Source organism: Euprymna scolopes, chromosome 45 (assembly GCF_053919585.1).
Source record: "Euprymna scolopes isolate OS-2025 chromosome 45, ASM5391958v1, whole genome shotgun sequence".
In the NCBI taxonomy this organism is placed as follows: domain Eukaryota; kingdom Metazoa; phylum Mollusca; class Cephalopoda; order Sepiida; family Sepiolidae; genus Euprymna; species Euprymna scolopes.
The window spans coordinates 50,270,914-50,343,002 of NC_136526.1; the positions used below are offsets into that span (position 1 = coordinate 50,270,914).

A 72,089-nucleotide genomic window follows, 5' to 3' on the forward strand; every position below is an offset into this window, starting at 1 on the left:
TCAAATCCCTTAAAAATTATGGGTTTCTGCTCAATCACCATATCTCAATAGAGATAGGTAACCCTGAAAACGTCAATCATAACCCTGTAGCTGAAAAGGCCTTCCAAGATATCCAGCAAGAACTCCTCAAGTTAGACCCTGCTGGTTCACAGATCTCTACACTCTTGCTCTCCGTAGCATGTTGCACGTTGAACTGTAGATTTGGATCACTCGGATTGTTCCCTAGAGAAATCTTGTATCACAGGGACCAGTTTACCAATGAACACATCCACTTTAATGATGTGGATTTTATAGAAGAGTAGCACCATAGGCACAAGGCCAACCATGTTTACAGTGAGTGATCTAAAGCTCCCAACCGCTCACATAGGCCTTGTATGGAGGTGAATGTCAGAGACATTGTGTACCTTCACGATGACCTATCAAAAAATAAAGGATGTGAGCGATACTTGGTTTAATCCAAGCAAGATGAGTAGATGTACATTCGAAAGTTTATTTGGTCCCAGTTAAGGGCTTGTAGATACAAAGTCCACAAAGATGACTGCTTCAGGGTCCCTTCTCATCCAAGTACCAGCCCGAGGATTAGTCTTGAACATCCAGATAACAGTGACAAAGAGGGTAGTGACCTGACCTTGCATACCAAGCCAGTCATCCCTGAAACGATTAGCAGTGTAGTCAGTGATAATGGATTACTACTAAGCTGTCAACCAACCAGTCCCCTATTGTGACTGAGGTGAAGATTCCAGTCAACTCCTCCCACGGAACAGACAGAACACACTCCATCTCATTAACGGTCATTCACCACACCCCAGACGTAAGGCGAAACCATTCTACCTGAAAGACTATGTTACTAACCCTTTGTGACCGGCTCTATGAGCCCTTGTCTCGAGATAAGAGAAAAGAAGAAGAAAAAAAAGGCACCACGTCAGTATTGAATTATGATCGCATATCGCTCAAGGGAGATAACTCAGCCTGACAGTGTCATTTGAGTTGTGGTTGCCACTTCCATTTTGTGTTTACGTTTTCAATTTTGTTTTGAGTTATGTTCTGTACACTCGAGAATAAAGTTTCTTCGTCCCTTCAAACGGTTCCGTGTGATATATCTTTATTTACTGGCACTAAGTAGAAAGATTGTTTTATAAATATCATGGAAGTATCTAAATTTGCAAAATAAATTACGCTTTCAATTAGATACACTTTTACAGTAAAATTCAAAATGTAGTTGTGAACAAGCGCTATTTTTTATTATCTTTTTTATTACTTTTATCCTTCTTACAGTGTAGAATAAAGTGATGTGAGCTTATCAAATATGTGTGGTGGCCTTTAAAAGAAAAAGAAGATATTTGACATGTCTGTAGATGCAGTCATTTTGTTCGCACAAAAAAAAATAAATAAATAAAAAAAAATAGCTTTGGGTTTCTATTTACAATGCCTCCCCACGGGACAGAGTTAGACACCAGGGTCGTTTTTTAATGTGGAGAAAAGGAACAAAAATAAAAATTGTCTCATGAAAGATTTCGGGTTTGTATTACTGTACACATAGATTCGAAAAAGTTGTCAAAAAACAAATATATAACAAATAAATGTTATCAAAGGCAAGATAAGTTACTTTTCTACCAAACTGGATATATTTTTCGTGTTTTTATTCAATGTAACATGTTTATTCAGCTCGAAACCCATACAGTGTTTACCGATGTATTGAAAAATTCAAGATGGCGTCTGACTCCCTCTTTAACACAGTAAGTTTGGGAAAAGATGTTATAAATAAAAAAAACTGGATAAAATACTGTTAAAAACTCGCTGAATATATGTCACCGTGACATAGCTTGATATATATTCGGCGGGTTTTTAATAGTATTTTTTCTAGTTTTTTATTTATAACACCTTTTCCCAAACTTACTGTGTTAAAGAGGGAGTATGTATGTTTTTCGAGCTGAATAAACATGTTACATTGAATAAAAACACGAAAAATATATCCAGTTTGGTAGAAAAGTAACTTATCTTGCCTTTGATAACATTTATTTGTTATATATTTGTTTTTTGACAACTTTTTTTAATGTGGAGAAAAGGAACAAAAATAAAAATTGTCTCAGTCGTGAAAGATTTCTCCTCCACTGACAGAGAACAAGAAACTGAAGTGCAACATCAAAAATTTTCCCCACTCTATCTGTGCCTAAATCAAAACGTAGATTCCATGAACACAGCTTTTTTCTTAGAACAGCACGCCAGTGGAACTCTGTTCTGTCTGTTTCCCACCTGACTACAACTTGGATGTCTTCAAGTCCAACGTAAACAAGTTCCTGATGGGCCACCCCCTTAAGTAGACGCTTTATGAAATCTCAACACTAACGTACAACATACTGTACATACAATAACCCTTATCCCTGAGTGGCTACTGGGCCTTGATTAGTGGTGACCTCCTTGTAAAAAAAAAAAAGAACACTTTGATCTTGTCTCGCGTTTTTACTTATGTTGTGATCATTCATTTTTAGTGTTAATCATATCTTACATTTTGTTCATGAGTTCCATTCAAGGGACTAGAGACTACTGCTGAAGTATAAATCAATTTTATTTAAAATAAACTCTTGAATATAAAGATAGTTGTTTGGTGGGATACTTTTGACGAAAAGTGAATGTGGTATCTTAGAGTTCCATCTCACCCGGACATTTCTAGTGAATAACAAGAACAGAATAATGCATATTGTTATGAGATAATTTGGTACTAGTGCACTTATTGATCTGTGCTGAAATAATAACGTTATTATTTAGAAAGCCATTCTTAACATGGAGATGAAAGGGTATTTTGTACCTATTCTGTACTTTAACCTTACAATTTAAGAAAAACAGATATCATAAAACTTTAATTAAACTTGAAAATGCTATTGAAAACAATAGTGCAGATCAATAAATGCCCTAGCACCAAAAATTTATCTAATGAATTGTTTTTATGCAAACTAATGAATAGGAATTGCAAAAAGTATCTTTACACAAACTCAGTTATATTAATCCAGCCATTATTGCACATGTTCAATGCCAAACCATAACTCAATGTGAGGTAAAAACACAACACTGTAGCAATATGCATGACGATTGAAAGACTTAAACAATACGTCTACAGGACACATGATATGAATTCAAAAGCAAAACTTTAACTTAATTGAGATTATAATAAAAAACTATAGGGAAAATGTGTAGTTTAGCGGCGTAAATTATTTGATAGACAAAAATTTATGAAAATTATTTATTTTTATATAAAACACATTATTAGACCCTAAGGCTGAAATAAAACCCGAAAAAATTTAATTTTTATTATTTTTTCAACATTTTTTATTAGACTAAATGTACGACAATCGAGACCACTATATTGGTTTTAAAATTTGGCCTTTCTGAGGTTTAACAGATTTGCCTTTTTAAGGCCAAATCTGGCCTTTTGTATGTTCTTTCATGAACTATGCTTTTGGCCGCTATACTTTTTGTAATGAAAGAGCGTAAAAAAAAGGTCAAATTTGGCCTTAAAAAGGCCAATCTATCAAACCTTAGAAACGCCAAATTTTAAAAGCAATACAACGGCTTTGATTGTCTTATATTTAGTCTTATAAAAATGATGAAAAAATAATAAAAAATAATGTGTTTTATATGAAAAATAGTTTTTATAAATGTTTGTTTGTCTTTACGCCACTAAATTACACATTTACCATGGGCCAACAAAACAATAGCAAGCTACACCCATTCATATAGATTTTCAAATTTGATATAAAGCGATAGAGTATTCTAGGTATGTTCAAAATGAATGCCGATGCTCAAACTAGATAAACATTTTGACCCCCTCCCTTCACTAAAAAAAATGAGAAAAATCAGGAAATTAATCAATTTTATGAAATTTTCAGTATTTATTAAATAATAGTCACCGAATATAATGAACTCATTAGTTTAATTTAAATCTTAGTGGAAATGTATTATTTTGTTAAAACAAAAAATACCTTTACTAAAGTTATGCTTTTCAGTAGCAAAAAAACAAAAATAAATGAATTCGTTTTGGCTTTTTTCATAAAAATAAAGAATCGTACATTATAATAATTAAAAATGTTTTTAAAAAAAAAATTACGAAAAAAGCCCCTAAAATCCATGTTAATTAATTTGATATAACTAAAAAAATTAATTTTCTCGCATTACCAATATTATCATTGAATTAAGCATTATTGATTTAATATTTTTGCATAAAAAATTATAATTACAAAAAATATTTCTACATTTTTTAAAAATTACATGTTTAGCATAATTTTTATTTGTAAGATTCTAATATTTCCTTGCTTGCATGAATGTGAAACTTTCGACGTAGCAGAATTTTTATATAACCTTGAAAAATAAATATTTGTATTTTAAATTTAAAAGCAGGGACGTAGAAAAATAAATTAATTAAAAAATGGTAAAAATGATACAGACTTTCATGATAGGAATGTACGGATGCATGGCTGGGGGAGGGGAGAAAACCAGTACCCCTTCCTCGTTTTAACTACATGACGTTATTTTTAGGCAGTCTTTTGACTGTCTGACATTTGGACTTCCATATAATACATGTTTACGAAATGGAAGTTTGTTGCTATTCTGCCAAGGACAGAATATCTTGCTTTTGGGGGCTAATTAAGCTATTTTTTGTACAAACAAGGTGTTTTTTTTATTTAATTCAATATCTTAGGACTTTACTAACTATCTTTAAAATAAACAGAAAATTAATATTGATATTTCAAGGGACTTTTACAATGAATTTATTTAACTTCAAAATTTAGCTGAAATTGTCAGCCATGAAAACATTTTGTATTATAACTTTTTTCATATGTACAAATATTTTTTTTTCCTTTTAGAAATCAACTTCAGTCTTTAACTTTCAAATATAATCAAAAGTAGTCAGAAACCTACAAAAGAATTGTAGTACTTACCAACAAAACACGCGCCCACGTGTTTGTGCCTTGTATAGGCATGCGCGACAACAAAACTTGGGTTTTTATAAGCGGAAGTCTCGAGGTTGTCAGGAATCTACAGGCGCATGCGCAAGAGAAGGGATTGAGATAGTGGTATAAAAGGCAGGTCGAGTGAGAAAGTTGTGGTTGTTGTTGTCATTGGACGTTACAGTGACGCGTGCGTTAGCAGGTGATTAAGAGGCTGTTTTTTTTTTTGTGTGTCAAGTTGCGCACCTCGGTGAAGATCATATAAGTCGTGCACCTCGGTGAAAATCATATAAGTCGTGCACCTCGGTGAAGATCATATAAGTCGCGCAGCTCGGTGAAGATCATATAAGTCGCGCACCTCGGTGAAGGTGAAGGTTATAAGAATTATGATAAAACGACTTTCAAAACTATTTAATCCGCCATTTTTGCCCGTACCTATAACATTCTGTTTAAATATAAATTTCACAACAATCTGTTTGATAAGGGTTTTTACATAAGTTTTCTTGCTAGGAAATCTACTATGAGATATCAGGATTTCTGCTCCTGGCAAAATGTTGATGGCTTTCATAATTTCTGAGTTAACGACTATACAATCCTTGATGTTGTTGTATTTCATGACACAATTCTCCAGATTTTCAGCCTTGGCCTTTATTTGTATTATAGTATTCCCACGATTATTGAAGTTTCAGCTTGTTCTTCTATATATATAAAAAGCAAAATGTGTGTGACCATTTTGTGTATGTCTCGCAAAGCCGTCTTTCGCACACGCTCCCAGGGTCGTTACTATCGCTTAAAACTGTTTATATAGATCCTATATAATAATATCTAAAATTTAAGAAAGCGCATAGCATAAAGATTTATTTACATCGACTTTTACAAAATTATTGCTATTTTGGCTTCTCGCGTGTTGATTGGGCTTTTTCGTATAAAAAGCGAAACTAATTCAACAACGAACAACGTGTTCTCAGCATACGTTTAGAAGCAATCAGCTTTGATCAATCTTGTATATCAGACAGTTGCTATTCAATCTGGACAATTGGGAGCTTCTTTCCCCCTCCCCAACATCTGTTGGGGGAAAAAACAGTCAAATTTGGGTAAACAAACCCAAACACTGCGTGACTTTTATTTGACCTTCTTAATTAGGTCAAATGGAAGCAGCAAAGTTAACTTTTATTGCACACGCCTGTTTTTATAGTTAAATAAATAAATTCAAACCTGTGTATGTTGTATGTCATGATGGCCTAATGGTTAACGTCGCCTGTTTTTTTTTTTTTTGACACATTAATTTCCAACTCAAGGGTACGGGTTCGATCCTCATACACTCACCTACCAAAACATTCTATTTATTATTTACCCCCCCCCCCCGAGTTTGGATTTACCTCAAAACACCCGGGCATCGCCGGGTACCCCTCGCTAGTATTGTCTAAAGGTCACCAGATAATCTTCAACGATAACAAATTGATTTACATTTTAAAATTATTCTATTGAATTGTTTATAAGGCACAATATAGAGTTCAAGCTAAATAATAGCTGATGATATGGGTATCAATGTTTTGAAAGTCATCATAAGTCCAGATCATCTGTTTTGTAGTTTAACATATCATTATCTCAATAATAGTTTTGCATTATTGAATAATTTTTTAAATTTCTTTTGTCATAAGAAATATCAACAGAAAAGTCAAATGTATTTTCCCACATGCTTTGTTGTGTTCATGATTATATAGGATTATTTTTAATGTTATATGTTTCTTTGTAGTGAACAAGTTATAATAGCATATATTGTCCAATATAATAAGTATCAAGAGAGGATTTTTTGACATTAACTGATACAAAAAAGTGATGAGGAACATATCGCTCTAGATAGGTTGGTTTGCATAGGAAATCTATTCTCACAGGATTGGAAAACCAATGAAAACACAGTCACTTATACAATATAGCATTAGAGTGAATAGTTCAGTTCAGCATCGTCAACAAGCAGTACATTCCATTCTGGGAAGTTTAGATGAAATCCAGACACTTCATCAACTGCAATATGCAGATTTCCTTAAATTTCCAATTCTTCTAAGACATTTGACTTCAGCCAATAAAATTCCATTACAGTTTTGAGTTCAGCCAATAAAATTCCATCACAGTTTTGAGTTCAGCTAATAAAATTCCATTACAGTTTTGAGTTCAGCCAATAAAATTCCATTACAGTTTTGAGTTCAGCCAATAAAATTCCATCACAGTTTGAGTTCAGCCAATAAAATTCCATCACAGTTTGAGTTCAGCCAATAAAATTCCATTACAGTTTGAGTTCAGCCAATAAAATTCCATTACTCACTTTTCCTTCTTAATCGCATGTCAGTGTAATTAATTTTTCTAAAAGAATTATTCAGTTTCGTAAACATTGTTTAAAACTGCAAGTCTTTAACTTATCTATATACAAAAATACAGACAAGCCTTGTAATGAAAAACATCTTGCGGGCCTGTTTAGTTTACCAATTCAGCTGCCCAATAGGAGAGTGTATCTCTAATACTAGTGGCTACATTGGTTCAACAACTAACACATTGTCACAAAGACTGACTCTCCACCTGTCTGACTCTAGCTCCATATCACGACATTTGAAGGGACATGGCGGCCATCATTCGGAATTTCGAAGAATTATGGTAGAAAATACAAGAGTATTACAGAGTGAGAGAAATGTGAATAGGCTAAGAATACTCGAGGCGTTGTACATTAAAACAAAGAAGCCTCAGATATATAATATTAATTATGAGTGCAGCCGAAACGTTTTGAAATGTTTGGGATAAATTTTGAATGTATATGTGTGTGTGTATATCATATAAATATATTTAATATATATATATATATATATATATATATATATATATATATATATATATATATATATATATATATATATAAAAGTCCGCCAACCTATCTTGTAACAAGCTACCACATGACTATGAAAAAATGTATATATATATGTAATTTAAAAAAAACAATTTCTACATTTATTTCTACAATATGCCTGAGCATGATAGAAGCACTTTTGTCGAAAGCGCTCGTGATTATGGATCCGACTTATACAATTTCGAGAAGAACATAAAAAGGACTATTCGGAGATTGGAGAAGATAAAAAGGAAAATTGTAAAACAGAATAACTCCGTGCTATTCAATAATATTTATCTATATTCAAATACAATTTTGCCTATGACATGTAAAAACCGAAAGAATTTCTTTTTGTTATTGAATTAGTTTGGAATTATTTTGGAGATGAATAAATTGTATAATTTTTTTTTATTTAATTTTTTTATTTAATTTTTTTATTTAATTTTTTTTATTTAATTTTTTATTTAATTTTTTTATTTAATTTTTTTCAATTTATCTTTCAATTAATTTTTCAATTTATGTTTCAATTTATTTTTCAATGTATTTTTCAATTTATTTTTCAATTTATTTTTCAATCTTTATTTTTCAATTTATCTTTCAATCTTTATTTTTCAATTTATCTTTCAATCTTTATTTTTCAATTTATCTTTCAATTTATTTTTCAATCTTTATTTTTCAATTTATTTTTCAATGTATTTTTCAATTTATCTTTCAATGTATTTTCCAATCTTTATTTTCCAATTTATGTTTCAATTAATTTTTCAATTTATGTTTCAATTTATTTTTCAATGTATTTTTCAATTTTTTTTATTTAATTTTTTATTTAATTTTTTTTATTTAATTTTTTTATTTAATTTTTTTATTTAATTTTTTTTTTTTTAATTTTTTTTTATTTAATTTTTCGTACTATTATCCTCATCTTCTAGTTTTTGTTTTCATGACGTTTCGGACAATTATTCCTCTGGCCTTTGTCAGGGCAACTCCTGCTCCGGCCAAGTCAAGACCCCACCGCGCAACCAAAAAGGGCCATGGTACCAAAAGTCAAAATTGTCCTGGAACTTCCTTATCATTAATCCACGAGTGATTAAGTCAGCCGGGTTTTCGGTGGTAGAAGGTCGGCCTGATGCCGTAGTTTGTTTCCAAATCCAGGCTCATTAGCAGAACATCCTTTAACCTGTTTCTAGCAAAGATGCTTTTACTAGTCATCGTTTCTGATAAACTCCATAACAATACTACTTGTGCATCTGTTACCACACACAACCTAGAAGGGCGGACAGCCTTGCATCCTACCAAGATAGTGGGCAAACACTTCAGAGCAAGAAATATCGAATCCTCCAACTACATTCACAACTATTGAAGGCAATAATTGCTGTGGATGTAGTTGGGAGGATCCAACATTCCTATCCCATCGCGGTTTACCTGATGAAGGCCAGAGGAATAAGTGGCCGAAACGTTGTGAAAACAAAAAAAAACAACAACTAGAAGATCAGAATAATAGTCCACATAATTAAATAATGATATATCCTGATTCAGTTTCGTAAATATTGTGTCTAACTGCAAATGCAAGTGCTTAACGTGTGTATATTACAAATACAATTTTGCCTATGACATGTAAAAATAAAACAGAAAACAACTTCCGTGGTTTTAAAAATAACTTTTGTTCCTTGCATTTTTTACTGTAATTACCCCCTTTTAATGATTTTCTCTTTCCATTTATTTTTCAATTTATTTTTCAATGTATTTTTCAATTTATTTTTCAATTTATGTTTCAATTTATTTTTCAATGTATTTTTCAATCTTTATTTTTCATGTAAAAATAAAACAGAAAACAACTTCCCGGGTTTTAAGAATAACTTTTGTTCCTTGCATTTTTTACTGCAATTACCCCCTTTTAATGATTTTCTCTTTCAATTTATTTTTCAATGTATTTTTCAATTTTTTTTTCAATTTATTTTTACATGTATTTTTCAATTTATTTTTCAATGTATTTTTCAATTTATTTTTCAATCATTATTTTTCAATTTATCTTTCAATTAATTTTTCAATTTATGTTTCAATTTATTTTTCAATGTATTTTTCAATTTATTTTTCAATTTATTTTTCAATCTTTATTTTTCAATTTATCTTTCAATCTTTATTTTTCAATTTATCTTTCAATTTATTTTTCAATCTTTATTTTTCAATTTATTTTTCAATGTATTTTTCAATTTATCTTTCAATGTATTTTCCAATCTTTATTTTCCAATTTATGTTTCAATTAATTTTTCAATTTATGTTTCAATTTATTTTTCAATTTTTTTTTCAATTTATCTTTCAATTAATTTTTCAATTTATGTTTCAATTTATTTTTCAATGTATTTTTCAATTTTTTTTTCAATTTATCTTTCAATTAATCTTTCAATTTATGTTTCAATTTATTTTTCAATGTATTTTTCAATGTATTTTTCAATTTTTTTTTCAATTTATCTTTCAATTAATCTTTCAATTTATGTTTCAATTTATTTTTCAATGTATTTTTCAATGTATTTTTCAATTTATTTTTCAATCTTTATTTTTCAATTAATTTTTCAATTTATGTTTCAATTTATGTTTCAATTTATCTTTCAATTAATTTTTCAATTTATCTTTCAATTTATTTTTCAATCTTTATTTTTCAATTTATTTTTCAATGTATTTTTCAATTTATTTTTCAATCTTTATTTTTCAATTTATGTTTCAATTAATTTTTCAATTTATGTTTCAATTTATTTTTCAATGTATTTTTCAATTTATTTTTCAATGTATTTTTCAATCTTTATTTTTCAATTTATCTTTCAATTAATTTTTCAATTTATCTTTCAATTTATCTTTCAATTAATTTTTCAATTTATGTTTCAATGTATCTTTCAATCTTTATTTTTCAATTTATCTTTATTTTTTTATCTTTTATTTTTTATATATCCTGTGGTGGGTGGCCGTAATAAAAGGATATTCAAGAAAGATATTCCACAAGGAAAATAAATGGATAAAGAGGTTCTGAAGTTAATAAAGAAATAGAGAAGTTTATTGAGAATATTTACAGAGACAGCATGTTACATTTTTTAAGTGTTCCCGCCCAGAGAAGGCTCTCACAACCGGTGACCGGTGATAACGTTCTTTCGATAAAAAGTTCCGGCGGTGAATTGCTCATCTCGCCATAACATTTGCATTTTTCTATTCCTTCTACTCGTTTTTTTTTTAAATCATTTTCTCTTTAGATTTATTTTTCATTTTGACTGCAATGCTATTTGTTTATTCTCTTATATTGAACAATTTAATATTTTTACACTTTAATAAATTCTGATAACGCAGTTCACCAAAAAAATTACTTCCTCCTCCCAATTACTTCCTTCTCCCAATTACTTCCTTCTCCCAATTACTTTCTCCTCCCAATTACTTCCTTCTCCCAATTACTTTCTCCTCCCAATTACTTCCTTCTCCCAATTACTTCCTCCTCCCAATTAGTTCCTTCTCCCAATTACTTTCTCCTCCCAATTATTTCCTTCTTCCAATTACTTCCTTCTCCCAATTACTTTCTCCTCCCAATTACTTCCTTCTCCCAATTACTTCCTTCTCCCAATTACTTCCTCCTCCCAATTACTTCCTTCTCCCAATTACTTCCTCCTCCCAATTACTTCCTTCTCCCAATTACTTCCTTCTCCCAATTACTTCCTCCTCCCAATTACTTCCTCCTCCCAATTACTTCCTTCTCCCAATTACTTCCTCCTCCGAATTACTTCCTTCTCCCAATTACTTCCTTCTCCCAATTACTTCCTCCTCCCAATTACTTCCTTTTTAAGATTCTAACCGTCCCTTAAATGCAATTTTTTGTATTTCTCTTGCACTTAGTTCTCTGGATATATTTACCAGTTTTTAAAAATTCTTTTTCATTAGCCTGGTTTCTCCTATAATGAACAGAATGATGGATATTGTAAGATTCTTTTCATGTGATACATAAGTCCTTGGTATTTCGTTCTTTTCTCCCTCTCAGTTCTCTTAAGGCAAGCATAATCAGGGATGCTTACTTCAACTAGGGTTGCTACTTTCTCCCTCGTCCCATATCACTGTGTCAGGCTTTATAGCTCCATTTTCTAGATATGCAGCTGTTGGAATTTCGTAGTCATAGTGAATGGTGTATGACTTATTTCCAACTGTTGTTTCTGGTAAACATGTTCCCAGGACTTGCTACTTCATGGGATATTCAAGTTTTTACAGATTTTCCCAGTGGAGATATTTCCACACTCCATTCTGTCTCCCAACAGGACTTTACAACTGGATGTCAGGTCGCTCTCCAGTATGCATTATCATATGAATGCCAAATATTGTTTATTTGTTTAAAAAAAAGCTACAAACTTCACAAGAATATGGGTTCTCTCTTTTGTTTAATTTTATTCAAACGAAGTTCTCAGAAATCAAACGGCTCACTACCTGGGGCTAACACTTGAACTCTATATGAGATACATAGAATGTTTCATTGAAGTTCTTTATCTCTCAAATACTGAGTTAGTAAAGAAATTGAGAACATAATTTTCCTTCCCCCCCATTTTAATGTTATACTATATCTTTCGTTTTAGTCTCTTGGTCTTACTGGCTTCCAAGACAAAAATAAATCTAGTCTGCTGGAGTATGAAGCTTTGTGCTATTACTTGAGGTAACATCGCTTGGAGATGGTCCATAATTCCTCGTAAAAGATAGTGTGTGTTTGTCATAGAGAAGAGATCTTATTTGGGCAGTGAATACAAAATGTGATTTTGAATATTTGGTCAAGGTTTACTTCTATGGAAAAGTATCCTCATGTCCGTACAGAGAGACCTTACACACTCGAGGAAAGTGTCGAGAAGGCATCCGCAAATGAATGACAAAATACTGTTTACTTGTAAAAGAAGAGCAATATACGTCACAAAAATGTATTCTCTCCAGTATGTGTTTGCATATGAATAGACAAATAATGTTTCTTCGTAAAAGAACGGCCACATATTTCACAAGCATGTGGTTTTTCTCCAGTATGTGTTCGCACATGACCGATCAAGTGTTGGTTCTGTGTAAAAGAAGCGCCACATACTTCACAAGAATACGGTTTTCTCCAGTATGTATTCGCATATGAATGGCCAATATTTTTTTTCTTGTAAACGAAGAGGAACATACTTCACAAGAATATGGTTTCTCCCCAGTATGTGTTCGTACATGTAGCAACAGAGTCTGTTTATGTGCAAAAAAAGACCCGCACACTTCACAAGAATATGGTTTCTCTCTAGTATGTGTTCGCATATGAATGACTAAGCTGTGTTTTCTTGTAAAAGAAGAGTCACACACTTCACAAGAATATGGTTTCTCTCCAGTATGTATTCGCCTATGAATGATCAAGTTTTGTTTACTTGTAAAACAAGAATCACATACTTCACAAGTATAAGGTTTTTCCTTAGTATTTGGTATAGTGTTCATTTTAAAAGTTGAAATATTTACCATTTTTAGTGGAATGAGTTTTATATGTAAGATTTCAAATCAATAGATTAATATTGATCATATATTTTATAGATTCAGTATATGTTTGTATGTATGTATGTATATATATATATATATATATATATATATATATATATATATATATATAATTTAAAACTTATGAGAATTTGCTGAGAGTTTTTTTTTTCCTATTCCCTATATAATTTCTTTTCTTTTCCCCTCACTATTAATTTATGGTCTTTGGACCACGGTTGTAAACAATGTTTTTCCCCCCTGTTGCCAACGTTAATCTTGAAAAGGCTTTTTTGAAAGACGTCTCGATAGGGTTTTTTTTTCTGACCCACCCCTTATTTATCCCTTTTATCTAATTTATGCTTAGGAGAAATATACTTTAGAAGTGTATTTTGGTCTCCTTTTCAAAAGTTTCTTTTTAATGGTTTATGTTTAAACATTAGAAAAATAAAACGAAAAAAACTAAACCTTCAGCAATTAATTATGGCACTATGTTCAGTGTTCTTCAAAAGTGATATATATATATATATTCATATATATATATATATATATGAATATATATATATATATATATATATATATATTCATATATATATATATATATATGAATATATATATATATATATATATATATATATATATATATATATATATATATGAATATATATATATATATATATATATTCATATATATATATATATATATTTACAAAATATATGCTCCATTATGAACCCCTCACTAAAAAACCAAAAGAATCCACATCTAATCAATATTTGATGTGGATTGATTTATGAATATTGAACATATATGATAGATCCAGTGATTATTTATGCATTAAGGTCAATGTTCAAATGATTTATGAATATTGAACATATATGATAGATCCAGTGATTATTTATGCATTAAGGTCAATGTTCAAATGATTTATGAATATTGAACATATATGATAGATCCAGTGATTATTTATGCATTAAGGTCAATGTTCAAATGATTTATGAATATTGAACATATATGATAGATCCAGTGATTATTTATGCATTAAGGTCAATGTTCGAATGAGCTTCAATCTATGGTCCCCACTCGCCAAACTTTCACAAGAAACACTCGTCTAGCTGTAAACACTATCAATAATTCCCCCCACTCTTTATCTGTGCCTAAACCTAAACGTAGATTCCATGAACAAAGCTTTTTTCTTAGAACTGCACACCCGTGGAATTGTCTTCCGTTTTCCTGTTTTCCGACTGACTACAATATGGTTGTCTTCAAGTCTAACATAAATAAGTTCTTGATGAGCCGTTCCATATAAGTTATCAACTTTACCAAATTTTCATTACTAATGATTACTATAATGTCCAATTTCTACTGTACACTCTTTAACCCTTATCCTTGAGTGGCCTCTTAGCCTTGATAATGTGGTGATGCCTATGTAAAAAAAAAGGTCATATTTAAACCTTATGTAAAAACCTAATGTATATAGATTATAATAATTCAGTTATATATAAATTCTCACAATTCAGTTATATATAAATTCTCACAATTCAGTTATATATAAATTCTCACAATTCAGTTATATATAAATTCTCACAATTCAGTTATATATAAATTCTCACAATTCAGTTATATATAAATCATTCTGTTTATTTAATGGATAGTTCTAAGAAATCCAATATTTCTGAAGCTCATTTTTAAAGTCTCATATTTTGTAATTCTACTATTCACTGCATTTATGAAATGGTCGATGAGTCCATTAGACATATGCATTTGCGATAATTATTTCAACTGGTACCATATTAAAAAAAGCCTAAGAATAGAATAAATACATACTCAGTTATCAGAAGTTTTTCCATATATTTTCATAAAAGTCCATTCAATTCAGTTCATTTCACAAAGATATGATTTCTCTTGTTTTCCGGCTTTTAATTTGAACTTTCAGTGTATTGATTGCTGGATATTCTGCAAAATTAAAAAAAAGACAAATTTCACGAAATAATATAATTTCATATGTTCTTTGCAAAATCCTATGATGTTACTTTTCAAATAGATAAATTAGAAATAGACATCTGCACTGTGAGCAAAAGACACAATCTATGTATATAAAAGGCAAGATGTGTGTGTTTGTGTGTGTGTGTCTGTATGTCTCTCAAAATCTTTCGACATGGGCCATGGATTTTCGCCACATAGGTATCATTTTGAAGCTCGACCCTTCGCCTGACAAATTTTTAAAAATTGGGCAAAAACATTAATTCCTTCACCCTAAAATCATCAGTTTTCTACAGGGAAGGTGTAGCAACAACCGTCCTCTGAAGACAAGTTCGCTTCTATGCATGTGCAAATGACGTTAGAACATGATTTAGTTTAAATATAAAAAAAAACAACCCAATTTTGTCAACGTCGTCTTAGCTCACTTGATTAGAGGTCGGCGTCATTATCTAAAGGTTTTAAGTTTGAATCGTGGTGTGAAGTGTCTTTTTTCCTTTTTTTTCGATGTTTTAAATTTTACTATTAAAATAGGATTATTTAAGCCATTTTTCACATTCTATGTTTTTTTTGGTTAAGTTTTAATGTTCGTTTTTTTGGGGGTTTTTCCATCACATTCGCATTTTGTTTTTTGTTTTTCCGATATTTTTAAGTTTTAACATTTATTTTTATATATAATATTTAAACAAATAAAAAACTATTTAATAATTTAATATTTGATATTTAAAAATATTTACTTCGCTTATTCTTTTGTTTTGATTACACCCCCCACCCAAGCACACACACCTTTAAACACCCGGGCAACGCCGGGTACCCCCTGCTAGTTTATACATATAAAAGACAAACTGTGTGTGTGTGTGTGTGTGTGTTTGTATGTTTACAAAATCTTTCGACACATGCAACGGATTTTCGCCAGATAGGTATCATTTTGAAGCTTGAACCTATGGATGACAAATATCGAAAAATTGGCTAAAACCTTCACCCTACAGTGGACGCTTTTCTACATAGAGGAGTAGCAAAAAAATCGTTCTTTACATGTCCTTTTCTACTACTACTACTATGATAATGACATCATGTTTGACGTTTTTTTAAGCATTTAATTTATTCTGTTTTCATATCTCCGTCTCTTTGGTATCTTGGTAATGCGTCGGGCTCTTTTTTTTTCTGCCTTAGCCTTAAAGCTTCAGGTTCGAGCCTATCTCCCTACCAAAATTTTTTTTTTTTTTTTTACACTTCCGAATACCTGGGCAACGTTTTTCATTTAAACAGGGCTATTACTTTGCTTATTCTTTAGTTTACCCTTCTACACATACACACTTCCAAACACGCGGTTGTTATGCTTAGATTGCAGGTTTGATCCAAGAGAGTTATTTATGCCATTTTCTTCTGCTTTTCGCTTTTTTTTTTTTGCTTTATTTTTTATTTGTTTTGGGTTTTCCGATTTTTTTTAACAAGTTTAACATCCTTTTTTTTTATAAAATTTACACAGGGTTATTACTCCCCCCCCCTACACAAGCACCTACAAACACCCGGGCAACACCGGGTCTCCCCGCTGTTCATGCATATTTTTTAATTTAATTTTTTGATTAGAGTAAAAATATAATCAGGATATTTGTTGCAATACTTATCCGTTCAGAAAATGAATTCCTTTTTCATAAATATTAAACTAAATATGCACAAAAGCTTCCTTAGCGATTTTCAAAATTTAACAATTTAGTTGTTTTTTTAATAAATTATGAGATTTTATTGAATGGTTGCTTGAATGGATTAAGGTTGCTAAGCATGTGTATTAGTTATGCTTGAGAAAGAAAACTTACTATTGGTCCCCATACATATGTTCATTGTCTGCAAGTAGTAAAGTGAGTCATTGTGTTTTATGTTTAAACAACAGTCATATTTACAACATTCATTAGTACCATTTACTGGAATGAAAAGGGGAAGACTTGCAGCCATATTACCCCACCAAGTATAATATGCTGAAGCACTATCGTTATTCTTCATGCTCCTACACAATATTGAATAAGAGAATATACTGGACTCAGAATAATCAAACTTCAGATCATTACTTTTACATGGTGGTCTCCAATTATCAAGGCCCGGAAGCCACTCAGGGATAAGGGTTATTGCAAGTACAGTACATTAGTGTAGAGATTTGATGAAGTGTTTACTTAAGGGGGTGGTTCATCAGGAATTTGTTAACGTTGGACTTGAAGACATCCAGGTTGTAGTCAGGTGGGAAGCAGGCAGACGGAACAGAGTTCCACAGGCGTGCAGTTCTAAGAAAGAAGCTTTGTTCATGGAATCCACGTTTTGATTTAGGCACAGATAAAGAGTGGGGGAAATTTTTCACAGTGGATTCAGCTAGACGGGTGTTTTTCGTGAAAGATTGGCGAGGGGGGGACCAGAGATTGGAGTTCCGACAAGCACCTGCCATGGAAATAACGATAAAACAAGTATAGGCTCGCAGCTTATCGTTGCAATGCAGACATATAGAATTAGTATGTAAAAGTATGGTTATAATTTATAAATTATGAAAGGCTTCCTTAGCTTTGATCCCCTGATAAAAATAGAAGCAATAAAAGCAAATTCTATACCTCTATGTTAGAGGAAATCCAATTTAGTGAATAAACAGTTTCAGGATCCAAGGGATGAAGCAAGCTGAACAATCATCTATATCAACAGAGAACAGTCCAATTAAAGCAATACAGAATTATTGGATGACTTTTTATGATAAACTAAACCCTGAGTTCCCATAATGGCTACTCATGCTGATGGCTGTTGTCAAGCAGAACAGAGCAACAGTTGACAATGTTAAGGACTAATAGGAGCTCATCCTTACTGTTGATACATAAAATTTTGATGATGATGTTAGCAGAAAAAAATAACAAAAAAAAACAGATGTCGATCCATTATCATGCTCCTAGATCTTTACTCTGCCTAAAAGAGCATGTCAAAGAGATAAATCAAGAAAGCAATAATGTAATATGTCTACAACATATATGTGTCATGTATGAAACCAATATTTCTTAACACTTGTTACACTTTCAATTACTTGCATCAATAAAAGGTTTTGAGATTGGAGAGCTTTTTTTATTTTTACATAGGAAATCCCAAACATTATTCCCAGAAGGAAGGTGTATTTTCTTTGGAAACACTCAATACATAATACTCAATACTCTCGCTCCTTGACAAGGTTCAAAAGAGAGTCGCAAATCTGATAGGCTCTGAACTGGCATCTAAGCTTCAGCCTCTGTCCCATCGATGAAACGTTGCATCCCTCTGCCTGTTCTACAAATATTTAAATGGTGAATGCTCTGATGAACTGCAAGCACTTGTGCCCCCCATGACGTGAACACCCTCGACAGACCCGACAAGCTGCAAAATCCCACCCCCACACTGTCGAGATCAATGATCAATGCTTATCTAAAAAGTTCAGAAATACAATACTATTTGTAGTACAAATATATTTCGCTTAAATTATTTTTTACTTTATCTTATTAAGACTTACAATGTATGCTTTAATTTTCTTACAAACACATAAAATTATTGTATCTATAGTAGTTTAGTTTTGTATCTTACTTTCAAGAGAAAGATATGCTTACCTATGTTTGGAATTAATATGTGAAATATTTTGTAATCAATTGCTTTTGTTTTTTAGACAGGGAATTCACAAATATTACCCTGTCTTTACTTCTCTTCTTGCTTTTCAAGTTTCGATGTTTTATGTTTTTTGAGCCACGATTTTCTATTAACAAATTATCTGTTTCTTATTGTTTACTTTAATATATTGTTAAAGGACCCATGGCATAACGGATAATGTACTAAGTAACATTCAGTGCAAAATGACACCGTTCTGGTGGTTCACGATTCAAGTCTCAGTGTACAAAATACAAATACAATTGTGAATTACTTAGGGCTTCCCTGCTCATGAGAGCAGTATTCTTAAAAATAGATATAATATAAATTATCAATCCTTATCTCAAAAATTCAGAAATATAACACTATTTGTAATACAAATATATTTCATTTAAGATTACTTTTTACTTTATCTTGTTAAAACATGCTTTTATCTTTTTCTTTTTAAAAAATATTACGGACATTATTAATTTTTGAGAAGAACATTCATAAAGGTTGTGGTGTTCAAATTAATTCATGTTGCAAAAATCTACAATTAAAAATAAAAATAAGATCATACAATAAAAATAATCAATAAAGTATTATTAATAAAAAATAAACATTTTACAAATAGAAATAATTACCTGTTATTCAAAAATGTTTAAACCTTAAGAAGTATATTTTCTTTAAAGATCATGAGGCTATGCTTGAAGATTTCGATAATAACGCAGTTTAGATTTTCTGGAATAGGTCTGCAAAAATAATAAATCAAATAATTTTGATTTAATACAATAAAAAAAAACGTGAGGAATTATAATTTTTTATTGTTATAAATATAATCAGAAAATTACATTTTTATTATATTTTTCACACTAAAATAGAAATCTTACATTTGTGATGTTGTAACTGATCAGAACGTACATAAAAGTTGTGGTGGTCAAATTAATTTACATTACAGAAATCTACAAATCGTAAAAAATAAAATAAACACAATTTAAATAATAATTTAGAAATATAAAGCACTAAACAGTTTTACAAATAAAAATAATCACTAATGATTCAAAAACTATTTGAAGATTATGCACTATGTTTTTTTAAGTTAAGATATGTTTGAGCATTTTGGCTATGGATATAAGCAGTTCACATTTGCTAGTATCTTTGTAATAATAATAAATTATTTTAATTCGATACAATTATAGAATTATTATTTTCTAATATATTTTAACATAAATGTTATGTTTGCAAATAATGTATAAGGCAATACAAATGAAGACTCAACAAACAAAGGTAGATCAATAAGAAGTATATTAGGAAAAATATATTAACAGTATATTTACATAATGGTTGTCAGGTAAGAGAGTCTTGGCTGGAGAACATATCTGCTCTCGGCTCAGCCTTCGGTGGCTTCTTGTTAACACACACTCAGACTAACCGAGTCTTGTTATTTATGTGTAATATTATCCACATATGTAAATGAGTAGGTGCCACCACAACAATAAAAAATTTTATCGCAAGTTTCTTTACAAGAATTAAACTATAAATTTGAATGTAAAAATAATAATTAGAAATCAAATAATTTGAAATTAGGATTAAATTACTTCTAAATTGAAGATAAAACGAATGAACGTTTTCAAAACAAAGAAATGAGAAGAGAATAGAAGTCAAACTTACATTTTTATGCATTCTTGTGGTTTATCAGAGAAGGAATAAATGATGTAAATTACCTGTAAAAAATTTAAATAAAAAAGCTTAGTTTTGGAGTTTACAAAAATCTCCAATTCTATTCAAGAAATTACTTGAACATTTAGCAGTCTTTTTTTTTTTTTAAGGTAATGGAGCTATACTGCAAAATTTGGCCTATAGATATATGATTTTCCGAAATAAGTCTGTAAAACAAATCAAATAAATTTTGTTCGACACAATAAGAAAACGTGAAGCATTATGATTTCTCATTGTTAAAAATATATTAATAAAATTATAAAAACTTTTTATATATTTTTAACACTAAAAAATTAAATCACACATTCTCTTCAGTAGAATTAATTCAAATTTAAAAGAAAAAATAATTAAAAATCATTTAATTTGAAATTAAGAGTAAATACCTTCTAAACTGAAGATAAAACTAATGAATGTTTTCAAAATAAAAAGATGAGCAGGTAACGGAATTATTCTTATGTATTTTTGTGATTGAGATCAGGAAGAAGTTGATATTTAATAAAGAAGAAAGTGGTGCAAATTAACTTAAAAAACTAGAAAAAATTGCTACAAATTATCTTTTTAAAAATTAGATCAAAATGAAAAATAAATCGGAGTTACTGCCCCTTTTTTCACCTTAGTTATTTCTTTCTAGTCATCATTATGAGGTTTGTGTTTAGAGCAACTTTTAATATCAAATTATTTTCACGCCAAGTAATTAACAGGTTTACTAATACTACTAGAGTTTAGTACGGAAATGAATCAGTAGATTTGTGTATGACCTGATTTTTGTGTTTCTCTCAAACAAATAGTATGAGGTTTCTGTTTCGGGTAACTTTTAATACCAAACTATTTTCATGCTCAGTTATTTGCAGGTTTTTAAGCAAAATTAATATGTATAACCTGATTTATGTTTTTTCTCTCAAAAAATAAATTGTGTTGTAGCATAAATAGTAAAATAAAAATCAGGTTTGCTACAAATGTTTTAGTTGTTAGAAAAGGTAAATTTACAATTACATTATGAGATTTGTGTTTAGGGTAAAGTTAATGTGTATTACCAGATTGTATTATGATGGTTGGTTGTTTTTGTTTTACGGCATATCAACCCTTTTCAGGTTATTTAATGCCGAATTCAGTGATTTTGAAGAAAAAATTTTTAATAGAATATTTTTTGTTTTTTTCAAGTCTGGTTCTATTAAAACCATAGTTGGGACCCTAACAGGTACTACCATTCCGGGTCTGAGTGGACCTGGGAGCAATGGCAATTAAGGGGTGGCTCTAGACTCCTCAAAGCCCACAAGCTGGGGCCTTACTATCGGTTATAGTTTAAGGTCATATCCAGGACCAGGATTGTATTATGAATGGTAAAATAAGAATTAGGTTTACTAATGCATGTCAACAAATTTTTTGACTGTTAGAAAGGGAAATTTGCAATTAAGGGAAGATTTGTGGGAGTAAATACTTGAAGGTGGTTGTATTGTTAAAATACTTCGAGTTTGCACCTGTAATATAACTGAAAGTTAACTAACAAACTGTTTAAAGTGAAATAAAGAGGAACTGTAACAGTGGTTTCTAAGGGAATGAATAATCCTTAGGAGTATCCATGTACTGGGGAGGTGAATAAAATTACAATTGTAGAAAGAGGTTAATAGTAGTTTTCTATATGAATGAATAGCCTTTAGAGGATATAGCTGTGTTCGTGGCAAAAGCATAAAATCTCAACAGCAGAGCTAATTAACAATGATAATCTGCTTTGTCGTTTCTACTGTCAGTGCCAGTATTACCAACTTTTTCCAAAGATTAAAAATGATAGAAAAAAAATCAAATAAAAGATGGCGAAGTAGAATGTTGTTTAATGTCGCATGTCAGACTTGAGATAGGCTTCAGCAGACGAGAAAAATGAATCTGCAAAAAGCTTGGCTGGTTCAAGTTCTCTTTAGATTTCCATCTGCAAACATAAGAAAGGGAAATTTACAATCAAGGGAAAATTTGTGATAGCAAATATTTGAAACGCAGAAGGTTTTTAAGAAAAACTTAATGTGCATTACCTGATTTTTATTTTTCTTCTCTCAAAGAGAAAAGTAATTGCATTTTAGTACGACCAGTAAAATAAAAATTAGGTTTATTAATGCATAGCAACAATTTTTTTTACTGTTAGAAAGGGAAATTTACAATTAAGGGAAAATTTGTGAGAGTAAATACTTGAAAATTGTTGGATTAAAATACATAGAGTTTGTTACTCTGACAATTCTGTTACTCTGATAAACGGAGTTAATTAATTAGAGTGAAATAGAAAGGGATAATATGTCAGACTTGGGATAGGCGTCAGTCTGCAAGAAATTAAATTTTGTTGTAGTATGAATAGAAAAATAAAATAATGCTGCCAACTAATCTTTTGGCTGTTAGAGAAGTAAATCCTTGGAAGTTGTAATGTCAAAATACTTTCAACTTTGATAACACTTGGATTTAAGTGAAATGAAGAGGAATGAAAACTGTAATTTTCAAGGGTTTTTTTTTTCTTTTTACACGGTGGTCACCACTTATCAAGGCCTGGAAGCCACTCAGGGATAAGGGTTATTGCAAGTACAGTACGTTAGTGTGGAGATTTAATGAAGTGTTTACTTAAGGGGGCGGTTCATTAGGAATTTGTTTATGTTGGACTTGAAGACATCCAGGTTGTAGTCAGGTGGGAAGCAGGCAGACGGAACAGAGTTCCACAGGTGCGCAGTTCTAAGAAAGAAGCTTTGTTCATGGAATCTACGTTTTGATTTAGGCACAGATAAAGAGTGGGGAAAATTTTTGACTAAAGTCACAATAGCAGAACTAATCAACAATGATTTGCTTTGTTGTTTTTGCTGTCAGCATCAGTATTATAAACTTTTTTCCATATACTTTAAAACGAGAGAAAAAATCAAATAAGAGAATGTGAAGTAGGATGTTGTTTAATGTCGTATGTCAAACTTGGGATAGGCTTCAGCGGACAAAAAAAATGAATCTGCAAAAAGCTTTGCTGGTTCAAGTTCTGTTTAGATTTTTTGTTTGCAAACATCGGCAAAACAGGAGATGAACAGTTTCAAGTAGAAGTTTAAGACAGGCTACCAGAAAAGGGTTTGTGTAGTTGACATATTCAAAAGAATTAAAAAGTATGGAAGTGAAACAGCAGGTTTATGCAAATGAACCAGTGAATGCCAAGATATTCTTCATTATTAAATTGGATCTATTCACAAGATGGTGATTTGCTGTTGACAAATTGCGTTTGGCACAAATGGATGAGACCAATGAAATTGACGTTGGTGAACTTGGTCTTTTGCCTGGCAGGGAAACCAGAACTTGCTTGATCAGAAGTGACACTTTTCTTACTATCCACTTGGGATACACTTCAGCAGACAACAAAAAAATGAATCTGAAAGATGCTCAAGTTCTCTTTATATTTCTTGTTTGAAAGCATCGGCAAAACAAGGGATGAACTGTTTCTGGTAAAAGTTTAGGATAGTCTACAGCAAGATGATTAGTTGTTATCATCATTAATATTGTAGGTGACATCTTTAAAAAATTTAAAAGTATGGAAGTAAAACAGCAGGTTAGGGTTTAATTGTGTAGGTGACATCTTCAAAGAATTTTAAAGTATGGAAGTGAAACAGCAGGTTTACGCAAAGGAACCAGACAATACCAAGATATTCTTCATCATTGCCTTGGATCTATTTACAAAATGGTGATTTGTGTTTAAAAGTTGCATTTGACACAAAGGGACAAGACCGATGGAATTGACCTTGGTGAACTTGGTCTTTTGTATGATAGGGAAATTTAAACTTACTTTATAAGAAGTGACACCTTTTCCTATGAATTTGAGGAATACTTTTGCGATGTTTTATTCTGTAAGAAGGAGCAAGATAGTGATCTCTTGATAGGAGAATCTCTTGTTTTCAGTGATCTATCAGAGGGCTGAAAAGAAAAAGCCCAATCTAAGGAAGAAGAATAAAGAGGAGGTAGAAGCAGCTGTGGAAAATATTACCAATAAGTTATTAAAAGATCGGTAGTAGAAAATAAGGAAAAAGAATCTCCTTCAGTAACTTCAGTGTTTACCGATGTATTGGAAAATTCAAAATGGCGTCCGACTCTCTCTTTAACACTGTAAGTTTAAGAAAATGAGTTATAAATAAAAAAACATACAAAATACTCTTAGAAACTCGCTCAATATATGTTACTGTGACATAGATTGACATATATTCGGTGGGTTTTTAATAGTATTTTGTCTAGATTTTTATTGATAACAACTTTTCCTAAACTTACCGTGTTAAAGAAGGAGTCGGGTGCCATTTTGAATTTTCCAATACATTGGTAAACACTGTATGTGTTTCGAGCTGAATAAACATGTTACATTGAATAAAAACACAAAAAATATATCCAGTTTGATAGAAAAGTAACTTATGTTGTCTTTGATAACATTTATTTGTTATATATTTGTTTTTTGACAAGTTTTTCGAATCTATGTGTGCAGTAATACAAACCCGAAAGTGAAGAGCAAGATATATTAAGTAGCATCCATGCATTGCAGATCATGAGCGGTCGGTGCACCTGTCATCCATGGATTACACGCTTGCTCTGTGACGTGGAAAGTCTCTCATTATGTAGCCCAGAAGACAGCATTTAATAACACCAAGGTGTTCATGGACCAAACCCAGTGGCAGGCTGGCTATTAAGGCTTGGTTTTAAGGTGAGGAGAACTTTTGTGTTAACTTTAAACCAATACATTACATTTAATTGGTGATCCAAGATGCAAAATGCCAAACACTGATTAAATATAATTGCGTTAAACTTTTCATTTGTTGTTTTGTTTTATTAAGTGACATATTTACATTTAAATATAAAATATACGTGTGTGTCAGGTTGACTGGCGAGTCTGACGAAGATTTAATGGAAATTAATGATAACACAGAGGAAGTAGGGAGCAACACAGATGATATACATACATAAACAATCCTCCACCATTAAGGCAATTTTCATGTTGCAAAAGAAAGCCAAGAAACTTTTTACAACAAATGCATAGAAAATTGTACAAGTTCTCTGGTGCACACAAAAATGATCATGATAATCCATTCTGTGGTCACAACCTTGGGGATGTATTTTTTTTTTTTTTTTTTTTTTTTTTTTTTTACACAGTGATCACCACTTATCAAGGCCCGGAAGCCACTCAGGAATAAGGGTTATTGCAAGTACATTAATTTAGTGAGGAGATTTTCTGAAGTGTTTACTTAAGGGGGCGGTTCATTAGGAATTTGTTAACATTGGACTTGAAGACATCCAAGTTGTAGTCCGGAGGGAAGCAGGCAGACGGAACAGAGTTCCACAGACGTGCAGTTCTAGGAAAGAAGCTTTGTTCATGGAATCCGCGTTTTGATTTAGGCACAGATAAAGAGTGGGGGAAATTTTTCACAGTGGATTCAGCTAGACGGGTGTTTTTCGTGAAAGATTGGCGAGGGGGGACCAGAGACTGGAGTTCAGACGAGCATCTGCCATGGAAATAACAATAAAACAAGGACAGGCTCGCAACATCTCTTCTGTGGGAGAGAGGTTGCAGGGTAGAGAAAAGGGCATCCCCCACTAAGTCACGAAGTCTATTTTGTACTCTGTCAAGGCAGGATAGGCTGTTTTTAGCAGCTCCTGCCCAGATATGGCAACAGTATTCCATCCTTGGACGTACTTGGCTTTTATATAGATAGAGAATTGCATCAGTAGTGAGATATCTTCTGGAGCGGGAGAAGGATCCCACCATCTTTCCAGCGACCTTGGTAACAGACTTGATGTACGTGTTCCATTTCAGATCAGGAGTAAAGGTCAAACCCAGAAGCTTGTCAAAACACGGAGCCTCACCCAGACGAGAGCCATCCATCACAATTGATGCCAGCTGGGGATCAGAGCATTAATGATGTAAGGATAGGAGTTTGGTTTTGGATGCATTAAAGGTAACCAGCCACATCTTCCCCCACTGAACCACGCGCTCGAGATCAGAGGATAGAGAATCAGAGAGAACTTTGTCATTTACAGCCTTTGATGTGTTGCCGTAGATGGTTGTGTCATCAGCATAGATGTCAACGAATGATTTAAGTATGTGTTTAGGGAGGTCATTGATGTAGATCAGGAAGAGAGTTGGGCCCAGGATTGACCCGTGGGGGACTCCAGCATTTATATTGCAGGCCTCCGATTTTTGTCCATCGACCACTACTCTTATGAACCTATCGGAGAGAAATGATTTAGTGATTGAGAAAACATTTCCCGTTATACCGTAGCTGGAAATCTTGTGAAGTAGACCCTTATGCCATACCTTGTCAAAGGCCTTTGATATGTCAAGAGCAATTGCCCTAGAAAGGAAGCCTTTGTCAAGAGATTCACTTATCCTGTGGGATATAACCGTCAGCACATCTGCGGTAGATCTTGCAGAGCGGAAACCATATTGTGTGTCACTAAGAAGGTTATTCCTGCTGAGGTGGCTGACTATTTCTCTATTTAATATGGATTCCAGCAACTTACTCATAACACACAGAAGACTTATAGGTCTGTATTGAGAGGAAGATGACTTATCACCTGAATTCTTAAATATAGGGCAAACTGAAGAGGTCTTCCAGGGAGTCGGAAAGCACTTCTCCTTAAGGCAGCGCTTAAATAGTTTCGTAAGTATGGGAGCAAGTTCTGGTTGAAGCTTTTTTAACACTATAATTGGGATGCCATCAGGGCCAGTTGCTTTACTGGAATCTAGGTTCTTTATTAGTTTGGCGACCTCCCGCACGGATATTTTATGTTTCCTAGCTTGTTCTGTGTTATAGGAGGAAATATGGGGAGTTGATGGCCTTCGTCGCATAGGGTAGAATTAGCTGCAAAGTTCTTTGCAAATAGTTTGACCTTGTCTGACGCTGACGAGATGACCTCTGGTCCATTGATAATGGTTGGTATAGAACGCACACTTCTGTTCAGGATTTTATTTGTTATTTGCCAAAACTGGTGGGATCCAAGTCGCTGATTAGCTACCTTGGATTTAACAGACTGGGCATATAGCTCTCTTGCATTTTTGATTACTCTTTTACAGTGGTTGCTGGCAGACCTGAAAGCAGCTTTAGTTTCAGTGCATCTATTACGTTGATAGTTATGGAAAAAGTGATTTCTGTGCGCCATAGCAGCAGCACATTCTGGGGAGAACCATGGCTGGCTGTTGGGTTTTTGTTGAAATTTTTTAGATGGTATGAATTGGTCTATGCCTACAATTAACCATTCGGTCAGTTCTGATACTATAGAGGACACATCCTTTTTAAACATGGAGTGCAGAGGTAAATCAGATATGAATGTACGGAAGCTATCCCAGTCAGCCATAGAATATCGGTATACAGTACGGTGGAGGGGTACGTCTGGGGGCTTCTTACATTTTGTTATTATCTTAACTGATACGACGGAGTGGTCGGAGGATCCTAGAGGAGAATGAACAGAAGTAGTGGGAAAAGAGTTAACTAATGTGTTGGAATAGGATCTAGACGTTATCTGCCAATTGTACAGGAAGTACCATTGAGTTATCTGTCTCTCAAGAGTATATAAGGAGAAATGGAAAAAGCCATTTTTGTTTTGAGTGGATCTTAACAATGATTTGGAGAACAGCGTCTTCCATATTTACAGGATTTAGTGCTTTTTTGTAAAATACATGAGAACTATTTAAAGAAAAAAAATCAATTGCTAAAATCTACGATATTTATGAGAAATATTTTTTAAAATAAATTGCTAACATCTGTGATGTTTTATCTTCATCAAAAATTATAAATTAATGCGTTTTTAGTACTTAAAATAGAACTTTAGAAAATGGTTATTTTGTTTACATGAAATAATACATTTCTACTAAGATAAAAAAATATGCACTGAGTACCTTTGTTCGTTTATATGCAATCATGGAATGTTGACATATTTCTCTATTAAAACAAAGGCAATCATAATGTAATAAAAAAGAGCTTCAAAAGCAATTAATTCAATAAATACTCACTTTTTTGTTTGGCAATCTGTTTTTAACGAAGAAACGACTATAAGATTAGTTGATTTAAACAGAAGATTAAAATAATGTTTTTAATTCATTGTAATTTCATTTTGTTGTTCTTGCGTTGTGTTAAATTAAAAAATATTAAAAGTAAACAATAAAAACTCGATTAGAAAGATTTCATTTTCCTTATTCGTTTGCATGCAATCATGGAATGTTGACTCATTTCTCAATTAAAACAAAGGGAATCAACATGTAATAATAATAAAAAAAAAGAACTTCAAAAGCAATTAATTTAATAAATACTCACTTTTTGTTTGGCAATCTGAAACGATTATAGGAGGAGTCAATTTAAACAAGACGAGTTTGACGGGAAGTCAACATTTTAAGATGGCGACCGGAAAAGCAATTTTTGCAGAAAATTAACATTTTTTTTTTAAATTATTGTAAGTTCAATTTCTTATTTTTGCGTTGTGTTAAATTACAAAATATAATTTTATCGTTAAAAATTAATGTCGATCACGCATATCAATTTATTCGACCCATAACCACGTCATACGAAATAGACGATGATAGTCAATTCGGGTTTGTATTACTGTACACATAGATTCGAAAAAGTTGTCAAAAAACAAATATATAACAAATAAATGTTATCAAAGGCAAGATAAGTTACTTTTCTACCTAACTGGATATATTTTTTGTCTTTTTATTCAATGTAACATATTTATTCAGCTCGAAAAACATACAGTGTTTACCGATGTATTCGAAAATTCAAGATGGCGTCTCACACCCTCTTTAACACCGTAAGTATGGAAAAAGGTGTTATAAATAAAAAAAACTATACAAAATACTATTAAAAACCCGCCGAATATATGTCAACTTATGTCACGGTAACATATATTGAGCGAATTTCTAACAGTATTTTGTCTAGTTTATTATTTATAATACCTTTTCCCAAACTTTCCCTCTCCGAGAGAGAGAGTCGGCCGCCATGTTTAATTTTCCAATACATCGGTAAACACTGCATGTTTTTCGAGCTGAATAAACATGTTACACTGAATAAAAACACAAAAAATATATCCAGTTAGGTAGAGAAGTAACTTATCTTGCCTTTGATAACATTTATTTGTTATATATTTGTTTTTTGACAACTTTTTCGAATCTATGTGTACAGTAATCAATTACATATTATTTAAATGTTTATTTACAGACACAACAGAAGTATTTAATATTAAATATATAATATATATTGAATGTTTTTCACAGAAATAATGACATTTTCAAATAAATATGTTCATTTAGTGAATTTTTCACATATTTATATTTTTTTGTTGAAATACATACATTTATTCACACATATATTTAAATTATTTTTATAAAGTACGTAAATAAACATGCATTTGAAAAAGTTCACAAATATTTATATATTTGTATTATTAGTTGATTTAATTACGTAATATTTTTGGTAAAACTTGTGGAGAATGCTCTGTTTTATGGTTGTTATAAAAATTGAACAGAAATTTTAATTTCGTTCCGTTTTAAATTCGGTAAATTTTACATTACGTTAAACTCATTGTTCATATTCGACATTTCAACTTTTATAGGTTTTCGGGCATGCTGACAAAAGTTGGAGTGGGTAATCCGGAAAAAAGAGAGAGCCTGTTTCCTCCGTTTAACTATAGGTGGCGTTACTCTCTGTCCACCCATTTACGGAAGCACAAAATGTATATAATGGCACAGGCACCCTTGAAATAAAAATAAATGTTTTTGTTATATTTTAATTTTAAACATGTTTTTTGTTTGTTTGTTTTTTGCAAACATATATACGTTTTTTTTTTGTTGTTTTTGCAAACATATTTAAGTTTCATTTTTCCAAATATTTACGTTTTGTTGCTTGTTTATTTTCAAACATTTACGTTTTTTTTGTTGTTTTTTTTTTACGTTTCTAAGAGAACATCCTTTAATAAATACTCAAGAAAACACATGTCACTTAGAGTTATCAACAATTGCATCCATTATGTGGTTTGGCAAGAGTTAATTGGCGGCAAAGATCGTAATAGATTGCGCGTGTTTACAAAAAAAAAAAAAAAAACTGTATTTGAAAAAAATATGTTTGCAAAAAAAAACAAAAAACCTAAATGTGTTTGGAAAAACAAAAAAGAAACGTAAATGTTTCCAAAACAAACAACAACAAAAAAATAATAAATATGAAAAACGAAAAAAAAACAAAACAATGTAAATGTTTGAAAATAAACAAACAACAAAACGTAAATATGTTTGGAAAAAATAAAACTTAAATATATTTGAAAAAAAATAAAACTTAAATATGTTTGCAAAACCAAAAAAAAAACGTAAATATGTTTGAAAAAAATTTAAAAAAAACAAATGTTTGAAAAAAAAAACAACAAAAAAAACACGTTTGAAATTAAAATATAACAAAAACATTTATTTTTATTTCAAGCGTGCCATTATATACATTTTTGCTTCCATAACTGGGTGGACAGACAGTAACGCATCCTATAGTTAAACGGAGGAAACAGGCTCTCTCTTTCTTTCACATTACCGTTGGAGTGTCTATTTCGAAAGCTGCTCCTGACATGATGGGTAGGTTGAGGTATTTATTCGTTGCAAGTATACCCGAAAACCTCTAAAAGTCGCCATTTTTTATGTGAGCGGTGTCACTGTATCAGAAAGGTAATATCTATTGACAGCGTATGGTGGTTCTATGAGAAAATAAAGCTGTGTACGCATTATAAATGTTTCTTTCCTGTGCCTTGTGTTATACATTAGTACATTAGGGTCATTTCGAGTTAAAAGTTTATTTACTGCACCCATCTGGACTAGAGAAAATCATGATTTAAATGTGTCTCGTCTAAATAACTTCCAATATATCCGACCAGACGGAGACGGGTGATCAAAAAGTTAGATCGAGCGTACCGGAAAACGAAATGAGACCAAATTGACAAACGGCCTTTTTTTTTTTTTTTTTTTTTTTTTTTTTAAACTTTGCGCTTTTCGGATTATTTGGTTATGTTTTATTTTCTTGGTGGATTTTTTTTGGGGGGAGGGGAGGGGAGTTTTTTTGTCCGAGATTAAACCTTTTTTTTAAAGCACGTTGTTTGTTTTTTCTTTTTTTTTTTTTAATGAAACCTTGGTCCTTGCTCCTTTAATTGAAAAAAAAAATAGGGCTTGAATTTCATTTTTCGAGTAGTTATAAGCTTGGAAAGACAGGGGGTCGAATTATTCACGCCTCCCATTTTGAAATGTCTATTAAAAAGTAAATAATTAATTTACTCACCAAAGTGTTATATATCACAAATTGAAGAGAGAAGGTCAATAAATAATATATTCAAATTTAAAAAAAAAAAAGTAGTGTTTTTTTTTAGAGATTTACCTGTAAAGTCCGAAGTTAAAAACCTTTTTTAAAAAAAACATGTTGTTTGCTTTTTTTTTTTTTTTTTTGTTAATGAAACCTTGGTCGTTCCTCCTTTAATTGAAAACAAAATTAGGGCTTGAATTACATTTTTTGTGAAGTTATAAGCTTGGAAAGACGGGGGTGGAATTATTCACTATTTTTCACGAAAATTCTGACACACCTACTTGTGCAGTACTTTTTTTGAAATTTTTTTTATTACATTTTCACCCCAAACAAGGCACATTGCCACTCAGGTGTAGGGGGCTACTATCAGGGTCAGCAACTACGTAGGGATTTGGGCAGCAAGATGTCGGTTCATGTTGCACTTGAACTTCTGCATGTCAGTACAGTTAGGGAAGCATGATCCTGGAATGGAATTCCAGAGTCTCATGGTTCTGGGGAAGAAACTACTGGAGTAGAAAGATCTTTTACATCTAGGGATCTTTACTGTGTGGGGGTGGGATTTAGCTGTCTGACAGGTTTGTCGAGGGTGTCTGTGTCGTGGGGGCACAAGTTTCTGCAGTTCGTCAGAGCATTCACCATTAAAATACTTGTAGAACAGGCAGAGGGATGCAACGTTTCGTCGATGGGACAGAGACTGAAGCTTAGATGCCAGTTCAGGGCCTATCAGATTGGCGACTCTTTTTTGAACCTTGTCTAGGAGCGAGTGACTAGTAGTAGACGCACCAGCCCAGATGTGACAACAATACTCCATACATGGGCGAATGGTGGCCTTATAGAGATACAGGCTACTTTAAGATGTCAGTAGTTTTCTAGCACGGTAGAGAGAGCCTACCTTCCTTGCAGCGGCCCTGGCAATGTTTTCAATATAATTGTTCCAGCTCATGTTTCCTGTGAACGTTAGGCCAAGCAGTTTGAAAGATGTACTCTCAGACAGGAAGTCACTGGCCATTGCTATTGATGGCAGAGAAGGTTTCTTGTAGTTATTGAAGGAAACCAGTTTGGTTTTGGCAGCATTGAATGTGACCATCCATTTATGTCCCCATTTCACTACAGATTGGAGGTCATCCTGTAGTGTTTTTGCCATTTCTTTAGATATGTGTTCATTTGTTTTTCTGTCATGCCTTTTATAGAGTGTAGTGTCATCAGCATATATACCCATCTCAGAGGCAGTTTTGTTGAGGAAGTCATTAATAAATATCAGGAACAATAGAGGTCCAAGAATAGACCCCTCAGGCACTCCCGCATTTATATCACACTGTTTAGATGTTCAACCGTCGAGGACAACCTGGATCTTTCTCTTGTCTGAGAAGGATTCAATTATGCTAAGTATTCTACCAGTGATACCGTATGATTTAATTTTCCTGAGGAGACCCTTGTGCCATACCCTGTCAAAAGCCTTAGATATATCTAGAGCTACCGCTCTGCCCTCCCCCGCTTTGTCCAGTGAATGGTATATACGTTCAGAGATTACAGTGAGAATGTTAGCTGTGTAACGGGCTTGTCTAAATCCATATTGTTTGTCAGTCAGAAGTTTAGCATCTGTAAGGTGCCGGACTAGAGCATGGTTAATTATGGTCTCAAATATTTTGGCGAAAAGTGGGAGGAGGCTAATGGGGCGATAATTTGATGGGTCAGTTCTTTCGCCAGAATTCTTGAATATTGGTACCACAGAAGCGGTTTTCCAACAGCCCGGAAAGCATGATTCATTAAGGCATTTGTTGAAGAGTTTGGAGAGAACTGGAGCTACTTCGGCTAAGCACTTTTTTAATAGCACAGCTGGGATGAGATCAGGTCCGCATGCTTTGGAAGTGTCAAGATTTATTATGATAGCATGTACCTGAGCAGGGGTGATTTTTAGATCGTCTAGTGTGGCGTCTGTCCACAAAGGAAAGTCAGGCAGGGAGTGGTTGGTAGGGTCCAGTGTGGAGTTCGAGGAACACCGTCTGGCAAGCATATTAGCCTTGTTGGTTGCTGAGCAAACAACCTCGTGATTGTTGGTTAGTGGGGGAATTGTTGATTGCCCATTGTTTACTACACTGTTGTAGATTTTCCAGAAGTCACGATTTCCTAATTTTCGATGTTTTTTTTAGTGGTTTCAGAAAATTCTCTCTTGGCTGTCACTATTTCTTTCTTAACGTTATTTCTCGCTTCTATGTACTTCTGTTTGTTTGAACTGGACTTATGTCGGTTAAATCTGCGGTATGCATGCTGCCTTTGAGCAATGGCAGTTGCGCAAGTCAAAGTAGACCATTGGGGAGAGTGGGGCTTGTTATAAAATTTCCGCACGGGAACATGTGCTTCCATTGCTGTTTTGAACCATTCAGTGGTCTCATTTGCGCACTGTTCGGCAGGAAGAGAAAAAATATTTCCCCAAGGTGCATCTCTGATAACATCTCTGATGGCTTCCCAGTCTGCCTTTTTAAAATATCTCGTTGTTTTGAGCACTGGCTCTTCAGTTTTGGGTCTAGAATTTAGGGCGATTTCTACCATTATCACTGCATGGTCAGCATTCCCGAGTGGGCTGTTAGCATTTGTTGTACAATCCTCGGGAACTGTAGTCAGAAACAGATCTAGAAGTGATGCTTGTTGTTCTTGCTGGTCAGGGAAACGGGTTGGAAACGTAACCATTTGTGATAGGGAGTGAGATATAGCAAAACTATGTGTTGTGCTGCCAGCTACATCTGTGTGAGTAGAGAATCCAAGCCAGTTTTTGTGGTGAACATTAAAGTCACCAAATACATGGACTTGGGTGCTAGTGTCAAGGGAGAGTGCTGTGTCTATACTGTCGGAGACTTTGTTTTTTATGGTGCAGTCCTGGGTCAAGGGAGAGCGGTAGAGAAAATAAAAGTAGCTAATGTTGCGTTGTATGTTTAGTCTAAAGTGCATAAAGGCTTGATCATCCGTTTCTAGGTTTGTTTCTCTAGTCAGGGGGAGGGTATTACGAATGTAGACTCCAAGTCTGTTCATATGTCTGTCAGAGTCCTTACGGCAGAGTGGGAGATAGCCAGGCATGTTTAAGTAGTTAGAGGGGATGGAGGAGTGTAAGTTAGTCTCACTTAGTGCTAAGATATCCGGGGTATTTGTTAAGAGAAATGCTTCAACATCAACTAAATTAGTTCTAAGCCCACGGATGTTAGTGAATGCAAGCCTCAAGGGAGGAGGCAAGTTGAATTTGTTTGTCCCTAGGCCTGGTTTAAGCTTATTTTTAGATTTTAGTGTCATCATGTTTTTAAAGAGTTTCAGTTAGGTGAGGGAGAGCTGAACAAGAGGTTATGCAGGATATCAGACATGCAACACAAGTAGACCAATTGGCTGACCTTTCTTCAACTAGGACTGTGGCCTCGGGAAAGCCCATCGGGGATAAGTGCAGGGTCCCTTTCCATGCGCGACATGGCACTACAAACAATCCGATATTATACAACTGTTGATAGACTAAGCGCTACCAAAGAGTTAGGGCACCCGTACTACCAGTCGGAAATAGCAGCCAGGAACTGTCAATCCGGTACCCTCAGCCCATCAGAAGAAGATCACCCCAATCTAATTGCACAGGCATGCGTGGTACTCAAGCACTCCCAAGTGCCCAGTTATGAGGGGTGGGATGTGTCAGGAGTGGGGGAACGGCATTCAATGCCCTAGACAAGAAACAAGATCTACCACTAAGTGTTTTGTCGATCGCCTGTGGTAGTGTCTCTGCGCCTGACTAATAGGCAAAGAAGGAGTATGGAAGCTGGCGATAGACAGGGCCTATCTACTCCTTAAGCAACTTAGGTTTGCAGACCGGTAATTTGGTAAAAATATACAATTTTTTTTTCTTTTGGAGGCTCGTTTTAAAACTGTATATATCTCAGTATTTTCTTTAATTTTCGGACATTTTTTTGTTAAAAATTATTTACTAAGTAATGTCGAGTGCGACATTACTTGTTATTTCTCTTTAACTAAATGTTATTTCTTTTTAACTAAATAAACTGTTTAAAATAAGTTTAAACACCAAAAACTTACAAAGCTAGGTAGAAAAAGGAAAACTTAGAAAATCAATTTTAAATTTTAAAACAATAAACATGTAAAAATATTTTTAAAAATATTATGGGATGTGCATTATTACCTAAAATATATAAAACTAGAAAAAATACTGTTAGAAACTCGCTCAATATATATTCCCGTGACATAGGTTGACATATATTCGGTGTTTTTTTAATAGTATTTTGTCTAGTTTATTATTTATAACACTTTTTCCCGAACTTACCGTGTTAAAGAGAGAGTCGGGCACCATTTTGAATTTTCCAATACATCGGTAAACAATGTATGTTTTTCGAGCTGAATAAACATATTACATTGAATAAAAACACGAAAAATATATCCAGTTTGGTAGAAAAGTAACTTATCTTGCTTTTGATAACATTTATTTGTTCTATATTTGTTTTGTGACAACTTTTTTCGAATCTATGTGTACAGTAATACAACCCCCAAAATTGTTTGTTTTGCAGTAAAAAAAAAATAAATAAATAAATAAAATGAAATATTCGACTTTCTCCAATAATAATGAAAGTTCAAACACGAATTCACTTACGATATTTTGATTAAAACTATCCCAAATGTGCAATTAATTATTTTCCGAATGGAGAATTATTCTTTTTCTTTAGAACATACATGGACAATCGGTAACACATATTGGTAGCCATATTTTTTTATACCTGTTAGCATGACCACGTGGTTGAATACTGGAAGCTGTCTATACCTACAACTTAATTAGGAAGTGACGTTACGCTGTCAGCGGCCTTCTTTCTCGGTAGCCACGCTATCATCGTCTATTTCCTATGACGTGGCAATGGCTCGAGTAAATTAATATGCGTGATTGACATTAATTTTTAACAATTAAATAATATTTTGTAATTTAAAAAAATGTAGCAAATTTGTAAAAAATATTAAATCACAAAAAATTAATTTTCTGCGACCTTGCTTTTTCAGTCGCCATCTTAAAAAGGTTTAATTCCACCCGTCAATCATCTTATAATCGTTTCTTTGTTAAAAGAAGTTTGCTGAACAGAAAGTAAGTATTTGTTAATTTTATTGCTTTTGAAGGTGCCTTTTTACTAGGCACCCCCAAAACTTTGAGGTTGGGGGGGGGGGGGGCAGGTAAGTACTTTGTGACGGATCGTCTTTTTAAAAATCTACCAAAAATCAGTTAATTGTCCAATCAATACGAAATGTTCAGAGATTATTAAGAAAAGAATGAACTTTATAACAGTGTACTTATTTTTCATAAAGGATATATATATATATATATATATATATATATATATATATATATATATATATATATATATATATTTAAGTAGGCACCGCCAAAACTGGGGGGGGGGCAGGTCAGTACTTTTTGACGGACCGTCTTTTTAAAAATCTACCAAAAATCAGGTAATTATCCGATCAATACGAAATTTTCAGCGATTATTAGGAGAAGAATGAACTTTATAACAGTGTACTAATTTTTCATAAACGATATTTATATATATATATATATATATATATATATATTTTTTTTTTTTGCTTACAAAACCCCCTTGTTTTGAAGTGGGAACAGATATGCTTAAAATAATCATCTGAAACTGAACAAAACATATTGTGTTGTTGTAAGGGACAGAATTATAGATTTAAAAAAAAAATTGTTTGCATACCTTATTTTGACGTCTGAATATCAGAACTTCGATTGTGTTTAATTATCCCGCTTTTGAGTTTTGAAGTGTGAAATTCGGTGAATATGTTAAGTAAAATAATTAATTTAAGTTAAGCAAAACAAAAAAAAAAAAAAATTTAATATTTATACGAAAAAAGACATTTTAAAATTTTTGATAAATAAATTAAACATTTTTTTTTAGCGAGCCGAATAATGCATGACCATTATTAAACAGAGCATGCTTTGAATAATCGATATAAAAAAAAAAAATCGATAAATATTGTGCCCTTTGTGTTAAAAATAGCATCATTTTTTTCGATCTCGTTTGAAAACGTTTGCCGCCTTTCGACTACGGTGGACCAAACGCACTGAAATAATTTTTTTTTATTCTACTTTAAATTGCCCCCCCCCATTTTGGGGAGCCTGGCCCCCACACACATACACATTAAAAACCAAACTCATACAAATGGTAACCCATCTGGTACTGGCCAGCCTCAGCTTAATAATACATTGAAATTTTCGTCACTGAAAAATAAGTTTTTTTGGCCTGTTTGGTCTTCCATAGTTTTCTTCTTATCAAAAGAAAACGTAAACAGAGTCGATCTGAACTCTACGTCGACGCGAAATATCTGGTTACCTATATGAATAAGTGGAATTATTTGAAATTCAGGTACTTATATTATAATATTTTTGCATATTCTCTTAGAAAATCATCCTAAATCTTAGTTAGACAATAAATAAATAAATAAATTATTTCAAAAACCCTTTTTTTTTAATATTTAAGTACGTTTTTTGTGCAAGACAAAAAATGTCAATTGTTAACTTTTTGGGAAAATTTAACATTTAAAATTGAATTAAAAATAGTAGAAAAAGTTTTAAATTATTCTGTTTTCTATATGATAAAATTCAGGGTTTTATCTTTCTGGAAAAAAAAAGTTACTAATGGATTTTAATAAATGTAATTTAGTTTTAAAAAACAACAACAACTTGATTTTGCGGCCATTTTTGGCGGTGCCTATATTTAAGCAAAACAAATTTTTTTAAAAATATATATACGAAAAAAGCCATTTTTAAAATCTTTCATAATTAAATTAACAATGTTTTTTTTTTAGCGAGCCGAATAATGCATGGCCATTATTAAACAGGGAATGCTTTGAAGAATCGATATAAAAAAATCGATAAATATTGTACCCTTTGTGTTAAAAATAGCATCATTTTTTCGATCCTGTTTGGAAACATTTGCCGCCTTTCGACTACGGTGGGCGAAACGCGCTGAAATAAATTTTTTTAAACTGCTTTAAATTGCCCCCTCCATTTTGGGGAGCCTGACCCCACACACATACACATTAAAAACCAAAGTCATACAAATGGTCACCTATGGTACTGGCCAGCCTCAGCGTTAATAATACATTGAAATTTTCGTCACTGAAAAAAAAGTTTTTTTTTGGCCTGTTGGTCTTCCGTAGTTTGCTTTTTATCAAGTACAAATGTAAACATTGTCTCAAATCGACTCGAAGTAACTGGTTGCCTATATGTATAAGTGAAATTATTTGAAATCCAGGTACTTATATTATAATATTTTTGCATATTCTCATAGAAAATCACCCTAAATTTTAATTAAACAAGAAATAAACAAATTCATTCTTTCAAAGACCCCTTTTTTTGTATACGTTTTTTGTGCAAGACAAAAAGTGTCAATTGTTAACTTTTGGAAACATTTTAAAATTTAAGTAAAAATAGTAGAAAAAGGTTTACACTATTCTGCTTTCTATATGATAAAATTCAGGGTTTTATCTTTCTGGAAAAAAAAGTTACTCAGAAATAATGGATTTTAATAAATGTAATTTCGTTTTAAAAAACAACAATTTGATTTTTCGGCCGTTTTTGGTGGTGTCTACTTTTTACTATAGGGGCGGCACGTCCAACTCATTATTAGTTCCTTTCTTTTAATAGAGAAATAACTCAACATTCCATGATTACATATAAACGAAGAATGCTACTATAGAAATTGCGCCAATGGGTTTTATTGTTTCGTTTTGTTTTTTTATTTATTGATTTATTATTTTTTTTTGAGTACCTTGAAAATTATTAGCGTTTCTACACTATTAGAACGAAATTTCAGAAATCGTAAAACTGAATTTCACATGAAAACAATGGTATCTACGTATTCCTCGTATTTTTAAGATGATTATATCAAAAAATTACGTAAATATATGAAGTATAAAATTAAATAAAGTAGAATTGGATGAAAAATGATCGTAAGACACGTGAGAGTTCAAGGGTTTTTTTTACTATACACAGAGATTGGAAAAAGTTCTCAAAAACAAATATATAATAAATAAATGTTATCAAAGGCAAGATAAGTTACTTTTCTACCTAACTGGAATTTTTTTTTAGTAATTTTATTAAATGTAACATGTTTATTCAGCTCGAAAAACACACTGTTTACCGATGTATGGGAAAGTTAAAAATGGTGCCCGGCTCTTTTTGAACACGATAAGTTTGGGAAAAGTAGTTAAGAATTAAAAAAAAAAAAAGCTACACAAAATACTGTTAAAAAATCTCTCTCTATATGTTACCGTGACATAGGCTGACATATATTTGGTGGATTTTTAACAGTATTTAAACAATTATATTTTTCACCAGCTAACACGATTAAAGTCTTTTTTTTTTAATAACCTCGAAATTTACTTATTATTACCTACTTTTTTTTTACATAGGCGTCACCACATTATCAAGGCCAAGAGGCCACTCAAGGATAAGGGTTAAAGAGTGTACAGTAGAAATTGGACAATATAGTAATCACTAGGAATGAAAATTTGGTAAATTTGATAACTTATATGGAACGGCTCATCAAGAACTTATTTACGTTAGACTTGAAGACAACCATATTGTAGTCAGCCGGAAAGCAGGAAAACGGAAGACAATTCCACAGGCGTGCAATTCTAAGGAAGAAGCTTTGTTCATGGAATCTACGTTTAGGTTTAGGCACAGATAAAGAGTGGGGGGAATTTTTGATAGTGTTTACAGCTAGACGAGTGTTTCTTGTGAAAGTTTGGCGAGGGGGAACCATAGATTGAAGCTCAGTCGAACACTTTCCATGAAAATAACGATACATCAGAGACAAACTCGCAACATTTCTTCTGTGAGATAGAGGTTGCAAGGAAGAGAAAAGGACATCTACGAGGCTATGAAGTCTATTTTGAACTCTATCAAGGCAGGACAAGTCCTTTCTAGGAGCTCCTGCCCAGATGTGGCAACAGTATTCCATCCTTGGACGTACCTGGCTCTTATATAGATAGAGAATAGCATCAGTATCTACCAGATCGATAGAAAGATCCCACCATTTTTCCAGCGGCCTTGGCAACAGATTTGATGTACGTGTTCCATTTAAGATCAGGAGTAATGGTCAAGCCCAGAAGCTTGTCAAAACTTGAGGCCTCCTGAAGACGAGAGCCATTCATTTCAATTGATGCCAGATGTGGATCAGAATGTTGATGATGTAAAGAGAGAAGCTTGGTTTTAGATAAATGATGATGTAAAGCTTGGTTTTAGATAGATGATGATGTAAAGAGAGAAGCTTGGTTTTAACATAATCCCTCTGATGGCCAGAAATACATAAACGAAAAAGGAGAAAAAAGGTATAATTGAGTTAAAATAAACCCTTTAAACACCACTACTAGGAACATAAAACGTTATTTAACATGTTAAGGAAAATTTTAGTGTCTATAAGAAATATTTATTTTTTTAATGAAAATATACACGCAAAATAAATGACCGTTCTCCAACATATGAAAATAAGATTCACCAAGTCACCAAGATGCAAGAACCCAACAATCTTTAATGAAATCTGCATTTATTTATTTACTTAAGGGGCAGATAACTCAGTAGAACTTATATAATTAACAGATAACTCCTAGATTCTATTCCAACACATTAGTCAATAACTCTTTTACCTCTACATCCTCACCACGTGACTACAGTATGAATTTTGGTCACCAGAGAAATTATGTATATATCATCCTGTGTTGCTTTCTACTATCCACATGGTATCATCAATTTCCATTTCTTCATCAGGTTCGTTTGTCAACCTGACAAACACATACAGGTTACATTTAAATGTATATAGTTTTTTTTATTAAGCAACAGTAACAACAAAAAAGTTTTTTTCGTTTATGTTTAATCAGCTCTTAACATTTTCACATTTTTGATCACCGAATAAATGTAAATGTATTGCTTAAAAAACAACAACCAATAGCATAGATGTTTACTCCACAAGATCTCCAGCTATGATATAGCTGGAAATCTCTTCTCAATTATAAAATAATTTCTCTCTGATAGGTTCATAAGAGTAGCGATTAATGGGCAGAAATCAGAAGCTCACAGTATTAATGCTGGAGTCTCTTAGGGTTCAATCTTAGGCCCAACTCTTCCTGATCTACATCAATGCTCTCCCAAATCACACTCTAAGATCATTTGTAGACATTTATGTTGATGACACTCCCATCTATGGCAACACTTCAAAGGTCATAAATGACCAAGTTCTTTCTGATTCTCTCTTCATTGATCTTGAGCATGGGATGCAATGGGAAAAGAGGTGGTTATTTATTTTAATGTGTCTTAAACCAAGCTTCTATATTTGCATCATAAACGCTTTGATTCCTGTCTGATATCAATTGAAATAAATGTCTCTTTTTGGGGAAGCTCCCTGTTTTGACAAGCGTCTTGGTCTGAGCTTTATTCCTGATCTGAAATAGAACACATGCATCAAATATGTTGCTGATATTCCTGAAAAAATAGTGGGATCATTCTACCACTTAAGTAGATATCTCAACGCTGATGTAATCCTCTACTAGTATAAAAGCCAAGTACGTTTAGGGATTGAGTGCTGTTGTCACATCTGAGCAGAAGCTGCTAGAAGCACCTCATCCTGTTTGACAGAGTTCAAAATAGACTTTGTAGTCTAGTGGAGGATGCTCTTTTCTCTTTGCTGTAACCATTTTCCCACTGAAAAGATGTTGCGAACCTGCCTCTTTTATCGTTATTTTTATTGGCAAATGATCATCTGAGCTTCAATCTATGGTTGCCCCCCCCTTTGCCAAACTTTCATGGAAACACTTTTCTAGCTGAAACCCCTATCAATAATTTCCTCCACTCTTCATTTGTGTTTAAACTTAAACATAGATTTCATGTAAAAGGCTTCTGTCCTAGGACTGTGTGCCTGCGGAACTTTCTTCCGTTTCCAGCTGACTATAATATTGTCTTAAAGTCCAATGTAAACATGTTCTTGATGAGCTGTCCCGATAAGTAATCCAATTGACAATTTTCACTACTAACAATACAATATGGTCACATTGACTACTGTACATTCATTAACCTTTATCATCAAGAGGCTTCCTGGCCTTGATAAGTGGTGACTCTTTGTGAAAAAAACAATTTGGAAAGTAAATACAAAAGATGCAAGCATCTAAAAACCTAACCTCAACAGCTGTCCTACCACTGCATTCACTTCAGTTGCCTATGAATTCATGTAACATATTGCAAATGCACATATGGCAGCTGTATGCAAATGACTGAGCCATGTGTGAAATGACGTCATAGCAAGGGCAAGCAAAAAGAAAAATGATTATAAAAGGAACATGTACGGAGAGTGATGATCACATTAGAGACACGTGTGTGACATCACAGCCTTGATTAGAACTAATGTGTTGCTGCAGAATGAGAGAATAAAAGTGTTTTGTTAAAACCTGAAAGTAAGTTTAATTTCTTTACTCTTTTTTTCTTATGTTCTTTGAAACAGTCTACAATGCATTGGGACGCCACATATTAACAACAACATTACGTACCGAGAACTGTTTTTTCGACACAATCACTCATGCTATATTTCACTCTAAATTCTTGCAGCATTTGTCCAAAATATGTCAGCTTCCCAGTCATCCTGTTTCTGAGTCTGTGAATATTTCACAGCAAACAAGATGGTCTGAAAGGTAGGACTTGCGACTCTTCCCTCAAATCTATTTCATTGAAACTTTCTATTGTTGCTATGGTATCCACTGCTTGTACAACTGATTTACCAGTCTTCAGGTTATTTGGGATGTTTTCAGTTGTGCAGGACATTATTGTTCTGAATTGAACGAGAGGAGTTGTTAGAATCCCTGGTTGGAATATATCCATGCTACGCACTGAATGAACTCTGTGGATGTCTCACCTTTAACAGGATGGTCTAAAAGGTAGGATTTGCGACTCTACCTTCAAATCTATTCCATTGAAACGTCCTCTTGTTGCTATGGCGTCCATTGCTTGTACAACAGATTCACCAGTCTTCACATTATTGGGGATGCTATCAATTGTGCTGGGCATTATTGTTCTAAGTATAAGAGTTGTTAGAATCCCTGGTTGGAGTATATCCATGCTACACACTGAATGAACTCAATCTATCACCAGTTAATCATGAAGCTCTTCTAGAATAGAAGTGATCACACATAGGTTAGCTAAAACAGTGTTAGGACTTTGATCTAAATGCTAGCATCATCTCTGTATGCACCAATACTCAATGAAACTGAAGAGGAAAAGGACACCTTTTTGTCATGAACTTTAGTCTATTGTCGGCCATAAACCATCATCAGATCTTTTAGTAGCCAGGGATTTAAATGCTCACACAGAACCAGCAGACAAAAACCCAAAGCATGCCTTCAGTCACCTTCCTGTCGGTACAACATGTGACACTGGCTAGTCTACTTTGCAATTACTAATTGCCTTGTAGTAATCAACACTCGCTTTCAGCAGCATCATTGTTGTCTTATCAGTTAGTGTTTAAATGACGGTTACATTGCTAATCAAATAAACTATATCACAGTGCATGCACGTTGGATGAGCTTTGTCTTTTACCCCCCCCCCCACACACACACACCTTATGAGGCATTGTTACTTCACATCTTGTAGAACAAGTGTGTAATGCATGTGTGGCATACTTTTTAATTCTTTTGAAGATGTCATCAAAAAAATTAATGATGATAACAAACCATCTTGCTGTAGACTGTCCTTAACTTCTACCTGAAACTGTTTTGCTGATCTTTTTAAACATTCTTGTTTAAAAAGATCGGATTGGAAGAGAATTTGAACGAGCCAAGCTCCTTGCAGATTTATTTTTGGTGTCTGCTGAAGCCTATCCAAATCTGACATGCGATATTAAACAACATTCTACTTCACCTTTTTCTATTTTTTTTCATCTTGTTTAGAAGTCTGTGAAAAAAAGTTTGATAATACTGACACTGACAGCAGAAACAACAAAGCAAATAATCATTGTGAATTAGTTCTGCTATTGTGACTTTATGCTTTTGTTAAGAACGCAGCTATACCTCCTAAAGGATATTCATTTAGAAAACTACATGAACCTATTTGTACAATTGTAATTTTATTCTCTTTCCCAGATTATGGCTATACCTAAGGATTATTCATTCCCTTGGAAACTACTGTTACCATTCCTCTTTATTTCAATCTACACAGAATCTCAGTTTTATCAGAGTTGAAAATTCAAAGTATTTCAACAATACAACAACCTCCAAGTATTTACTCTCACAAAATTTCCCTTAGGATTTACCTTCAATAATTTTCCTTTAGTTGCAAATTTCCCTTTCTAACGGCCAAAAGATTTTATTTCTTGATTTTAAAAATATATTTAAAACTTTATAATTTTATTAATACAGGGCTCTGCATGGTGAGTGAAACAGTCACGTTTGTGAGTGCTTTTTCAAAGTGGTGACTAGAAATAATGAAACGCTTATCGTTTAGTGATTGTATTTCTGTCACTAACATTTGCAAAGCCCACTACAGAGTGAAAAATATTTTTTTAACTTTTTTAATAAAACGAGAAGAGTCAAATTATTGAAACAATAAACAGTTTAATAAAACAATATACTTTTGTTTAACAAAGGCTTTTAAAAAACATCTGGGGAAATTTGAATGCTTATACCTTCAAGTATCGACATAAAATTCAGTGTATATTTAGAATTACACTTATTTAAAATAATACAAAAAAATCTTTGTTGTACATCCTCGTCACAGAACGAAGATATCATATTCTAAACATCATGTGGGTGTGGCTAGTAATGTTTCTATTTGGCTAGTAAACGAAAATATTTAGTTGGCAAAGGTCAACTAAAAAATAAACCTGTCCGTAGAACCCTGGAATACAGTTTTAATAAAGAAATCGTAATGTTTCACATCTATTCATTGTGTTGAACCAAATTATTTAATCTGTTTTACAGAATTATTCCGAAATATCATATATCTTTAGGGCAAATTTTCCAGTATAGCTCCGTGACCTTAAAAGAAAAAAGACTGCTTAATGTTCAAATAATTTCTCCCATTGAATTGCAGACTTTTGTAAAGTCAATAACTAAGCTTGTCTTTTTCATAAGAATTTTTTTAAAGGTAATTTACATATTTTTTCTTCTCTGATAAATCACAAGAATACATAAAAATGTAAGTATAACCTCCATCTAATACTTTCCATTATCTGATCATTTGTTTTGAAAACATTCAGTAGTTTTATCTTTGATTTAGAAGTAATTTAATCTTAATTTCAACTTCTTTGACTTTTAATTATTATTTTAACATCCAAATTGCTAGTTACATTCTTGTAAAAGACTTGCGATTTAATTTTTTGATGTTAAAGTATATTATATTAAATCATGTTAAATTGATTTTATTTCTTGTTAAATTGATTTTATTTCTTGTTCAATTGATTTTATTTCTTGTTAAATTGATTTTATTTCATGTTAAAAAAAAGTTTTTAAACTTTGGACTTTACAGGTAAATTTGCAAATTACTATTCATTTTTTAAATTAAATTTAAATTAGCTAATTTTAATTTATTTGATCTTTTATCTTCAATTTGTGATAGATAAATTTGAGGTGAGAAAATCAATTATTTTCATTTTAATAAGCATTTCAAAATGGGGGGGGGTAATTTAAAACAAAACACTTGCCTAGAATATTATATTTAGCTTATTGGAAAGAGCATAAAATTTCACATTGACCCTGGAAATATCGTAAAAATTGAACCAATAGAAAAAGTTGGATAGATTTTTTAAGTTTAAAAATTGAAAAAAATTTAACTCGTAAAATTTAATTGATTTAATTACATATAAAAAATGGCTGCATGGAGACGCGCAAGGACTTTGTAAACACTGTTTTTTATAAAGTAAATAATAATATTTCAATTATTTTTAAACAACTTTAATAGCTTATTTCGGAAGTATATTTCATAAAGAAAATAAACAAACCCACTTTAAAAAGAGAAATTACGAGTTTTTAGGGGTGTCAAAAATTATCTAAAAATTTTGACACACCTAGTGTTTGGCGACTCCGCCCACTTACGTTCCACGATTTCTGATTTGTTTAATTTGAATATTGTTTGATAATTTGAATATTGTTTGATAATTTGAATATTGTTTGATATAGTTACAAAACTATATCTAACCATACATTAACTCGTCTCTCTCAATCCAATACTGTAGCAAATTTAGCTGCTTTCACAGCACGAATTTTTACCTATACCCTCTCCCAGTAACAATGGAAATGGAAGCATAGTAATGCCCTTTTTTTAACAAGGTTACCTACTAAAACCAGCCCATATATCTATTTACCAAATTACACATGACTCAAAACTTACTGTTTTACCCGTACTATATTGCACTCACATCTCATGCCCTGCTATCATCTAAAATATAGTTTGGGCACAACTCGTAGTTCAATTCTTAACACCTACTCACACTCTAATATTATACTAGACCCAAGCTCACATGAATAAAAAAAAAAATTAAAAAAAATAAAAGGAAAAAATAAAAAATATATATATACAAAAGAGAAAGCCTCAAACCACATTATCTCCTCCTAACAAGCCTCCTTACAATCATAGTTGCTTACACTGCATGAGCTCTACTCAACCTCTTTATCCAGTAACAATGAAATAACAATGTCCCTAATCCACTTTGAGGAGTGTAACTATTTTAGCAGATATAACCTCTACAAACTAACCCAATAACATTAACTAACCACGCGGGGTCGCAGAAATACCTGGATTAGAACCCAGGCGCGGAGCAAACCCTCTCAGTGGTGACGGACCCAGTAGATCTTTCCAGATCATCCATCTAGGAGAAGGAAAACTCTGAAACTAAACCAAAGAGGAGGGATGACAACCTTCCTAGAGCTGGTGACTCAATCAAATTACCGGTTTGCAAACCTAAAATGATTAAGGAGTAGATAGGTCCTGCCTATCGCCCGGCTTCCATACTCCTTCTTTGCCTATTAGTCAGACGCAGAGATACTATCACAGTGATTCGACAGAAACACCCAGTGGTAGATCTTGTTTCTTGTCTAGGGCAATGAACGCCGTTTCCCCACTCCCGACACACCCCACCCCTAAAGCTGGGCACTTGAGAATGCTTGAGTACCACATATGCCTGAGCAATTAGATTGGGTTGACCTTCCTCCGATGGGTTGAGGGTACCGGATTGACAGTTACTGGCTGCTGTTTCCGACTGGTAGTACAGGAGGCCTAACTCTTTGGTAGCGCTTAGAGCGGCTGCTCCATCAACAGTTGAATAATATCAGGATGTTTGCAGTGCCATGGCGCGCATGGAAAGGGACCCTGCACTCATCCCCGGTGGGCTTTCCTGAGGCCACAGTCCTATTTGATGGAGGGTCAGCTGATGTGTGATATTCTGCATAACCTCCTGTTCGGCTTCCCCTAACCCAACTGAAACTAGTTAAAAAAAACATGATGACAGTACAATCTAAAAATAAGCTTAAACCAGGCTTAGGGTCAAACAAATCCAACTTGCCTCCTCCCTTGAGGCTTGCATTCACAAATATCCGTGGGCTTAGAACTAATTTAGCTGATGTTGAAGCATTTCTCCTAACAAATACCCCGGATATCTTAGCACTAAGTGAGACTAACCTACACTCCTCCATCCCCTATAACTACTTTAACATGCCTGGATATCTCCCACTCTGCCGTAAGGACTCTGACAGACATATGCACGGACTTTGAGTTTACATTCGTAATACCCTTCCCTTGACTAGAGAAACAAACCTAGAAATGGATGATCAAGCCTTTATGTGCTTTAGACTAATCATGCAACACAACATTAGCTACTTTTACTTTCTCTACCGCTCTCCCTCGACCCAAGACTGCACCATAATAAACAAAGTATCTGACAGCATAGACACAGCACTCTCCTTCGACACTAGCGCCCAAGTACATGTATTTGGCGACTTTAATGTCCATCACAAAAACTGGCTTGGATTCTCTACTTACACAGATGCAGCAGGCAGCGCAACTCATAGCTTCTCTATATCTCACTCCCTATCGCAAATTGTTACTTTCCAACCCGCTTCCCTGATCAGGAAGAACAACACGCATCACTATTAGATCTGTTTTTGACCACAGTTCCTGATGATTGTGTAACGAAAGCCAACAGCCCATTTGGGAACGCTGATCATGCGGTGATAATGGTTGAAATCGCCCTAAACTCTAGACCCAAAACTGAAGAGCCAGTGCTCAAAACAACGAGATATTATAAAAAGGCTGACTGGGAAGCTATCAGAGATCTTATCAGAGACCCCATGGGGAAATATTTTTTCTCTTCCTGCTGAACAGTGTGCAACCGAGACCACTGAATGGTTCAAAACTGCAATCGAAGCACATGTTCCCATGCGGAAATTCTATAGCAAGCCCCACTCTCCCCAATGGTTTACTTCGACTTGCGCAACTGCCATTGCTCAAAGGCAGCATGCATTCCGCAGGTTTAATCGACATAAGTCCAGTTCAAACAGACAAGTACATAGAAGCTAGAAGTAACGTTAAGAAAGAAATAGTGACAGCTAAGAGGGAATTTACGGAAACCACTAAAAATCGCATCGAAGCACAAAAACTAGGAACTCGTGACTTCTGGAAAATCTACAACAGTGTAGTAAATAATGGGAAATCAACAATTCCCCCACTAACCAACAATCACGAGGTTCTTTGCTCAGCAACCGAGAAGGCTAACATGCTTGCCAGTCGGTTTGCCTCAAACTCCACACTGGACCCTCTAAACCACCCCCTACCTCAATTTCCTATGCGGACAGGCGCCACGCTAGACGATCTGAAAATCACCCCTGCTCAGGTGCATGCTATCATAAAAAACCTTGACACTTCAAAAGCATGTGGACCCGACCTCATCCCAGCTGTGCTATTAAAAAAGTGCTCAGCCGAAGTAGCTCCAGTTCTCTCCAAACTCTACAACAAATGCCTTAATGAATCTTGCTTTCCGAGCTGTTGGAAAACTGCTTCTGTAGTACCAGTATTCAAGAATTCTGGCGAAAGAACTGACCCATTAAATTATCGCCCTATTAGCCTCCTCCCACTTTTTGCCAAAATATTTGAGACCTTAATTAACCATGCTCTAGTCCAGCACCTTACAGATGCTAAACTTCTGACCGACCATCAATATGGATTTAGACAAGCCCGTTCCACGGCAGACATCCTCACTGTAATCTCTGAACGCATATACCATTCACTGGACAAAGCGGGAGAGGGCAGAGCGGTAGCTCTAGATATATCTAAGGCTTTTGACAGGGTATGGCATGAGGGTCTCCTCAGGAAGATTAGATCTTACGGTATCACTGGTAGAATACTTAACATAATTAAATCCTTCTTAGATAAGAGAAAAATCCAGGTTGTCCTCGACGGTCGTACATCTAAACAATATGATATAAATGCGGGAGTGCCCCAAGGATCTATCCTTGGACCTCTGCTGTTCCTGATATTCATAAATGACCTCCCCGACAAGATTGCCTCTGAGATGGGTATATATGCTGATGACACCACACTCTATAGCAGGCACGACAGGAAAACAAACGAACATGTATCTAAAGTAATGGCAGAAACACTAGAGGATGACCTCCAATCAGTAGTGGAATGGGGACAAAAATGGATGGTAACGTTCAATGCCACCAAGACAAAACTGGTTTCATTCAATAATTACAAGAAACCTTCTCTACCACCTATAGCAATGGCCAACGACTCTTTATCTGAGAGTACGTCTCTCAAGCTCCTTGGCCTAACGTTCAAAGGAAACATGAGTTGGAACAATTACATCGAGGGCATTGCCAGGGCCGCTGTAAGGAAGGTGGGCTCTCTCTACCGTGCTAGAAAACTTCTAACACCCGAAAGTATCCTGTTCCTCTATAAGGCCACTATTCGCCCATGTATGGAGTATTGCTGTCATGTTTGGGCCGGTGCATCGGCTACTAGTCTCTCGCTCCTTGACAGGGTTCAAAAGAGAGTCGCAAATCTGATAGGCCCTAAACTGGCATTTAAACTTCAGCCTCTGTCCCATCGTCGAAACGTTGCATCCCTGCCTGTTCTACAAGTATTATAATGGTGAATGCTCTGAAGAACTGCAAGCACTTGTGCCCCCACGACGTGAACACCCTCGATAGACCCGACAAGCTGCAAAATCCCACCCCCACACTGTAGAGATCCCTAGATGTAAAAGATCTTTCTACTCCAGTAGTTTCTTCCCCAGAACTGCTAGACTTTGGAATTCCATTCCAGGTCACTGCTTCCCCAACTGTACTAACATGCAGAAGTTCAAGTGCAATGTGAACCAACATCTCGCTGCCCTAATCCCTACATAGTACCCCAGTAGATGTTTCCCCTGATAGTAGCCCCCTACACCAAAGTGGCAATATGCCTTGTTTGGGGTAAAATGTAATTTAAAAAAAAAAAAAATATATAATAATATTCGTTAACAGTTTTTTTTTCTACAAAAAAAATGTTTATTTACTTTTATGATTTTTTTTCACAAGAATGTATTCATTTCACGTAATTACATTTCACAATGTATTGTGTGTATTGTTTTATTTTGGGGCAATTTTGATAAAAATATCGCTTTGAAATATAATAAATAAGAATATTTATAAACTGTTTTCCTCCCAAATGGATATGCAAATTGACGTACTTTATTCAAATATTTTTAACTACACTCAATTACGTCTCTTTGTAAAGAAAACAGATTTTTTAAAATATGTAAATACTAGCTGTACTCTGCCACGCGTTGCTGTGGCTCAAATTGGCGCAATGGAAAAGTTCCAAAATGAGAAAAAGCATGTTTCTTATAGGTTTCAATTTCCATTTTGCATGGGTACACAGTTTTTGTTGTTCCATTTTCTTAGCTGATATAGAGATTTTCCGGTTTGGTGACTCTTGAATATGTAACATAAATTATCCATGTGAAAAAACAGTCAGTGTGTAACTGTAAGGCCCACAATTGTAAAGATTGTTCCCTGTGCTTTGTTGATGGTTATTGCAAATGACAATGAAATTGGAAAGTGCAATTTGCTAAAGTGTAATGATGTATCCGGTGGAATCATAGGAATGCATTAAATGAAGATATATTCATCTGTGAAAGGTCCTGTTAAGATTACTGTTTCTATGATATTGTTTGTTAATTTTTTTTTTACTGCAAGCTATGTGCCATTGCAAAGCTTGGATTGGTTTATATTTCACAACATGATAATTAGTACACCAAATTTCAGTTGCAATACATGCGGTGGTATCCCTGGCAAATATAACTGTTGGATAATTAACCACTTTATCTGCTTTCAAAACAGTGTCGATGGATTTGTATTTGACTACCTCACTTGGAATTTTACATTTAATTATAGTTCATGGGCATCTTTGTATTGACCTGCAAGAATAGCTCATTCACTCAGTCAAATGGAATTCTTATAATTTGAATATCTGCAAAAACCTTTTAAACTAACTATTCTTTTGATGAAATAAAATTACAGAAATTACAGAAGTTAAAGTCAAAGAATTTTGCCCTTAACTCTGACCAGCTGGCACTTTTTCGTACCCAATTTCCCACAAGTGATGCAAAAGTTTTTGTGCAGATTGAACAGTCTGCAACTGGGCATGCATATTTTGAGTTAAGTTTAATGTCTTCACATGGAACAAAAAAGTAGAGTATTTGAGGCAAGCATTTATTTCATCTGCTGGTGTTGATTGAAGAATAACAGGTAACATTTGTCTGAAATCTCCTGAAAGCAATATTACTGCATTCCCAAATGGTCTGAAATTGCCACGCAAATCTTGCAAGGATCGACCAAGAGCCTCAAGTGATTTTTGGCGTACCATTGTGCATTCATCCTAAACAATAAGTTTGCATTTTTGCAATATTTTTCCCCATATTGGATGTTTTGGAGATGTCGAACATGAGATTTTTGAAAAATTGAATGTTTTAAAGTAGAATAAATAATTCTTCTACTTGGCAGCAAGGTCGCAGGTATTCCTCATGCAGCAAGGGCTAGGGCTATGTCATTTTGTTACCAAATGGCTGCCAAAATCAATTTAATTAGAAAGGATTTACCAGTTACTTCTGGTGCTGTTCAAGGTAGCAGTAATTTCCAAATAACTTCTATTCTCACAGTCAGTAAATTAGGTGACTAAAATAGGATTTATCCATGTTTTGACAATGCCTTATTCACTGTAATTAATTTAGGAGACTAAAATAGGATGAGGGATTAGAGATGGACAAATAGAGAGGAAGATATATAGATTGAAAAGAGACAGTGAGAGGAAAATAGAGAAAGAGAAGGAGATAGAAAGATAAAGGGATTCATAGATAAACAGAGAGAGGGGGAGAGTTAGAAACAGAGAGGGATGAAACAGGAAAGGAGAGAGATAGAGGGAGTTAAATAGAGAAAGGGGCTCAAAGAGAGATGGAGAGGGTGATATAGAGAGAAAGATAGATTGAGAGAGGGAAAGGGAGAGATGGATAGAGAGAGATATTGAGAGAGGGGGAGAGAAACAGAAGGTGAACTACACTTCACCGTTTTTTTCCTCGTTCAGTAGAGAAGAAATCTTTTGAGACTGAGGCAATTTTAATGTTTTGTTATTATCCAGAGTACCCCTTTTTTTTGGGGGGGGAGGGCTAGATTTTCCTCGCATTAGAAACCGACCGGGTTATCTGTACTTTCACTTAACAAATTAATAAAAGAAAAATATATTGTAAAATTTGAATTTAACAGGAAAATACTATTTTAAAAAATAGCACGGTAACATAAGTGCATAAGTGCCACTTTAGGTACTCCTTAGGCATTGAGTTCAATGGCGACCAGCATAATTATTTAATGGTCGCTCCCTTAGCCCCCCCCCCAGTCAAGGCTAATGCATGCGCACATAACATTTTTTTATTTACTGACGTTGGCTTAGTAACTAAACAATTTATTGATAATTTCGAAACCCTTAAGCGCATGCGGGAAGATTTAAATTGGTTCATTATTGTTGTAATGAAAAAAAAAAAGTTTCATTCAACACAAAACCAAAAACACATATTAATGATAAATGATTTATTATTCTATTCATTGAAATTTACTAATTTTTAAATAAAAAAGTAAAAAAAAGTTAATAAAAAATAGTTGCTTATGTGCGCATAAACAACTTGTTTTTTTTTAGATTAGGTCCACCTTATAATCACCCCCCAGCCTCCTCATCTTAAGAACAGCTTCCGAAATAAACACCACTTTTGGAGGGGGGGGGGCTATTTACAAAATTTATCTGATATTTGTTGTCAGCATACCCACCTGAAAATACTATAAAAAAAAGGAGGGGTTCAGTGCCCGTGGCAGAGAAGTAGATTTATTTATCAATAAAAGTTGCGGAGAAATAAATTTATTTATCAATAAAAGTCATTTAAAAAAGAAAATTGTGGCGGTGGACCTAAATGTTTTGTTTTCGCACTATTCAACAATTTGTTCATCCGCGCATGTAAATTAAAAAATATTTGTAAAAGTGAGAAGTTATCAGTAAATGATTTAGTTTTTTTTTTAAATTTATTTATTTTTTTTTTTACATTAGGTCCACCTCCACAAATGTTAAGAACGACTTTCAGAATAAACACCCTCAACCTCTCCATGTTAACAACGGATTTTGGAATAAACACCATTGGGGGGGGGATATTTAAAAAAAAGTCGATAAAAGTCGTCATTTAAAAAGAAATTTAAAATCAAATGTTTGTAAAAGTGAGAAATTATTAATAAATGTTTAGTAACATTTTTCGGTGCTAATGCAGAGAGGGACCCGCGCTATTTTTTAAATCGTGTTTTTTTTTAAATCAATTGCAAGGTTAAAGTACAGAATAGGTACAAAACACCCTCCCCTCCCCATGTTAAGAATGGCTTTTTAAATAATAACGTTATTATTTCAGCATGGATCACTCTCTGCATGAGTACCCATTTTTCTTTTAATATTCATAAAAAGTAAAACTTTTGTCAAAATAAATAAATAAATAAATGTTTGTAAATGTGACAAATAATCATTTAGTTACGGCAACGTCAGTAAATAAAATATGTTACGTGCGGGGTGAGGTGGGAGACTAAGGGAGCGACTATTATTTTTTCTACTGGTCGTCATGGAACTCAACGCCCAAGGAGTACCAAAATGTAATTTTTTTTGTCAAATAAATAAATTTCAAGCAATTTTAGCAATAAATAATAGATAGCAACTTCGTTAATTTTACGACTCGCCCCAGCATATTATAAACACCCTAACTTCCCCATGTTAAGAACAGCTTTCGAGGTTTATGAAAGGGCGTTTTTTTGTTGTTTCTTTTTAACATGGGGGGGGGGGTTATGTTGTTTATAATACGTTGAGGCATGTCGTAAAAATGAAACAGTTTAGAAAAAGTTAAAACAAACTTTTTTATGTAAACAATGCCGTGAAAATAAACTAAACAATTAAAACGTAATGTTTCATGAGTGAAAAGCCTTAACATAAATAAAATTTAAAAAATTGGTAAGTACATTAATGAATTTAAATTTTTAAAATATGGGATTATTATTTTATTTTTTTGTGTGTGTGTGTGTGCTAATGCAGAGAGTGATCCGCGCTATTTTTTTAAAATCGTTTTCCACGTTTAATTAAAGTTTTATGATATGTTTTTATTCAATTGTAAGGTTAAAGTACAGAATAGGTACAAAACACCCTCCCTTCCCCATGTTAAGAATGGCTTTTTAAATAATAACATTATTATTTCAGCACGGATCACTCTCTGCATGAGTGTTTTTTTTTTTTACTTATCGAGTTAACAGAAAATGAAATCTTTCGTCAATTCGTGGCTGTGAAATGAATCGAACCGGAAGTTCAGTTTTACAACAGAACAGATTCGCAGTAACGGTTAAAAAATATATTTATTTTATTTAATATTTTGATAATTCGCAAGGTAAATTTATTTCAATAATATAAAAAGATGGGTTGTCTGAAAATTTCAAATAAATTGGTAACGTAGAAATAGGGTTTTATTATTTTAGAACGAACCAACATTTACATTTTTATATATATAGATGAACACAATTCATTAACGTAAATTAACATATAAATTTAAAAGTTGGGTTTGTATTACTAGGTGTGTCAGAAACTTCGTGAAAAATATTGAATAATTCGACCCCCTGTCTTTCCAAGCTTATAACTACTCGAAAAATGTAATTCAAACCCTAATTTTTTTTTCAATTAAAGGAGCAAGGACCAAGGTTTCATTAAAAAAAAAATACAAACGTGGTTAAAAAAAAAAAGGTTTTAAACTTTTGACTTTACAGGTAAATTTCCCAAAAAACTGTTCTTTTTTGTTTTGAATTAGAATATATTATTAATTGATCTTTTATCTTCAATTTGTGATATATAAAACTTTGGCACAAATTAATTATTTACTTTTTAATAGACATTTCAAAATAGGGGGGCGTGAATTAAAAATAAACGTTTGTCTAAAATATTATATTCGGTTTATTGGAAATCGCATAACATTTTACATCGACCCTGAAAATATCGTAAAAATAGTATCAATAGAAAAATTTTGATAGATTTTTAAAGTTTAAAAATTTAAAAATACTGAACTTGTAAAATTCAATTAATTTCATTATTGTTTTTTAAAAAATAAAAAAAAATAATATTTCTATTACTTTTGATACAGCTTTAATAGTTTACTTTGGAAATATGATCCATAAAGAAAATAAACAACCTACTTTTAAAAGAGAAATTACGTGTTTTTTTTTTAATATTTTATTCTCAGTTTCGTGTTAGGGGTGTCAAAAATTCCTACAAAAATTCTGATACACCTATTGTATTACTATACACAGACTGGAAAAAGTTATCAAAAAGCAAATATATAACAAATAAATGTTATCAAAGGCAAGATAAGTAACTTTTCTACTTAACTGGATACATTTTTCCTGTTTTTATTTGATGTAATGTGTTTATTCAGCTTGGAAAACAGTGTTTGCTGATGTATTGGAAAATTTTTAATGGCGCCCGACTCTCTCTTGAACACGGTAAGTTTGGGTAAATGAGTTAAAAATAAGAAACTATACAAAATACTGTTAGTAACCCACCGATTATATGTCAGCCTATATCATGGTAACATATTGAGCTAGTTTCTAACAGTATTTTGTATAGATTTTTATATTTTTAATTAATTTTCCCAAACTTACCGTGTTCAAGATAGAGTCGGGCGCCATTTTAAGTTTTCCAATACATCGGTAAACACAGTATGTCTTTCGAGGTGAATAAGCATGTCACATTAAATAAAATGACTAAAAACTTATACCGTTGGATAAAAAAAATACTTGTCTTGCCTTTAATAACATTTATTTGTTATATATTTGTTTTTGGACAACTTTTTCGAGTCTATGTGTACAGTAAAACAAACCCTACAAAATATTTTATATGCAAAAAAAAAAAAAAATTGGTAAATTATTAGTTTACCGATCCCTCGGCAGTCACCTCTAATTTGTCGACTTTTTTAAATTTTCGGGTACGCTGAGGATGAATATCGCATTTATTTTTTGCTCAAACACGCAGTTATCCATATTTATAGACATTCAGTATACAACATAATCCTTATCATTTTTAATGGCGGCCATCTTGTTTTCCAATAACAAAAAAATGCCAAAAGAAGCTAAATATGCCACATGTAACTGGAACCCCCTCCCTCCCCACCACCGGCGTTGGCGCAAAAGAAAGTAAGGTTTATTGGAGGGGGAAGGGGTAAATTCTAAGAAATCTTGAGCAAAAGGAAAGAACGTAAAGAAAAAACCACAAATTAAAAACAGTATTTCGAGTAATATTTATTAAAATAAATTTAAACGGAAATATTACCTTTTGCTACAACAAAACACCAACCACTAATTTGTTTTTTATAGAGATATTCGATGTTGCGGGCCACAAATCTGATAATCACATCCGTCACAAATTTACGGTTTGCATGGTATTAACCCCTTTTAGTTGATCTAAAAAAAATTTAAGTTTTCACAAGCTGTTTACAAAAGCATATTTTATGTTTTTTGTTCTTTTTTGGGGGGGAGGGGGTATTCAAATATAGAACTTGTGTACTTTAACAGGTGCTTCTGCAGTTTAATTAACCGTTTTTCCATGGAGGGGCAGGGGCGGGTGTGTTGTGTAAACAGATCGTGAAAACTTACTGACAGGAATATTTTTACTCTTAAATGAGGTGCAAACATTATTTTATGAAAAATATTTGTCATTTAAAATGTCCGCCATGTATTCATACACATTGTGAAACGTCAAGTGACTACGCACGTGTGCGCATTTTAGTAAGAAAGTGAAAAAAATTAATATAATTAAGAAAGTGAAAGAATCAATGTAATTAAGAAAGTGAAAAAAAACAGATTGTCCGTTTTTATATTGGGAAGCGGAAAAATATCTGGAAAGGGGGGTATTTTGGCATTGAAGCCGAAAAATGTTTTTGGCTCTTTTGGCTCTGTTTCACTGTTTTTTGGCGTTTTTTCCTAAATGGGGGAAAAAGATGGCCGCCAGCAAAAACAATAGTGATTACGTTGGATACTGAATGTCTTTAAATATCGATAACTGCGTGTTTGCGCAAAAAATAAATGCGATATTCGTTCTTAGGGTACCCAAAAACCTTTCAAGTCGACAAATTAGAGGTGAATGCTGGGGGTCGGTAAACTAAAAAAAAAAAATGCCAAAACATTATATGTTACTTTTAATATTCATTATTTCTATAAAAAAAAATGTGCTTATAAATAAACATTTATAAAAATATGTAACGTAATTGACAAACATCGTTTATGGCATGACGTGGTCAACAAAGTTAAAGAGAAAGTTAATATTTATTTTGTTTTTTTTTCTAATAAAATCAATCAATAACAATAAAATCATGTTTTTTTTATTAAACACAAAAATAAATAAAATAAAACTTTACATCACAGTATGTGAAAAAAATTATTTTACTTTTCTGCGAACTTGCTTTTCCGGTCTCAATCTTAAACGCGTCTCGTTTTTATTAACTCATCTTATAATCGTTTATTTGTTGAACTCAGATTGCCAAAAAAAAAAAAAAACCCAAAACACGTTTTTTTTTTTTTTTTTTTTTAATGAAACCTTGGTCCTTGCTCCTTTAATCGAAAAAAATAAAAAAATAAAATAGGGCTTGAATTACATTTTTCGGGGAGTTATAAGTTTGGAAAGATGGGGTGGAATTATTCACTATATTTCACGAAATTTCTGACACACCTACACCACGTGTCGTGTGACGTTTTATTTTTCTTCTGTTCGCCTATTATTTTGAGTTGCATTTTTGTTGTGCCGTTTGTATATGTGTGTTTTTTAAATCCTTTCGCCTGCCATCATGATACGATACTTGTTTGTAGTTATCAGAATAAACAACCCCAACATCGAAACCCGTTCTTAATATGGGGTTGTTGGGGCGTTTATACTACGCTGTCGCTGGGGCAGGTTGTAAAAAATACCCAAAATAATATTAAATAACATTTATTTAATTACATTAAATTTATATATTTATAATTTTTAATAACAGTAAATTTGTATATTTTTTAATTCAACACCATATTGTCAATAAAATAATATTTTTTAAATTATAACACAATACGCAATAATTTCTTTTCTTTTTTTTCTTTTAATTGAAATCACAATAAAGAAATATTGATTTTCATTTTCTGCGAGCTTGCTTTACCGGTCGCCATCTTGGAATGTTGACTTCCACCCATCAAAATCATCTAGTTTTTTATTAACTTATCTTATAATCGTTTCTTTGTTGAACTCAGATTGCCAAACAAAATGTAAGTATTATTTGAATTTATTTGCTTTTACGTGCTCGCTTTTTACTGAAGAGGTGCGTGCAAACTATTACGAGTTCCTTTGTTTTGATATAGAAATGAGCCAACGTTACAGGAGTGCATATTAATGAAGAATGGTATTTTCTATAAACACGAAAATTTTCCTTAACATTCAGGAGGTACGGGCAAAAAAATGTCGGTAAAAAGATAGGGGGACATACTTTTGAAAGCCGGTTTATCATAATTCCTTTTTAGGTCTCAGATTACTTTTTGAATATATTTGAAAGATTAAAGACTAAAGTTAATTCTTAAGAGGAAAATGTTTTCACGGCAGACAATTTCACTTAAATTTTGAAGTTAAATAAATTCATTGTAAAAAAATCCTTTGAAAGATAAATATTAGTTTTTTGTGTCTTTTTCACAGATAATTAATAAAGTCCTAAGATATTGAATAAAATTAAAAAATAATCTAATTTAAAAATATTTACTGTGATTTCAATAAACTTATTTTCCTTATATTATTATTACACAGCGGCTCCTTTAAGACTGGTCCTGGATATTGTGATAGTATGAACCATTACCTGCCCTTAAAGAACTCTTCAGTAAAGAAGTCTCGGATATACCTTCACTTTCGTTTAACACGGAACTGGAGTTCAATAAAAAATGGAGACCGTATTCCGCTTCTCATAAATGAATCTCATGTTTTGGTATTCTTTTACATAATGTTTCATGGTGGCAGCGCTGGGATTTCCCATTTGGGAAACCTTACAAACAGGTCGTCCCTATTATATACACACGACAGTAAAACTAATATAAAAAAAGAAAAGAAAAAGTCAGTTAGTAACTGTCTCATCTCTGAATCTTTTGGGGGGTCTGACGACACGTCCAGATCTGGTGGTTTGAACTGTCGTATGGTTGCTATAGGTGCCCGTGTCTGGCACTCCATGGGGTGTATGTTTGAAAGGTGCCTGTTGACATTGTGTACTGTACCTTAAACTATATTCGATGGTGAGGCTTCAGCTTGCGGACTTTGGGGAGAATGGAGCCACCCTCTAATTGCCATTGCTCCCAGGTCCACTCTGACCCAGAGTTGTAGTACCTGTTAGGGCCCCAACTATGAGTGAAATAGAAACCGACTTGAAAAAAAACAAACATATTCTATTACAAATTCTTTCCTTCAAAATCACTGGATTCGGCATTAAATAACCTGAAAAGGGTTAATATGTGTAAAACAAAAACAACCAAGCAACCATTAAATTTTAAGTATAAAAAAGCATTTTTTTTATTTTTATGAAAATAAAACAGATGTTAGTAATTAATTAAAGAAAACATTTTATTAAATAAAAAAAACGCCAAAGTCCTGTAAAATATGGAAGACATTGTTCTAAAATTTATTGCTAAAATTTATTCAAAATACAAATGACTTCTTCCATATGTTCTTATATACTCTTGAGGGGCAGATAACTCACTAGTACTTCCCATACAGCGAGTAGATAACTAACAAATATATTCTAATAAAAAATTTTCCTTCAAAATCACTGGATTCGGCATTAAATAACCTGAAAAGGGTTGATATGCCATAAAACAAAAACAGCCTACCAACCTTTAAGACTATTTTGACTTTATTCCTTTGCGTAATCGCGTTGACGCACCGGTTCTCATGAGATCACCAAAGTTAAGCATGGTTAGTATCAGATGGGTGACCATTTGGGTATTCTAGGCGCTGTTTGTGCTCTCTGCTTATCTCGGCATTTGTTTCCAGTCCTCCTGTGCTTCACTTGCCACTGGTATTTAGCAATGTCGTCTCAGGAGAGGTGTGGTTGGAGATTGCACACCTCCTTCCACAAAAAAAATTCCCCACACATGCAACCCTTCGTGGGTATCCTTAGTTTGTCCAAGACTGAAGGAGCCTTCTTTTTTTTTTCCTTTGCTTAGTACATGATCCACTCCCTAAGGATTATTAACGTTTTCCACTTGTTCACTCCAAACAAGATATATTCTTAGTAGGCTGTAGGGGGCTACTATTAAAGATTATAAGGAATTGAGAAGTAAGATTTAAATTTCTGCATGTTAGAAAGAGTTATGGAAGGAGGAAAACATGGTTAGAAACTATTAGAGTAGAAAATTTTTCAGCATCTAGGGAGATATGGAGTTAATAGATTTTGTCATCTTTTCGGTTACTTGGGGTATTAACGTTTAAAGGGCACAAATGCTATGAGATCGTCAGAGCACATTCCACTAAATTATTTGATAAATAGGCACAAAGATGCAACGCTGCAGGGGTGAGACATGGGCTGGAGTAGGTTGATATTATGCAACCTAATATCAGGTTGACAAGAAGGTTCTTACGTTTTTAAAATTTGGCTTAATCAAAAAGTATTTATTGAAATAAACACCATCATAATTAACACACTTTTGTCAATGCAAAACAAATGTATTTATGCAAGTAACGTAAAAATACTGTGTTCTAATGGTAATGAATTTACTGAAAATGTTTTACATATAACTTAGGTTTTTGAAACATTTCTCATGCAGAAAATTATTGAGATGCTTGAAAAAGTGGTAGTCAGTAGCTGAGAGGTCTGGATGAGGCAGAGTTTTGTAGTCCAATTCGTTCAACGTCTGCAGGGTCAGTTTAGCAACGTGCACTCATGTATTATGGAGGAGAATTGGGACTTTTCTGTTGACTAATGCTGGGTATTGTTGTCAAAGTTTCTGATGCATTTCATCCATTTGTATACAGTACTTAATGGTTTTGTCTGCATTAAAAAAAGATATGAGATCAATCACAGACCACGAAACCGTCAGCATAACGTTCTTTTGCCATAAAGAACCCACTTTTCATTACAAGTTGCAACCCGGTTGAGAAACAGGCCATTTTTACTGCATAAAAGAAAGGAAGATGTCACTTCATAACAGGATTTGTTTTGGTTATCGTTCAATTCTTGGGACATCCATTTATCAAGTTTTTGTTTTTCTAATCCCTCTCAAGTAGTTGGATATCACTGTACATATTACGTCTAATTCAGAAGCAAGTCCTGGAACATTTGTGCATGGATTGGCTTTGACTAGGACTCTTAATTGATTCTTGTCTACATCTGATGGCCAACTACTAGTCTTATCATCATCATCACCACCATTGTACTGTATGTTCAGTAGTGGTCTTCTTTCTTTTTTCTCTCTCTCTCTTTCTCTTTCTTTCTCCTTTTTTTCTTTCCTTTCTTTTTTCTTTGTTTTTTGGAGGAGTAGGAGGTTGCTCAACATTCTATATTTTCTATTCAGATAAATCGTGTTTGGAGGGATTGTTTTCATAATATGAATATCAAGTTATTCAGTTTTTTTATGCCCACAGCAACTCTCTCTCCTTCTGTAACATGATTTGCATATGCGCGTTCAAGCTCTGTTACATCGTTCTATCAAAGTACATTGTTTTTTTACAATGTTATTTTTTGTTTTTCTTACTGCTGTGGTAACTAATGCTAATGATCTGTGCCTTGTCGCGTCTTCATGTCTTACTAGTCTTATCATCATCAAGACTCGTCACCACCATTCTACTGTATGTTCAGTAGTGGGTCCTGCGCCAAATGCCTCGTTGATATCACGAGCTGTTCCAGCAGCCAATCTGTCTAGCTGGGATTGAAATTAGAAAATTGTGGGAATTTGCTTTTTTTCTATTTTGTATTCAACGATCTGAAAAGAGATAATTGTTTTAAAAGGATTGTAATTTAAACGATTAGATAGAACTAAAAACGCTCTTTTAGATGATCTATAATGTTAAGGTATTATAGTTCGCTTAAAGCATTGTTTATTAGAAAAAAGTTGTATTTGAAGACTTGTCAATGCAGGAATTATTCAGTCTTTGGAATATATAAATAAATAATGATAAATAATTTAAAGGTTCAGTTGTTCCATATATTTATTTAGCTGACTGTGGATGGTATATTCCTCAAATTTCTTTCGGGGTAACTCACATTTTCAAGAGGTAAAAAATGTATGTCAACTCTCTATGCTGCCATTTCCGGTTTGATGTAAATTGTCTGTTGTAGTTTTTATTTTATTTCGAAATGCTATTTTTATAATGTTTAAATATTACGTTAATTGTTTAGGGGAGGTAATCTGTTATCGTTTTTATTATTTTCTAATCTAAGAGAAGTAACTCTATAACTGTGTCCAAAGGAAATAATCTGCTTGCGTTTTTGTACGGCAAATGCTTCAAAATTACATTAATCGTTTAGGGAAGGAATTATGTTACCTTTTTTTAATTTAAGAGAAGTAACCTGTAATTCATCCAAGGAAAGTAATCAATTCACTTGTGTCTTTATCAGGAAAATTGTGGATATCTCTGCTTCATTATTTATTTTTGGTTTTAATTTTTCTATCAGTGCTGATTCTTTTAACCTCAGATTTGCTTGATTTCTTCCCGTTGCTATTATTTTAACAAGTATATTTTATTTAGGTTATGTGGGTGAGATACGTGTTCATAAAAAGACGAGGTCTTGTTGGTGATGTGTTCTTTGATTTAGTTATGCAATGGCATGGTTTTACTTCCAATATACAACTCATTGCATCTGGTGCATTGGATTTGATACACTGAATATGTCCGTTCACATAGTCCTGTGTTTTTATAGGGAAGTTAGATAATGAACATGGTTTGTTCCTAGGTATAGTTTTGATTTTAGATTGGCGTTGTCTTAATGTTGAACCACTGTGTGTGAGTTTTATGTCTACTTGTTCTTTGCGAATGGCCTTACATATGCTTGTTATCCTTTCATTGAAGTGTGGGATTTTGAGAAAGCATGTGTTAGATAGTGTGTGTAGTTGTTTTCTGTTAGATGTCCTAATGTGCTGTAGGTTTTTTTAGGTGGTATTCATTTTGTTTGAGGACTTGTTGAAGTTTTCTAATTGAGGTGATCACCTTAATAATTTTAAAATAATTTTGTTTACAAAAGACGTTTATGAAGTATACATTTTTGCTGAAAGTATTTTTTAAAAATTTATTTTGCAGATTATCCAGCAATCAATACAGGCGAAAAACAGATACAAGTTAACAATAAACTGGTAACGGCAGAAATTATATGACTTTTCAAATTGAATTATCTGTCAACTGTGTGTGGCTCTTGTTTTGAAAGGAACAACGATATGTTGCAACAGAGTAAACCACATACTGTAAAGAAACCATATTCCTGTGAAGTATGCGGCTCTTCTTTTACACAAAAACAAAGTATGTTGCAACATATGCGAACACATACTGGAGAAAAACCATATTCTTGTGAAGTCTGTAATTTGTCTTTTACACTGAAAAATAACATGTTGAGACATATGCGAAGACATGCTGGAAAGAAACCATATTCTTGTGAAGTATGCGGTTCTTGTTTTGCACTGAAGCAACATTTGTCAGGACATATGCGAACACATACTGGAGAGAAACCATATTCTTGTGAAGTATGTGGCTCTTGTTTTGCAGAAAAATGTAATATGTTTGAACATTTGCGAACACATACAGGAGAGAAACCCTATTCATGTAAAGTGTGTGGCTCCTCATTTGCACAGAAACAACAATTGTCACGACATATGCGAACACATACTGGAGAGAAACCATATTCTTGTGAAGTATGTGGCTCTTGTTTTGCAGACAAACGTAATATGGTTGAACATATGCGAACACATACTGGAGAGAAACCTTATTCCTGTAAAGTGTGTGGTTCCTCTTTTGCACAGAAGCAACATTTATCAAGACATATGCGAACACATACTGGAGAGAAACCATATGCTTGTAAAATATGTGGCTACTCTTTTACACAAAAACAAAATATGTTGCTACATATGCGAACACATACTGGAAAGAAACTATAAATTGACATACTGGCAGGCTGGTATTCAGGGTCAAAATAACTCCTCAGCCTGTTTATATACCAGGCAGGAACAGGTAAATAATGGTGTAAATCTTCTTTTCTCTGAAAGTAGCACCCTAGTTATGAGAGAGGTCAACAAGGGTCAGCCACCATATTTTGATACTAAAGATCCTGACCCCTAACTCAAGCAGTTACAGCAGCTAAAAATCGAAAAGTGTCCCTAATTACCAACAGCAGAAACAGTGTATCTGAGTAAAGAAAGAAAATACCCCCTGAAAAAGGAAAGGAATTGTCTCCAAACAATTTTGTAGTGCAGGGACGACTAGAAACACCATTTGCAGGCTTAGTTAAAAAATATGGCATAAGATTAGTAAAGCTCAGGGAACCTGAAGTGAAGATCCCAGTATTTTCCAAAAGAATAAAAAAAGAAAGAATGCAAGAATATTGTTACGTTGTGGTCGGGTACCAAAATATGAACATGTTGAATAGCGGAGGTTTATATATTATCTGTATATTATTTACTTGATAAGCATACCTATATATATATATATGTATATATATATATATATATATGTGTGTGTATTTGCATTTGTGTTGCATCGTAGTATGTTTTAGTGTATATGTAGCCCAACTGAATATCTGTGGTTTCCACTATTTGGACCATATCTTGTCTTATCTACAAAAATACATAACAGTCTATTTTATGGCTCATGATTAGTCTCATCTAATTACATATATACATTTGACGATATACCTGTTTTCTGCTGACGGCCACCTCTGTCTTTTTTGCTATCTGTCCTTGGTGGAGCTGGAAATCTGTTGTAACATGACATTTCAACGACCCAAGATGAATAATTGGTTTTATACATATTTTCTTTCACTTCCAGGCATTATGTCCAAAAAAGGAGTGATCGATAATCTTGGCTTGTAGTGGTTGTTATACCTCTCCATTATGAGACCTCTCCCTCTTGTGAAGAGATCTCTTTCAGATCATCTTCCTTTGACGTCTTGACTCTAACTCACCAATGCTCCAGCAAACCGAAACACATGATAAATGACACGTAAATCTCCAGTCAGCTGTTCAGTTACTTTCTGGTGCAATTTGATCGGTCACTAAGTTTAACAAGGTTTGACATGTTTTGACAATCTGTCAAAACATGGTGATTCCAATCTCTATTGTTTTCATACAACTTTAGATATATAGATCGATGGATAGATAAATAGGTAAACAGATAGATAGACCGATAATTAGAAAAAGCTGATAGAAAGACATATAACAGATAATTTCCTCTTCTGCTCGACCAACAATATAAAATATATATGGCAATATAACTTATGGCGAAAAACGAAGATAAAATGTATAAGCAAAATGCTCGCCTATTCTACTGGAGCATAATAATGGACATAATAACAGTAGATAAGCCGCCAAAAATGCAAGAGCTGAAAAACTGTTGGTGGCCTCTGTTTGAAAACTAGTTAATATACAATGAAGAAGCCCAATGAATCCAAGATGTTGAAAAATAAACTAGAAATGCTAGAGTCCAAGATGTTGAAAAATAAACCAGAAATGCTAGAGTCCAAGATGTTGAAAAATAAACCGAAAATGCTAGAGTCAAAGATGTTGGAAAATAAACCGAAAATGCTAGAGTCCAAGATGTTGAAAAATAAACCGAAAATGCTAGAGTCCAAGATGTTGAAAAATAAACCAGAAATGCTAGAGTCCAAGATGTTGAAAAATAAACCAGAAATGCTAGAGTCCAAGATGTTGAAAAATAAACCAGAAATGCTAGAGTCCAAGATGTTGAAAAATAAACCAAAAATGCTAGAGTCCAAGATGTTGAAAAATAAACCGAAAATGCTAGAGTCAAAGATGTTGAAAAATAAACCGAAAATGCTAGAGTCCAAGATGTTGAAAAATAAACCAGAAATGCTGGAGTCCAAGATGTTGAAAAATAAACCAGATAATAGCTGGCATGATACAACAAAAGCAAAATGAGTTCCAGAATTACAAAAAGCCAACATAGACAATCTACCCAATTTCTGGCTTAAAGATTAACATTGTATGGCCATGATAGAAGTTACATCATCGGAATATTGAGAGGGCAAAGAGGGCCACGGTATGGCACAATCACGTTGACACACCGGTTCTCGCCAGATCAACGAAGTTAAACAATGTTGAGCCTGGCCAATACCAGATGGATGACCATTTGGGGAGGCTAGGCGCTGTATGTACCTTCTGGGAAGGTTGGGCATGGGGCCAGCACTTTCACCTCCCAACCCCGAAAAAAGAACTCCCCGCTACAAAAACATCTACAAAAAGTTGTAGATGTCCTATGCCCCTCCAGAGGTTCAAGGGCTATGGATGGAAAGAGGCCAAGCCAGCATGACTTTAAAAAGGTGATACAACCCTTATACTTAAAATGAATAAAATACAAACCCACTTGCTGTCTCACTACTACATACAAGCACTTCACTGGCCTGGTGGCAGATAGCAACATCTGTGCGCCTACTTGGAAAAAGAATGAGTAGTGTGCAGGAGGAAGTGTTTAGGCACCAGGAACCAGTTAATAATCAATAACATCATCCTTGAGGATTGTGAGCATAGACAAAAAAAACTAAGTATACCATAGATTGTTTACCAAAAAATTGATTACCAAGATTTGTATAAAATCTATCCAGCAATCCAAAAAAAACATTGCTGTAGATATAAAAATGTGGCATCCTATCATGACATTAAAAAAACTCCTAATATGAAATGTTCCTAGGAGATATCTCCTTTATTATTCTGCCTGGCGATAGATCCATTAAGCAAGATACTCAACAAAAACCAGAATGCCTACAATCTGAGCCAAGGCTGCAAACAAGACAAAACAAGAGTCGACCACCTGCTGTTCATGACGAACTCAAGCTGTATGATAACTCAGACACTGACTTAAGGCAACTCTTAACGGTCGTACACAAATTCTCAAGAGATATTGGAATGAAGTTAGGTTTAAAAAATGTGCCAAGTGCTTCATCAAAGCTAAAATGCAAATACCTTCACATAGAAGTGATTATTCTGTTCAGCATGTCAAGATGACAAAAGAAAATTGGCAGAGAATATATTTGCTGCAAGAAAAATCTATAAAACAGAACTTGCAAACAAAAACAAGATCACTGCCATTCACTAACTATGCCTGTTATAACATATAACCGTGGCATTATCGATTGGGCACAGAAGGACTTAAATAGACTGGAGACTATATGTATTATTCCTTAATTGGAATTTTATTTTGAGATGAGCATTTTTATGTTAATTTTATTTTTATTTCGGACTATTAAAAAAAAAACGACAACAACTAATAAAGATGAGACTAATAGTCCGAAATAAAAATAAAATTAACATAGACTAGAGACTGAAATGCAGAAAATGTTGACACTGTATAGAATAAGCTACCGAAACCAGTCTCTATATAGGCTGCATCTGCCAAGAGAAGTAGGAGGTATTGGTCTCTCAGAGATCAGCCATTAGCATTGTGCAGCTATTATGAGCACCTGAGAGAGAAAAGATAACAAAATCAGCGGCCTTATGTATGACATGAAAAACAAAATGGAATCTTAAGAAGACGTTTATAATTTCAGTTATTATAGGAACCCCTGGACTCATAAAAATAATTTCAAAAACTGTGTGACATATATACCCGATTAACCAAGTGCAAGAAAGGTTGAAACAATTGCAGTTAAAATAGGATGCGCCATCCCTTGCTTGAACAAGTGATAAATGAAAAACAGGCAACAACAGAATGTTTCAGTCTCACTGTATGGAAGGTTGTCAGAAATTATCGCATGAGGGTAATTCTCTTTAGAAGTAAACCTTGGTTAAAAAAAAATGGTGTGCTGTCTTCTCCAGCAATCCAAAACGGTCCCCACTTTGCGTACGGTGACACCATCTTTATTAAAAGAGGCAGCTTTTAACAAAAAAAAAGGCGTTGGCAATGAGGAAATCATAATATTATATGAAAAAAAAAATAAAATAAGATAGTGCAGGCTGGCATCCAAGATAACAAAGGCTTCAAAATGCATTTATACACCACGTGGGAAGAGGAACACAATAGTGTAAACCTTTTTAACTCTGATCGTCATATTTGAGCCATAGTGGAGGCCAACCAGAATTTGCCAGCAGGTCTTGATACTAGAGGTTATGGCTCCCTATCGCCATGATTTTTTAGTAACAGAATATAAAAAGTATGAGGCTTAAAAGCCAGACACTCGTTAAGAAGAAATTGCTTCAGTATTGGTACGACTACTTTGTAGGAACATTTAACAGGTCCAGAGGATGTAGCTGGGAAAAGACTAAACTGCCAAAAGTACAATCTGTATCAGGAATAACATCTATACAAAACTACATGAAGAATATACCTAGTTAACAAATAGCTGAAAAGCATACTTAAAGGAACGGTTTGTATTCTGAAATGATCTCTTTGGTTGCAACATTTTGATACGATTTATAGAAAAATATTGATGCATGTGTTAAACATATATGATAGAAAACATATCTGAGCTGACATGCAAAGTCTAATCGTAGAGTGAACAATATTAAATCAGTGCAACTTGAAAAAATCTGTAAAGGAAACTTGACAACATTTTGAAAAATTTTAACCCTAACCCTAACAAATCAATTTTTATTTAATGAGAGTAAAATATGACTTCTAAAATCATATATCTAAATTTTTATTTTATTTATTGCAGACTATTATCCTAATCTTTTTTTTTAGTTGTTGTTTCATGATGTTTTGGACAACTATTTCTCTGACCTTCGTCGCATGGTAACCGCAACGAGAGAGGAACTCTGAATCTCCTAACTGTATCCACTGCAATAGTTGGCTCAAACATCGTGCAACAACAACTAAGAAAAGGATTAGGATAATAGTCTGCAATAAATACAATTAATAATACTCATCTTTACTAAAAAAAGGATAAGGATAATAGGATTATAGAGTTCAAAATAGACTTCGTAGCCTCTTAGGAGATATCCTTTTCTCTTCCTTGCAACCTCTATCTCACAGAAGAGATGTTGCGAGTTTATCTCTGATGTATCGTTATTTTCATGGAAAGTGTTCGACTGAGCTTCAATCTATGGTCCCCCCTCGCCAAACTTTCACAAGAAACACTCGTCTAGCTGTAAACACTATCAATAATTCCCCCCACTCTTTATCTGTGCCTAAACCTAAACGTAGATTCCATGAACAAAGCTTCTTTCTTGCAATAAATAAAATTAATATAAATATAAATAATACTCATCTCAATAATGAATTCCAATTAAAATAATATATATCTAAATTTTATTTTTATACTTTGTTATTTTAAATAAAATAATCTAAAAAATTTGTTTAAAAAATGTGCATTTTTTTCATGTATTTGGAAATACAAGTTACTTTTTATTTCCTCTCAAATTTTTGTACTATTCCTAAAATATAACGCAATATTTCTAAGTGACACTTACTATCTGTAAAATATACTTGTTGAGATCGAAGTATACCAATTTGTAAAGAAATACGAACATGTTCAAAAACTCCAACCTTAATTATGTTCAAACATGTTTTCCCTTACATATACACACCACATGTACGCACGTACGCACACACACATGCACGCATATACACAGCCTCATACACACACTCACATTCATGCACATACACACACCCGAGCTCTGACTTCACTTCCTTTTAAGTGAAAACCAGACATGCGCACCCAGAACACTAACTCCAGTATAAAAGTCAACAAAACCTGTTAACTTCCCTTTTTTCATCCGGACCAGCGTTCGAGTTGCTTAGTCGACAAACTGACTGCGTGCTCTAATGTCACTCTATCTCCCCTTCGCCTTTGGTCCATCAAAACAGACACGTGTGCGACGCTCTACTGAGCTTAACCCTCTCTTTCTACAGGCCGGTTTACGACTTTGCGTTTCTCTATTGCATTCCCCTTTCCTTCCACACGCATATTCGTCAACGGCTGAATGAACACATGTACACGCAAGACTTTCATTTCTCAACAGAAAATAAACGACATGTTTATTTTATTCCAACATTTGAGTTCTTTGTTTCCTTCATCCATATCATTTCATTATTTTTTCTTGTAGCGAGTTAAGGTATTTCATATCCTGGTCCGCAACAATTATAAACTCCAACTTAAATTATAACCTAATACCGAGTTCCAAAAATATACAAGCAACATTTATTTATAACAAAGTAAACATAACATGAAAACGTCTTTGTGATGTACACAAATAGGCAAAGTTTTATTAAAGTCCATTAGCATTGTTGTATTTTAGGAATAATTGATTGTTCTTGGTTGATATTAGAGTTTCTGAAAGATTAGATCGCCTTAACTTTAAGTTTGTCGCTCTTCAAGTGCAGCTTTGTAGAGCATGGAATTTTACGT

At 33.3% G+C, this 72,089-nt stretch overlaps 1 long non-coding RNA gene across 1 annotated transcript; it reads right to left on the reverse strand.

The window, feature by feature from the left end:
* Positions 1–13,971: 13,971 nt before the first annotated feature.
* On the reverse strand, positions 13,972–29,536 carry LOC145269592 (uncharacterized). Its single transcript, XR_013865120.1, has 4 exons — positions 28,918–29,536; positions 20,576–20,628; positions 19,549–19,656; positions 13,972–15,265 (listed from the first exon to the last, which is right to left on the reverse strand). It is a non-coding gene; the product is annotated as an uncharacterized LOC145269592 (long non-coding RNA).
* Positions 29,537–72,089: the final 42,553 nt, after the last annotated feature.